Here is a 62,472-nt window from a genome sequence, read left to right on the forward strand (position 1 = left end):
AAGTTTGTGGATTTTCACGCATTATTTTCATTCTCAAATAATCTTGATACAACCCGTTTATGAAAAAGTTAACTAATTGAAGTTGAACAATTGGTTGATTGATATCTTGCCCTCTAAAAGCATCTGTTGCTAAAGTTAAAATTCGTTCTCCAAATATGGGAACATTTTCGCCAACTTTCTGATGAACCTTATTCAGAAGTTCAAATGCATATGATGCACCAGGAATATGCCCATAACGAAAATTCAATTGAGTTTTTAGATTATCCCAACTGTTATTTCCGGCATCTGTTTCTCTTAACCACCTATCAATGAAATCACTTACTGGCCCTACAGAAGTTTGATAACATACCATTTTACAATCGTTCGGATTTAAATTGGTAATCATTGCATATTTTTCTATGGATCGAATCCATTGAGAATATTTTTCTGAATTTGAACCATCAAAGCCTTCAACTATCGAATTGACACCGTTTGCAGTTAATTTTTGAGTAAGACTTTGAACTTGTGTTGCTAAATTTTGAAAAACTAACCCTACATTAAATTCTTGTTCAGCCATTTTTGAGAATATAATAATTAAGATTATCAAATAAAATTTCACTGTACCTTTCTTTAGAATTCGTCCTGGCACGGTACACCACAAAGACTGTGTAACACAACAAGATAGTTAGTTAACAGTTTATTTATTTACGCCAAATGAGCCGATGTCCCATACAGTAAATACATAGGTATATATACAGAATATAACAGTTTGTCAAAGTTTCTATTAATTTGACAATAATAGTTTTAATTCTAAAGGTACATGGATGAATATCTATTAAGTTGACTCTAATTGACATGTTTTGACCAAGCTGGAAATTGATAGTTGTAGAATACACGTATGTCCAGTCTTTTAACTAATTGTTATTACAACATGTCACCATCTGGTTTGCATGTAAACATGTTTTTAAAGTTATATGCAACGTAGTGGTCAATTAAAACAACCTTTCCCAAGGTCATGATTTTCTTAATAGATATTCCCCTGTATTTATTTTATTCAATTTAATAAACATTTTGAGAATATTATGAGTGTAAGAGATTTTACAAGTATGAGAATCTAGATGGCAGGGGTCTTCATTTCTGTATTCTTTAATTTTTGCCAATTTTTTTTATATTTTTACCATTATTCTCTATTATGAGTGCCGAGTGGTCTAAGTAGTCGAACTACTTTATCACTAGCCTCTCAACACTGATGTCATGAATTTGATTCAGCACGTGACAGGTGCGCTCGACTTCAATCTTAATTGACTAGGATTGTCAGTTTTCCTACAGAAGGTCGGTCGTTCTCTCCGGGCACTCCGGCTTCCTCCACCAATAAAACTGACCGCCACGAAATAGCACAATAGTGCTGAAAGTGTCGTAAAACACCAACCAATCAATTAATCAATATATTCTTAATGTTTTAGCAACATGTTATTCTCTATTCTTTATTTTAATGGTCCATTTTATCTATTCTATAAAATTCTGTCCAAACCTCCTTGTAGAAATTGTTTATAAATAATGTGATGACAAGAGTCAATTAGCAAAATTGAGTAAGTTAGATGATAAACTCATTTCTATTTGATTACTATTGAATCTTAATCTATTTCTAATTAGGAGACCTGGGTTTTTTTCTAGCTTCTCCAAATATTTGATTAAGTTAATCGTTATAGCGCTGTGTCCTTAAGCTAGCATGCATTGTGAATGTTTTTATACTAGTTTTTCATTATTCATTAGTGTCCTGATGTCGTATGATTTTTATTTAATTTTTGTTTCACTTTCAAATACAATTTCGGAAAGTGAACCGAACCTAGAATAATTAAAATTGATATTTGGGAAAGTCTCAAAAATAGACGGAAGATACCTGGGGACATTCAAAACTCACAAGTCGAGATAAACTGACAACACCATGCCAAAATTGAAAACCGACAAAAAGACAAACAAGTTCACAAAACACTATTGAAAACTTAATACGTGTACAGAAATAAAGAACCCCGCAAAAATGCTGTTGGAGGAAAGTTTAAAAATGCATTACACATTTTACAAATACTTTTAATGGGGGTCATCCAGAACTAAGATAAAGCAATAGGTATTTGAAAGATAAAACGCATATTTACATTCTTAATTTTGGTTTTACTCGATTTTACTCCTTTTTGAGTCCGTACAATTCTTTAAATTTTTTTAAACCTTGATTTGTATCCTCCTGGTCGATTTGTTTTTATTTGAACATCAGTTAACTACTTTTCGCTTTAATTAACTCCATAATATTTTTTACTTTTAAAATAGAAAAGTTTGACAATTCAAGTCTCACTTACAACAATTTTGTGACAGTTATGACGTTCAGGTTAGCAACGAAGTCAAAAGACGGCTTTGGAGAAATCATTAGTAGGTTTTATGGTTGAAGCACAATGTCCAGCTTTCAATACATTAACACATTGGAAGAAAACCTTTGTCAAAAATGATTGATGAACACAAATGTTCCATTACAATGTTCCTCCCTCATTTGAATTTTTCTCTTTTCAAAATTTCCATGACAAAACTACATATTTTTGCTGTCACATTTGACTTTGCTCCAAAATTTTCACGCAACCCACTACTGGTAATTTTATTTTATGACATATTTGTATTTAATAATAATTGTGTTTCCTTTCTACGTAAATTGATGACGATGGTGTAGTAATGTCATGTAAAATATATTTAGCAACGTTAAAAATACAGTAAAGAAAGGTAAATATAGAACGAGGTACATGTAGATACCGCATGATAAGACACGAATTTTAAACTTATATAATTTAAGAGGAGGAAGCTTACATTAAAATGGAAATACAAACAATACAAAATAAACACGCAATACTATACAATTGTTTCTCAAATTACCGTTACAAATTCGTAATCAGTAACTCAATATCAATTTGGAGCTTAAAAACCAAAATGGCCCAATAAGAAAAGACACCTGACAAAATCAAACGCTCGATTATATCAACAAAAGGAACAATTGTAAAACAACTGTCAAATTCCTAACTTGGTACATGCATTTCCAGAAAAAAATGGGGGTGCTAAACCTAGCTTTATAGCTAGCTAAACCTCCCACTTGTATATTTACAGTCAATGTACCATTAATTCAAAGTCAAGCAAGTCCCGAACCAAATCTGGAGTTAAATTCTAATCTAATATAGAATTTCGGGGCATGAATGTTCATCAGTTTCGTACTTTATTTGGCCTTTTTAAAAAATATATTAGAGCTTCACTGATAAGTCTTTTGTAGATGAAACGCACGTCTGGCGTACAAAATTTCAATCCTGGTATCTATGATGAGTTTATTCATAGACCATCGAAAGATACGTCTGTTTTGTTTGAAGAGGGTACATTTGGTATCATAACTAGCCAGAACGATTTGAACAAACCTCGCAGAGGATGATACATAGGTTTTTCTTAAAATGTAGTCATAGCCATCGTCAGCTTGCAGTTAAATATTCTATCTCACTGGAATTAAGTCTTATATAAAGTCCTTGAAATCTAGCAGTTAACGTGTCGTGCATTTTTTTTTTTTTTAATTCTTAATAAAACCAATCTTGACTTACAACTCTGAGGTAACTTACTTAGACACATATATGTCTTATAGAGAGCTCTAATTAGATCCTTAAAAAACTGAGAAAGAAATTGACACAGTGGATTTTATAGATAACAATCCTGTAGTAAAAATACCTTTTAGCATTTTATAAATTTGTACTCGGAACCAAAAAAAAAAATAAAATTTAGCAACATCAATTGAATTAGGAAGTCTCTCATTAGAACATTTATAAAATAAAACTATATTATATTTAGAAAAGTTTGATATCAATAAGCTTAATCCAATGTTACAAGAAGCTTTTGAGTTAGGTAAATATTTGGATTTTACTCGGAATTAGTGATCACAACTTAGAAATAGAAAATGGAAGCATTTAAAAATTCCCAGGGAGCAAAGGCTGTGCCGCGGTTGTAATTCATTAGAAGATGTAGAACACTTTTTGAATTAAATTGTAAGCTTAGTGCAGAATAAACAGATATTTATTTTAACGAAATACAAAACTATAACCTTATTGATGTATCGGAAAATTAGAAAATAAACTATATTTTAAATCCGTCAACACAATTTCAAGTAAATACAATTGTGTTCTATAATAAAAAAATGGTCGTTAGAAATAAGGACAAAGGGCTCTTGATTTAATTACTTGGTCTGTTATTTGATGATTTTTTTATGTATGCCTTAATTGTTTTTGGTTGTGTAATATTTGTTTAATTGTCACATACTAATTTAGTTAAATAACAATAACGTTTATAATTGTAATAAATATATAAACTAACGGTTAGTTAGGCCGTCAGTTTTCTCGTTTGAATTGTTTTACATTTGTCATTTCGGGGCCTTTTATAGCTGACTATGCGGTATGGGTTTTGTTCATTGTTGAAGGCCGTACGGTGACGTATAGTGGTTTTAAAACTTCTAATTCATTTGGTCTCTGGTGGAGAGTTGTCTAATTGGCAATCATACCACATCTTTTTATTTTCATATTAACATCTGTTTTTGAACTTCTTTTATTTGATGTTATGCAGTGCCATCACCACAGATACTAACATAATTATGAGGCTATATCCTCTCAGCCATGATGTACACGTTTTCTTTTGAATTCTTTTAATTTAGCACAAAATATGTGAAAAATTTATGACATTTTTGTTGCACAAATTTCCTCATGATATTCAAATGTATAAAATAGTAACATTAAAATATGCAAAAAACAATCCATTACCGGTAATATTTTTTAACTTTAATGTCTGTTCAATAAGAGTTTTAAGTGTACATGCTGTTATAGCGGTACAAGTACAAGTATCTATTTCCTTGTTAAATAATTTATCTTTATTCACCATGTTCACAGCTTATGACTATTTATACACATTTTTATTATTGTTATCTTCATGCTTTCTTTTTTGTTGATTAGAACTTGAAGGTATGTTTATTAGTGATACGTTCGACTGGTTTTTTTTTCTATTTTCAGTAGGTCTCACGTTTCTTGACACATCATCAAACGACATCTTGTTGGCGGATATTCAAATTTTATCTAACAGTCAAGCGGATATGTCATTACATGTAATAAGAAGTTTTAAAATAAAAACGTTACTTTTTATTTTAAATTTTGGAGTTCTAATCAGACATGAATTTTTGGTTGAATATGAATCCATTTCGTCGTCTACTTGGCTATTTCAATACTTGTGTCCCTTGCAAATATTTCCTAGTGTCTAAATATTGTTTAGGTGGGTTAAAAGTATTACTTTTACACAAAGGTATCATTTGTATATGTATCGTAACCGAAAACAGAAATAAGTATCCATCTTAAACATCACTGAAATTCCAATTCCTATATGACATGACAGCACTTTTCTTACCTGATTACAAACGACTTAAATGCCTGTATTCCTCTTTGTATATTCGAATTCAAGTCTTCTCATTGTTTTCGTTAACAATTTACAATGCTTTAAAATTCATTCAGACTACCGTTGAAAACATATAGATTGTCCTGTTTCTGATATCAAGAAGGGGTAAATGCAATATGTTAGTATTCCTTTCACGAGGAGTCTGATTCAAATCTATAATCTTATCGTCTTAACTTAAATATCAATTCAATGGGACTAAATAAAAAGAGAGGCGAAAGATACCAAAGGGACATTCAAACTGATAAGTCGAAAATAAACTGACAACGCCATGGTAAAAAAAGGAAAGGACAAAAAGACAAACAATAGGATACAAAACACAACAAATAAACACTAAAGACTGAGAATATTCCAAATAATTTTACAAAAATCGGTTTGAGTTTATCTTTTGAACCAAAAAAGTAAGATATGCCTGTCTAAAGGATAGAAAAAGTCCATGAAACCAAAATTGTGAGTAAATGTCTTATTAATTGTCGACCGCATTTATCTCTTTAAGAAGCATGCGAAGCTATATTTTTTATTACATATTTGAATTGACTATAAGTGAAAAATAGCTAGTATGCAAATTTTCGTCAAAATTTCACCGTTGGATCAAAACTGTATCGTATGTCCTTTAGTCACAAGGAAAGGATCAAGAGGAACGATTCTTTAACTTTTGGGGGGGGGGTTTCACATGAAAATATGAAATTGAGTTTGAAAACTTCTTTTTTCAAGTTAAATTCTTGAATTAAACACATGATACTCATACCCATGAGCTTGATATGCGTTTTTGAAATTACCTTCATCAGGTTTGCCATGCATGTTTGCAGAGCTAGAAACTATGAAATCATGCTAATACCGAAGCACTGGCTTTTTGGTGGATGGTACCCTTGGCGATTTATATTATTCTAGCAGCGGTTGCGACCCAGTAGTAAAAAACAATACTAGTATATTACATTCAGTAGTACCAATAAATCAAATCGTCAATTCCACATACCATTTAAAGAGAGATAACTCGATCACACATCGAATCCTGTAATTGGAGGACATTTTTTTAATATCATGTTAAATCATAGAAATTATATTATTTTTTTTTTAATTTACAACATATCAGTTACCATTACTTAAAGTTTTATTATAGGTATAGAAATGTATCAAAGAAGTCTAGTTTTACTCGATTTTAAAGGACTTTGATCGTTCTAGTTAAACTATATATATATATATTGAAGTAAGTTATATGGCCTTCCAAATACCGTTTCGATTTCTAACATCACTGAAGAGACATTAATTGTCGGAATCCTGATATGGTGTACAAATTTTTGCACCTCATGTTTGCGGTATACCATCTTTTCCTCGAGTTTATTGTTTTTTGTTTGGTACTAAATTAATAATAAAGATCCATTTTGTTACATCTTGTGATCCGTTTATTTGGCAATCGCCAAAGGCAGTCAGCAGGGTTTAAGAACATTCGTTGTTCGACCTGTTAGTCAAATACGTTTTGTTTAAATATACTTTTTCACTGTGTTGGTCTTTTGGAAAACGTTGTTTGTGCTGTATTTAAACCCATCTACCAAGACATTTGTTTTGCATGCACATGTATAAAAATTGCGGTTTTTATCCAACGCAATCATAGGTTTGAACGTTGTTTTCAATTTAGACTTATTTATATATATATATAAACAAGTCTATATATATTGCTTTGAATGCTCTCCAAACATTTTATATTCTCAGCTTGTAATCACGTAATCTCAATCTGGCATGACGAATGCTATTTCAGAAACACGTATTGTGCCATAATCATCTATGATTTAATATGTCTTTGATATAAAAAGATTGTCATCAAAGTTCATGATTCGATGCGTGATATAGTTATCTCGCTTTAAATTGTATGTAGAAAGTAAAATAACAAAAATACCGAACTCCAAGGAAAATTCAAAAAGGAAAGTCCCTTATCAAATGGCAAAATCAAATTGCGGAATTGACGATACGATTTATTGCATGGTACTTCTCTGCCTGTTTTATGGGGCGCAGTCTGGTCCTATTGCGAAAACCAGTCTCCGTAATAGTCCGTATTGCATCAAAGCAATCTTGAACTAATTGATTGGTTGATGATTGCTTCACGAAGCCTTAGTGTGAAAGGTTTGTTCGCGGAAATGGCTTTTATCAATAAAAATCAGACAAAAGGTTCCGTATAGCTCTAAAACAAGCGTTTAAAACAAAATGATGTGTATGCATATAAATTTTAACGCGTGGTAGAAAATAAAACAATTTATACTGCTATCACATTTTCTGATTTTAGGAAATATTCTTATTTCTTTTTGATATGAAACCATTTTATTGTGATCCTCTTTTGTTCCAAGTCCGGATAATATCAGGCTTCTTTGAAATATGGAACATTTCTAAATTTCAATTTATATGGACCAAATCTTTTGTATTTTATTATGGAAAAAAATAGTCCGAGCGCATAGAAGGTTGTATGACATTGTGTTATATGGCGGGTCATATGATAAGCGTTTCTTGTTTGAAACACTTGCATAGTAGTGGTGGTCATTAGTTTTTAACGTGTGACTTCCTGGGAAGGTATCGCACACTCTAGATCTGTACTATAGAGTTTTACTCCCAGTCTTCTAACTTTCGTCTAGCCTTCATCTTTGTTCTATTCTGCTGCTCATTAAGTGGTTCTAAATATGGAGTTGGAGGGCGATCTCCAGTATAGGTATGTGGTATTCATCAGGAGGAAATACACGAGTTAATCTCGGATCATCGATGCCAAATGCTTCAGAATACTTGGTTGTACCATATGTTTAACGTATTTCAATGCATTTCTAGTTTGGTGTATACTGACTGTTCATTAATTTCGTACAGTCTTTTACTTTTTTTCTTCTCATATTTCGTCAGCGTTATATCGTATGTACATCAATTCAATCATGACGTCTCGGATATCTTTTTGGTATTGCGTATTTTGCTCCCTAGTTGGATTAACTTTTTGTTTGTTTGAAAAACTTGTCGTGTGCCATTCTATATATATTGCGATAGAGTAGTCATTACTCAGAGAAAACATTTTCAACTCGACTCAACGGTCTGGTACAAATAGGGTTGGTGATCATGTCACATTTATTTCCTATCATGATTTCCTTGATAGAGGGTTGCTGCTCACTAGGAAGCTATTAAACCAAGAGTTCCAAATGATGAAGTTGAAATCATCCCTTCGTAAATTTTACGGACGCCATCACGAGTTGGTTGACCGTTACGGAATATCCGTTTCACTGATGATAGCGGATATGTTCCTAATGTCCTTCTCTTTTCACGAATGTGATCTACCGAATTAGACTATTTACCGGGTTTGTACTAACATGAGCAACACGGCGGGTGCCATATGTGGAGCAGGATCTGCTTACCCTTCCGGAGCACCTAAGACCACCCCCAGTTTTTGGTGCGATTCGTGTTGCTTAGTCTTTAAATTTCTATGTTGTGTTTTGTGAACTATTGTTTGTCTGTTTGTCTTTTTCTTTTTTAGCAATGGCATTGTCGGTTTATTTTCAATTTATGAGTTTGAATGTCCCTCTGGTATCTTTCGCCCCTCTCTTGCATGTTCTCGCCCAGATTATGTATGCGATTGTTTATTTGTTGGTGGTCTTCAAACATCTTTATCCATTAATGATTTATCCATCATTTTACTTTGTCTAATGAAAAGTGTTATCCTTTATAAAGAATCAACTACGCGATATTTTTTGTAATAGTTCTAGAAGAGGCATAAGTTTATATATATGGTTCTAGGATATATATGGAATTTCATATATCGGAAATTGTATGAGGCTGGCTTTAACATGCACTGTTTTGACTTCTATCGCGTACACGTAAACTCTATCATCATAGTTTATCTAATATAAAAATAAGAAGATGTGGTATGATTGTATATGAGACAACTCTCCACCATGCAGAGACAAAATGACATATAGAAGTTCACAACTATAGGTCATCGTATGGCCTTCAATGAGCAAAACCCATACCGCATACTAAGCTTGTTTCAATTTGTGAAAATAGAAACTTCATATTTACTTTCAAGAATACATCTGCCGTCTTGGGACGTTGTTGTTTTCATCTGACACAAGTATGATGATGAAAGATTCAGTAATTTAGCTGTTTACAAATATATGAATGTGCTGTGTTTTAGATATTAAACAATTATTAAACTTTTAACCATGATAATTTAAACCAGAGACATATAATACAAGAGATTCGCAACTCTGCGAAATCCCGTAATAACACGCGGCCACTAGTTAAACCTCGCGAGATCTCCTTAGGTAATAAAGTCATTAATAAAAGTATTAAAAGTACTCGAAGTAAGGACGAATGTTTAAGCATAACATAAACTGTTTCAGTGTTAAATTTATCATAATTAATTAAATATAATTTGAGTACATATATAATTATTTATTTTAATGTAATTTTGATTTTAGATTTGTATTATTGAAAAAGAGACATAATTTGATATTGTATAAAAAAAAAACTGATATTAAATAATTAACACTTGATAAATTGTGTCAGAGTTCATTTTATTTGATAGTTACAGATTGGGTTTCTATTGAATATACACCTGTCTCGGAGACATAATTTCACAGTGTGACATGTATATTAGGTTTGAATTATTCGATGACCAGGTAAATCACGAACATGTTATAAATAATGAGTTTTAATTGACACCTTGTAAACAAGAAGTTGTCACACCACAGGTGTCCACACTCTTTCCAAAAATACAATCCTCATTTATTGGGCTTTCATTGAGTTTTTTTTCTGTAGGATTGTCGGTAAATGTTTGATTTCTAAGTGTTGTTTGACAGTTTTATCATATAGGCTTGCATTGAGTTGTTTTTTTAAATGATTGTCGGTAAATTTATGGTTTCTTCATGTTCGAAGTGTGTATTGAGAATTAATATTTAAGAAAATTACAATTAATTTCTCATTTGAATAAAGCTTCATTCATGTGCACGCAATATGGAAAATTCCGATTTTATTTCGTGGGATGACAACCTTAATTTCGTGGGATGACAATCTTAATAGTTACGACTTAGATATACTCCTAGTTGAATAAACTGATAACGAACTCTTTGTTGATAGTGAAAAGGACGAAAACATAAGCGAGAGACCCACCAACAAAAACAATTGACAATACTGCATACATAGATGGATATGTGTGTCCTCGAAGCAACAAAAAATCTATAAAAAAACACAGGTCATACATCAAAGCAACACGGAAGACACTATTTAAAAAGTATTTTATAACCTTGTTTCCACGAGACAATCATTTGTAGTGGTTTTTGTCTTTTAATCATTTGTAGCGGTTTTTGTCTTTTTATTCTGGGGTAAAGAGATGGCAATTTAAAAGTAAGATTGTTTATGTGTATACATATACAAATCCTTGGTGTAAATAAAATCTTTTATTATCAAATATATATATATATATATATATATATATATATAAAAGTCTAAATTGAAAACAACGTTCAAACCTATGATTGCGTTGGATAAAAACCGCAATTTTTATACGTGTGCATGTAAAACAAATTTCTTGGTAGAGGGGTCTAAATACAGCACAAACAACAATTTCCAAAAGACCAAAAAAAGTGAAAAAGTCTATTTTAACAAAACGCATTTGACTAACAGGTCGAACAACTGATGTTCTTAAACCCTGCTGACTGCCATTGGCGATTGCCAAATAAATTGATCACCAGATCTAACAAAATGGATCTTAATATTAATTAAATACCAAACAGAAAACAATAAACTTGTGGAAAAGATGATATACCACAAACATATATATATATATATATATATATCTTTTGCAGTCACCATTGAAATGTCCTCAATACGATTTTAATTTAAAAATGAATTAGGTTCATGTTTTGAACGAGAAGCGTAGTCTGAAACGACAACAGATGCATATGAAGCTCATTCATAATATTACGACCAGCAGAAGGTTTCCTTTACTAGGAAAATTTTACTCCTTTTGTAAATTTACTGCATTCGTTCATCTTTGGCACCCTAAAAAGAAGAAAAAAAACAATGACTTCAGAATAGGAGAAAATAAACAACTTTGCTATAAAAAGAATGAAAAATGAATAAAATGTCTAGCAAAATGCAGGCTATAAATTTCATAGTGCACAAAAAAGAAGGACTGATTTAAGGAAATTTGTCAATGAACAATTTCAATATTTAGCCAGTTTAATAAAAAATTTCGGGTATCAATCAGAAAAAATCGCCACATTGTTGGTTCAAATTTTACGAAAATAGTCTTATTTTCAGTCACGAAACAACATTTGGGAGTACTATTGGCCCATAAAATTATATATTTATTAGCATATTTTTCAAGTTTTAAGAAAAAAATTGGGAGATCAAATGGTTTCTACGGCAATAGGTGAAGTAAAATGGGCCGAGTTTTAACTTTGTTTGTATTTGATTAATCTCATCATTAGAACACATTTTATCAATAACAAATTATTAGAATTAGTTTTTTGTAACTTTTAAATATACTTGCATGCTTTAGCTGTGAAAGGTATCGGCATTATCCATTAGAAAAATCGTGAGGCGTAGAACCTTTTACACAACAATACGGGTTATTACCCATAAATCCATCGGATTAATCGGCTTTCCGGTGGCCACGTCATTTCATTGGCTGTTATATAGACTCTACTAGAGTTGCGAATCTCTTGTATTATATGTCTCTGTTTAAACGTAATGTTGATTAAATGCGATTGTCCTATAGAAAAAAAAAACGCCAATGACACTTTGTTTAAAAGCGCCGGCAAATGTCCTAAAATTTAAAGCGCAAATGTCAATAAAAAAAGCGCAAAAGTCCCATCAAAAAGCGCAAACTTCCCGTGCCGGTGAATATATGCATTACTCAATGTTGCCCTGAGCATATAACTATATCAGAACTTCTGATTGTTTATTTTTAAAATTCAGTTTGTACTTTTACATATTTTTACATATTCGTGATGAAAATTGACATATAGCCTAAGGATTTGTTCACCTTTGTCTATAATGCAGTTGAGATCTTGTTTATATACAATTGCTGTACTGAGGAACCGGAAAAACTGTCATTGCCTTCAGATATGGGCAATATATTGTTTTACAATGCAATTAAATCGTCCGAAGTCAGGCTTTGTGGTATGACAAAGCATGATATAATTTATATAAATACCAACCAGTGAAAAAGTCAATTTTCCGATTATCATGATTGAGGGACTGTTCTATACTCCTTATTAGACGTATTAGCTTTAGTGAAACGAAAAGAAAATTGTTTGAGTCTTAAAACACAACTATATCTTAAAAGTGCACCACACTTTAACAACTGGAACTAATCATAACATAACCGAACTTTATATCTGTTGTAAAAGCCGTAAGGTGTGTGTGTGCCCAGCGTCCGTACCTAAAATCGGGAAAAATATCGTTTTTGGAATAAAACTTTCCAAAGTTTTAACTCTCGCGCCCCTAACTTCAAATCCTGCAGACTGCGCTTGTAATTCTTTGATCTTTATTGATAAACAGTATTCGCCAAAACTACCATATATATTTACAACGAAGCAAGAGAAATATTGTTTTCAAAATTAGAAAGGTATGCTATATCCATTGAGCTTCTATTGGCTGGTGACGGTGACCTTTCTTTTCGGCAAAACAAAAAGAAATTTTTGAGTCTGTACAAGCATATATCAGAATAACACAAGATCTAAAACAATCAATTAACATTCTGATTTGATTCCTACTTTCCAACTCTTCACTCCAGTCCAGTTTTATATATTATTCCATATTATATTGTATTTTTTGTATTTTTTTTGTTTTTTTGTTTTTTGTTTTTTTGTTTGCAGTTTGTTTTTATACATGCATTCCACTATGTTTTTCGTCATTATCTAATGTACTTTGTGTTTATATTTATATAGGGCGAGGACGTCACTAATGTTGTTATAACTTGTGTCCAATCCTTTTTGCTACTTTTGCAAATAAAATATGTTTAAACTAAACTACCATTTATATCCATCGTTTTTTGTTTGTTTGTTTTTTACTGTTTTGGAGATTCTTTCTGATATGTCAAGTGTCTAAGTGCTGATTTTTTTATCCATCAATCTTGCAAAAAAATGTACTTCATGTAAGAGGGTCTGGATGGGTTTACATAATAGAGAATAATGGGCAAAATGTGCAGAATAAAGCGGGGCTAAAAAATAAGAAATACAGAAATGAAGGAGCCACCATCCACACTCTCGTGCAATAAAAGAAGATTTCGCAATCGTTTTCTCAGTGGCAGACCCAGAACTGTTTACAAGTATAAGGGGGACCCACTGACAGCCATAAGAGGGGGCCGCTACAGTCATGCTTCATTGATTTCCTAAATAATCAACCAATTATTCCCACAGAAAGGGGGCACTAGCCCCCCCCCTTTCCCCCTTCCCCGCCTATGTTTCTTTCAAGCTGATATGTTAATGTTTTGATTTTTTTGGGGGGGGGGACGAGGGCGGTACTTTGATAGTAAAAACAACAAATAGAAAACAAAACAAAAGCGACTAGTAATCCGAGCATGTTTGTCCCTGCTGAAATCAAAACATTATAAAAATGAAAAAGTCAAAAAACAAATAGATTATTACATTTCAGGAAATATCGGCCCTAACAATGTTTCTATATTTTTTGCCATTTTGTGTTGTTTTGTTGAGGTTTCCAAAGTTTTTGAATTTCCCGCTTTCTATCATGTATGGGATTTCGTGCTTATTTTTAGTTAAGAACAATCTAAGAACAACGTCATTTCCAGAATCTTCTGGAAATACCGGAAACGTCTAGACTCATTTTGCGCAGTCGCAGATTGACTTACAAATCCGTTATAACGACAGATTTACCTGGCACATACACTACAGTTGGCAAAATAGGTTTGTTATGTGACATTTTAGTTTCTGCTTTCGTTAAAAAGTATCAATGATGGGAAAGGACTATTACAAAATTCTTGGTTTAAGCAAGAACGCAACAGAAGATGAAATCAAGAAAGGATATCGTAAAATGGCATTGAAATATCATCCAGACAAAAATAAATCACCAGGTGCCGAGGACAAATTCAAGGAGATTGCAGAGGCATACGATGTATTGAGTGACAGTAACAAGAAAGAAATTTATGATAAGTACGGTGAAGACGGTTTGAAAAACGGGCCATCACCTAGTGGGGGACCCGGAGGCCCCGGAGGAACATATCACTACGAGTTCCAGGGTGACCCAAGAGAAACCTTTAAAATGTTTTTCGGTGACAATGACCCTTTTGCCAGCTTTTTCGGTGGCGGAGGAGGCCAACCTGGTGGACCTGGGGCACGTGTATTTCATTTTGGACCAGGAGGGGGTGGACCTCATGAAAATATGGATATAGACGATGATCCTTTCGGTGGTGGATTCCATGGTTTCGGGGGACAACCTGGATTACCCAGAAGAAAGAGAAAAGATTCTGCAGTTGTTAGAGAACTTCCAATAGCACTGGAAGATATCTGTAAAGGGACAACCAAAAAGCTAAAAATTACAAGAAAAGTGCTCAATGCAGATGGCCGATCGACAAGAAACGAAGACAAAATATTGACAATAGATATAAAACCCGGATGGAAATCTGGCACAAAAGTGACATTTCCTAAGGAAGGAGATCAAACTCCAAACAATATACCAGCAGATGTTGTGTTCATTATTAAAGACAAACCACATCCTTCTTTTACCAGAGATGGTTCCGATATCAAATATAAAGCTAAGATTACACTAAGAGATGTAAGTATATCTGAATTTCATGTAGAAGTGTACATTTGTATTGAAAATAAGGGAAACATTCTACTTGGTATGGGTTTTACTCATTGTTGAAGGTGGTAACGTGACCTATAGTTTTCAATTTCTGTGTCATTTGGTCTCTTTTATAGCTTTAGTTTTATTGTAATGTATTGTAATAGTTCAATAATTTAATTTTGGATGTAAGACGTCTTCTGATTGCCTGAAAGTGTTTTGTCTATCAGCTCATAGACATAATTTTGTCATGTGACCGTGACGTCACCAACGTTTTTTTTCAAAATTGACTCCTTAAAAATGGAATTTAGAATTAAATTATAAGGAATGACTGTAATATTTTTTCTGTCTATTCGAAATAACTTAAAAAATGTGGTGCACACTTTTAAATAACCTGCTAAAGATTTTTGATGTTATTTCTTCATAGACAGAAAAAATATTACAGTCATTCCTTAAATAAAAAAAAAATCACAACTATTTTTACACTTTTTAATAATTTAAACTGTAATCATGGTAATTGTTCTGCTCCTGGGGCATCTTGATTGACAAATAAAAATTGTTGTTGTGGAGAGTTGTCTCATTGGCAATCATACCAAATCTTCTTATTTTTATAAATGTGGATTGCAATTGAATTGTTAGTAAGACAGCAACCCAACAACAATGCTAAATGGACCTTACACATGTATCCCTATTTGGGAATCTCTGACACTTGAACTTTTGCATGTGACTTTTGTCTGTCTATGATATAATGGATGGCTGACAAATAGGGATACTTGTCATCTAAAAGGCATGTACATGTACATATAGCTCATGCAGTTTTCATCAACAATGTCCTATTTAATTTTCATTATATCAAACTGACTGAGTGATCTTTTTATTATACATGTACATTGTGTACATGTTAAAGTGCTACCATAAAGGTAGAGTTCAATACCCTGTCAGGGCCAATAATGCAATTACAGACGTGAAAATTTGTAGTCTGCCAATCCACAAAACCAAATAGCATTTAGATTACGGAATAAGAGTAAAGACAAGTTGGCCTACATTGTACAACATGTACATGTTGTTTGTAGCTCCTTAGATAATAATGTATCTAGGTTACTGGTAAAGTGACATGTCTTCTTACGGACTGTTACCTTGTAAACTAGCACATTCAAAACAGGCTCGGAGAGTAGGTCTAGTATAAAGCAGCAGTGTTCTCCCCAGGGCCTTTTAGTAAGATGGTATTTCAAATTTCCTGTTTCCCAGGATGCTATATGAAATATCTGGGGAGAACACTGAGCAGGGTAGATTAACTTGCTCTTGTCATGCTTGTCTTGATAATAAATGTAGCTGATTTGCATGTGATAATTAGTAATAAAAAAAAATTGCCACTGGACATTTATAAGCACCAATCCATCATCTGAAATCCTGAATTAAATGTGTAATAATGCTTGAAATATATTTTTGATGTATTACATACATGTACATGCATAATGATGACATTGTGATACGTAAGATGCAATGCTTCAACCTTGCCATCATCTACACATTGTAAGCAACACTTGTGCCAAAAATATTCCTGTCCCCCAAAAATTATATTTCTGTTTTCTGTCTTCTTAACCATGTTAACATACTTTAATAAAGCCTAACAAAATAATTAATATTAATTGCTGCCAACATACTAGATAAAGATAGGAGAGGTACATGTACATGTAAGAATGAGGTAGGTACAAATACAATCTAGGCATGTAATTGTATTTTTCAAAAAGTGTTTGACTGAGTTATACAGGGGAAACAGTCCTTCATTAATATTGCTTGTTCAAAAATGACAAAGAATCTTCAGGGTCATGAGGGTGTGTTACATGTAGGTGTAAAAAACATGGTTATTTTTTTTATGAAGCCAAACAATGCTTTGACAGTTTGTTCGAATCTTTGACCTTAACTCCTTTTATTGGTTTGCCAAAAAAATTATCATTAATAAAGAAATCTCTGTTTGTAGCATAGACATATACATTTTGTATAAAGAGTAATCTAAGAATCCTTAGACTTTTCAAGAACAAAAACATATTTTATTACCAATTAAGGGCTCACAAGGGGCATAGAGAAAACATGTACATGTATAAGGAAAAAGAACATTGATTAGCATAGATACACAACCTCACAATACAATTAGACTGTAAAAAAATAATAAAGCCCTTGCTTTATAGACGGAAATTCAAATATGAGTTACATTTTCTTTGTTCATGCTTACATGTATGCCTGACACTAATGTGGTACTTTTCTTTCAGTCCTTGTGTGGAGCTACATTACAGATACCAACCATTGACGGTAGGAGGATACCATTGCGTTTAACAGAAGTGATAAAACCAAACTCTGTCAAAAGAATTCAGGGAGAAGGACTTCCACTACCTAAACAACCCTCGAGGAGAGGGGACTTAATAATAGAATTTGACGTTACCTTTCCTAGTCAGTTGTCGCAAAGTGCTAAAGAAATTCTTTCGGACTGTCTACCAAGATCATAGAATATTTATTATTAATTATAGTTATGAATTAGAAGCTGTGAAATCAACAAGTCATTGTTCGAAGAAAAAAAACTGTGTCGATGAACTTGAACCATTCTCATTTTCTATGTACTAGAATTTTATCATCTTTAAAACTATGATTCTAGAAAAAAGAAGTGTTATCATTGTTTACGATTATTTATCTAGACAAGATGTATAAACCTACAGGGGATAAGATAAGTTTTGTAGGTGTATTTTTCATGTTCTTTGGAGCACAGCCAGTTAAGTGATGTGATGATTCATACACGTATTTACATTAATATTTTGTACCTATACAAAAGAATCAGAAGTTAAACAGCAGTGATTAATTAGAACATCATGAACTGGTTTGTGGGGGAAGTCCAGTGGTGATATAAATAGACAAAATTGTGACTGAAATTAATGAAAAGAAAGATTAGCATGTGCAAGTTTAATTTATTACTCAAATCAGGATGTAAACTGTATCAAAATACAGGAAAAAAACATCAGGATAGGGTCATGTAATCTGTGTCAAATATATACACAAAATATGCAATAAATTCAAATCCTTAATCTTTGAATAGCATGAACATGATGAATAGGATCTGAAAGTGCTTATTGAAATTTAAAACGTACATATAACTGTACATGTACAAAAAATATAGGTCCTTAGAGATATTTTGTCCAATTCAATATTTTTTATTTTATAATAATATTGTATTTTATGGAACACTTTCTGTCAACAATTTTAACAAATGTTTGTATTGTGAAAATATAAAAAAAATGGTCTGTTAATAACATCTTGGGAATTAATTACACAGAAACAAAGGCTCAACCCAGGCTACATTTTACTAAAAATGCATGTAAGAATTTATGCGTGCAATATCCCAAACTGATCCTTTAAAATGGGAAAAACTTTGTTCAGTTTTTTAAACCCTGCTCACCTATTTTTTTCAAAATTTCAAATTCTAATTAGGACTTTTATTTTGGGCTTCTATGAGTAAAATGCTAAGTTCTGAAAATGCACAATAATGCTCCTTGATATACATGTATTTATATATACATGTACATATACATGTATCCCCTTGGCATTATACATGTATCTGTTATTTTCACAAGCAGTAATTCTTTTGGGAATTTTAATTATCTGTTGTGTGTTGACCAGATCTACAAATTTTGTATTACATTGTAATATGCTGTGCTTTCACCTAAGGCAAAAAAAAAAGATAACATTGTATGTGAATTTCTAATAACAGCTTTAAAAAAATTTAATTGTTATACAATTAAGTCAGGTAATATTTATAATATAAATACAAGAACGATTTTAAAGTTCTACAATGCTACTGTTTGGATTTGCAATATGGGTATACTTTATATTAAAAAATGTATGGGCATGCAAATTTGTGTAACAGTATAAATAAAATATTTTCGTAAAAATGAAGTGTGTAGCTATATATAGATACATAATGTATACAGGAAGACCTGAACTCCCCTATCCTGCTTCCTTTTTATCAACATAAATTATGTGGAAGGCATTTGACTTTAAAAAGGTGCCACACCCCCAACCAAATTTTTTGTCAAAATCTGGATCTGCATTTGGCAGAAATGTACATGTACAGTTATACACATAGCTTAATTACTATACAGTAGGAGTCTAGCTCATTGTTGAAGGACGCACAGTGACATTTTAAAGTTGCTTGTTGCTGGTGGATAGTTGTCTTGTTGGCAATTATACCACACACCCTTCAGTGCCCATATTTTTATACATGTAAGGACATGTAAACAATGGTAAAGGTCATAAACTTGTATTGTAAGAAACTGTTATTTGGATTATTGAATTTTTTTTGAAAATCACAAGTAGATGTTTGTCTTCTTTTGAAATTAAAGAAGCGTAGTATGTAAACTTTCATAACAAAATATTATTCGAAAGAAACTATTTAAATACTAGTCAACTGTAGGTCATTGTGTAAGTATTGTGGGCATTGCCTTTTGTTTAGTATGTAAACTGTCAAATTACTTAAAATTTAAGCTCCTTATGTCCATAATTCTGGTAGGTCAGACAATACAATTTAAATGTCCATTCAAGAAATGTCACTACCTGCAGGTAATTTTAACGAAGTACTACAATTAGATTAAAATTTGGTTAATGGCCATCCTATATTGTTTATTGATTCTATGGTTAACCTCCCTTGCAAAAAAGACAAATGAATTATAACTGAAGACGCTAAACTAGATGTTCTTTTTATAAAGCACCAAGTCTATCCATCATAAATACCGGTAGTTTTTTCTTCTTCCCAAAACAGATTTTCAGTACCCATTATCTGCATTCTTGCTAAAAATAGATAAAATGTACTTGTCAAAAAAGATCAGTACATTACACTAGTAGTAACTAATATAACATTGTAAAAATAGTAAAAAATCTTTTCTCAACCCTTCATAGGATTGGTAAAGATATGCTGTTGTTAAACTTAACATTTATTGGGGATGGCCTTACAAAGGGATTGTTCACAAGATTTGTTGTGTTGCTTAATTAAGCAGCTTATATAAGGATAATTGATATCTACATATGTTTTGTTGTTACATGTTTGTATGATTGTGAAGTATTGTTTTGCCAATATTATTGGTGAGGGAGTTGTTGATGTTATTGTTTATGAGTTGGTGTATATGAGTGGTAGAGGTATGCACTTGGTAAATGAAAAAATGCATCTGCGTGAAATTGCTCATACTATTTGCAATCCATTAATAAAAATCTTACATATTTAACATGGTATTTCTTTCATTTCACATGTTTAAAATGCTTGAGAAGTTAGTCATGATAAATGCAGTGATTGATCCAAAAAATTCCAGTTGAAGTGCCAGACAGACTTTTTTTTTAATTCCTCAAAATATCTTTTGAATTAATGATCTACATGTACTACATGTACCTGTGTGATACCTTCATCTGAAGCTTAAAAATTACAAGTTTCTATCTCATTTTGATAAAACAGTGTTGCACATGTACATTTTCTGTTTCTTTGTATGCACTTAAATTTGTGTGTATGAAATTTTAAGCAATTTGTTTCCACGGGTTACAGACAATATTTGGACAATACATGTATACATGATGTACAAAATATACCTACCTTTAATTCTTGTTTACTTTGTGAAATATTAAGACATGTTCAAGTGTAAGTGAAAGGCATTTACATAAGTTAAAGCAAGGGTACATTTATAGTGTTTATTACATACATAGAGTTATTACTGGCTTTAAAAAAAGATAAATTTAATTTGGAAATGCATGTAGCCAATAAATTAGAGAAAAAATGAAAAAAAAAACACTTTCATGAGTCCAAAGCGAATTTCTGGATTCACCATCATCAGGACCACTCGAAGTGGGATATTTGAAAGCCAAGGATGTATAAGATGCGAAACAGTTGAAGAGCTATATTACCAAAAAGGACCGCTGTTCTTATTACATTATGACCAATTTACAAGTAGTCATACCTTTTCGGAAGATATGAACAGAATATAGTGATCTCATGTTTTAGGTGTGCTTGCCTTTAGTGTGGAAGTTTGTGGTTTCAATCCCTAGTTGGGGTCAAACCAAAGACTTGAAAATAGGTATTTGCTGCTCCCGGTGAAGGTTAGCATGTCTCCATGCAGACTTACCTTTTGAATGAGCATGATAAAAGCCTGCTCAGCATGTCAGTTTAATACAAATCAAGGTTCATTAGCATTTTCTCATCCTGATAGGCATGTAATATTTCCCACCTGATGTGAAACAAATCCATCATCGTTATCTATCAAGATATGCCCCTTGTGCCACCCTCAACTGTAATATCAGTCTGAAAGAACACATGGATGTAGTAATCTATAATTAAATATAAAACTGTTGGAAGTCATCTTATAGATTCCTTCATTTGTTCCACAACAATGGAATTTGATCTTTATAATTTCTGCCCACTTAATATGAAGACCAAAAAGTCTCTTCTAGGAACAGTTGGCCAAAATAATGTTAAAATGGTGATTTGTTCAGTTTTTCTTCTACACCACATCCATACGATTTGTCTAATTAAAGGAAAGATTTGGTATACATGTATGCATTACCCTCAAAACCAATATCAAATCATAGAAAAGACTAACATTTTCCATCTAGGGGCTTAATCTGTCACACTATGAAAAAATTAATATGCATGTATAATGGACATTTTAGTAAATTACCCTAAATTGTAGTTGCCTTGGCTGCAAAGTAAATTATTGTCGGGGTAAAAATAACAAGGTGTATTACATTTTAGCTTTACACTTGCACCTAATCAATGTACATTTATACTAAAATGTAGTGCAGTCACACGACAGAACTGAAGAATATAGTTTTCTAACGGAAAGTAGTATGGGATTTGCATGCTTTTTTGTGTGGCTATTTCATATATCTAAACAATAATACAGGGGCTGCTAATTATATAATGAAATAACTAACTATACGAATGTCAGAATATTTGTGTTGGTGATGATTCTACAAGACGTCATGCCTTGAATTCATGTTGTATCAGATCTTTTATCTGACTTTATGTAGATAAGGAATTTATCTCGAGGAATTTATATATAGGAAATCAAACTTGCTGCCTTGAACTGCATGCAATGAGTATAAAAAGAATGTCCCAACTGGATTTCCACTTTGTAACCTCTACATATCATGATCAGCAACGTATATTAGAACTTTAGTTAACTAAATATAAAAATAAGAAGATGTGGTAGGATTGCAAATGAGACAACTATCCACAAGAGACCAATGACACAGAAATTAACAACTATACGTCACTGTACGGCCTTCAACAATGAGTAAAACCCATACCGCATAGTCCGCTATAAAAGGCCCCGAAATGACAAATGTAATAAGGTCGCTTTGTATATCCTCTATTTATAACGTAATCGCGGATGTCCGAGCCCTTCGACTTTTTTTTTTGTTTCCCAATTTCAGAATGCTCATGTTTTTTTTATGCCACCGCCGTAGCGGTGGGGCATTAAGTTTTACCCTTGTCTGTCTGTACTTACGTACGTACGTCCGCCCTTACGTCCCAAAATTGGTTTCCGTTCTCTAACTTGAGTTTGCCTCAACCAAATGTTATGAAACTTATACACAATGCTTATTACCACAAAACACAGATCAAGTTTGAATTTTGGAGGCGTCACATTAACCGTTCTAGAGTTATGCTCCTTTATAAATGGAAATATTGCAAAGTTTTTAGTTTCCGTTCTCTAACTTAAGTTTGCCTCAACTAAATGTTATGAAACTTATACACAATGCTTATTACCACAAAACACAGATCAAGTTTGAATTTTGGTGGCGTCACTTCAACCGTTCTAGAGTTATGCCCTTTATAAATGGAAAAATTGCAAAATTTTTATTTTCTTCTAAATATCAAGTAATTTTTAAAATGGGAGTTATCTTCCTTTGTCCATGATTATAGTTGAATCAACTACAATCAATGCTTTATACAATGCAATGTTTAATTTTGACTTCCACTGATAAAACACAGATCAAGTTGAATTTTGGTAGTGTCACTTTAACCATTATTGAGTTATGCCCCTTTATGAATCCAAAGATTGCAAAATTTTTAGTTTCCATTCAGTAACTTAAGTTTGCCCCAACCAAACATTATGAAACCTATACACAATATTCATTACCACAAAACTAAGATCAAGTACAAATTATTTGTTTCCGTTTTCTAACTTTAGTTTGCCTCAACCAAATGTTATGAAACTTATACACAATGCTTATTGCAGCATAATACAGATTAAGTACGAAATTTGGTGGCGACACTTTTACCATTCTTGAGTTATGTCCCTTTATAAACATAAAAATTGCTGAATTTTTCGTTTCCGTTCTCTAACTTTAGTTTGTCTCAACCAAATGTTATAAAACTTATACACAACCGTTCTACTATTATTTTGCTATTCAAGCCACAGGCAATTGGGGACACACACGCCCCTTTTATTTCTACGTTACTAATACTTATAACAAATGTAATATAGTTTTGCGACTCATTTCACAAAAAATCTTGCGAGAAAAAACACTCGTATTATTATAAAGTCATGAACATTTATTTCAGCGTTACTAACGATCAATTTTTGTCGTATGATTTTTGTGAAAAGAGCCCCTGGTGTATACATGTATATCAATTAAGACAATCGTGCATCGTGGTAATACTTTATATACATGTATGTGCCTTACTCTACGGTGATGGGGTTTGTTGTTACAGAATAGAGAATAAAACACAAGCGATTCAGAAGATCAGAAAATTAATTTCGAGAAGCCTGAAAATAAATCGGTATTAGTGTAAAACGAATGGATCATAAATTTAAAGAAAAGTAATTTAGCCTGTGACAATTTTTAATGTTTATTGTATAGATGATAGTGTCTACGATATAGCCTATCATGTTAAACTCCAAGTCATTACATCATACAATGTAGGTCAAAATTACCTAATTTTGTCTGCATGCTAGCCTAATCTCTAAATAACAAAAGACCTTCACGAAAGTTTAAATTGTCCTGTAGCTTATATTCTATTTGACAAAAAAACTTTGATGCATGATTACCATATCATTCCAATTATGAAAGGAAGGTCAAATATGTTTGCCGTATAAATATAAAGGTATTTGTTATTATTGCCAATGAGACAACTATCCACCAGAGTTCAAATGAAGAGGATATAAGCAATTATTGGTCACTGTACGGCCTTCAACGTGCTGACTTTAATTTTAGATATTAGTGTATCTGCATACACATTTTGATGATCTAGATCCCTTTCGAAGACTAATCTTTAGATTACTTCGCCTTTACTTCGCCTTTACTAAGTTTACCATGGGTGAACCCTCTGCATTAATGTTCGCAACCCTTAAACCTCAGAAACTTTATCTTGGAGAGACTGACAAGATGCCATAAGATGAAGAGCATATGTCACAATTTCATCATTTAATGACTTTAGTAAAGTTTTAAAACTTCAGTACTTACAATTATTTTTCCATCGAGTTAAGTTCTCATATTATATACTAAGTTACCAAATATAGCATTGTAATGTGAATTGTTGTATTGATGCATATCGGGGATTTCTGTATTCTTTAATTTTTTAGGCCATTTTTCTCTATTCTTTATACTTTTTGCCCATTATTCTCTATTCTTTATATATTAGCACCTCATTATTCTCTATTCTTTATTTTTTTTGTCTTTTGTCTTTTTTCTCTATTCTTTATATTTTTTGCCCATTTTTCTATATGCTGTAAGCCCCCATCCACACTCAGGACTATTTTAGCGCATCGTTGACTTCTATCACATCGTTCGTCCGCGGGTTTCAGATAGGTTTGCGTAGGGATGTTTCTTGGGGAGTGTAGCAGCCTTCATAAGAATACAACAACCTACATTTTACTTTACTTAACAACCAGAATCATAGCTCTGGTACTTAGTGACCTTCTATCATATAATTTTGTGTAAGGGTGCATGTTAACAAGAATAGCAGAAAAAAAACAGAGACATATATTATAATTGTAATATATGTCTCTGGAAAACCTATACTTTATGCTTCATCAACTCCGATAACGTATTACGTCCCCAGTGGCGGATCCAGAGGGGGCGTAGAGGGCGTACGCCCCCCCCCCCCCCCCTTTGCTTGACCTTTTTTTTGGTTTTTTTTTGTAAAATGATTAATCAGACTAGACTTCGTGAACTTTGCCATTTCCCGTGTATTTAATTTTTATGCGACAATTATTTACTTATAAAGATATTTTTCGCTCGTATTTAGTGTAATATATTATTGATTATGTCAAAGTCATGTGATTCTCTACGGTGGAGCTGACAAGTTCGTCGAAAAAAACGTCACTCAGTCATTTTGAAATTCAAATCACAGTAACACATTGCTTAGGCTGAGGATGACAAGCACGACGCCTTCAAAGCGACAAAGTATTGAGCAAGAACGTATTGAATTCTATTTCACAATTCCACCCAACAGAAAGTAATACTCTATTACGCTCTCATGAAAAAAAAAGTTCCACAGCAATATTATTTACCTACGAAAACATGTTTAACCCCACACGCCCCAGCCCATTAATAACATTGCTGAATAGTGATCCCCAGTCAGTAAGCTATAGATATAGATTTAAAGTCTAAGGTACGGACCATTTGATCTGACGGGGCAGTCTGAGATTTTTAAGAGAAAAAATTCTGACCCTGATTTTTGCCTTAAACAAAAATTCTGGCCGTATCTGGATTGAAAACAATAATCTTGTCCACTTTTTTGCTATTAGAAAAAAATATTTTCAAGAGAATTATTTAGCATTAAATGAACATGATGAATAAAAAACGGGCGTAATTTTTTTTTGGGGGGGAGGGGTTGCATGTGAATCCCATAACTGACCGGAATGTCTGTTTCGCCGAACTGATATACTGAATACTTTTTCAAGGCCCGACTGCAACCTGCCTGCTGGGTGTGGCCTATATGTCTCCATGTGTCGACCGTCATTCACAACTTCATTGTCATTTCCGACTAATTCGTAGCCTTTGGTTGATTTGGAACCCCTCACTTCTCTTGTTGGGTAAAACATTTCAACCAAACATTTGGATGAAAATTGCTTGTTTGTCTTTCTTCGTGTCGGTCGTATTGTAAATTTCATTGAATAGCCGTATATCTTGTTTACAACAAGAAATCTGTGAGGTTATGCTAACTAACCATACAACAAACGATAATTGTCCATGTCCATTTTTTACTGACAAATCCCACATCAAATATATTAATTAGTACATAGCTTTGGATCCATCCAATCATTTCATAATAGACAATTGGTGGAGAGAATACGGCACCAAAAATGTCCAACCCCTACACTTTAACTATAAAATGCATTTTACACTTATTTTATGTTTTTTAGCCAAAAAAAGGTCCAAAAAATATTTTCGCGAACTTTATTACTACGCCCCCCTTTCCAAAATCCTGGATCCGCCCCTGGTTCCAGTTCAGATCAAATATAGATGTTAAAATTATTATTTTTACACTCGAGTTAAGATCTCATATACTAAGTGACATACAATTATCTAACACGGACTGGATTATGACAACTTTTTTGAAAAAAGTAAATCACTCTGACGTCTATTTCAACCTTCAGTGATTTTAATTAAAATGTTTAAAGTCAAAGGTTGATTCCCAGATAATTGGCTATCAGATTCGGCCAATTTTGATAATTATATATTAAATTTATCAAGCCAATTTTGGGAAAGATGCTTACTTTTAATTGTAATTAAACTTTGATTTCCTATTTTCAGAAAATTAGGATATTCCTAAACACTACTGTTGCATGATCATATAGTTTTCGACATAGACTACCCAATAAATTAAAACCAATGGGCTGTATGAACATAGATTGAGGTTTAATTAACTTGAATACATGCTTTTTATCTTTTCATTTTTACACTGAAGAGTACTTTACACTTCTTTTCGGTTGCCTAACTTTTCATTGATTGCATTCAATCTACTTGCATGCATGAGAACACTAAAGATTTTTTGCAATAAAATGTAATATAAATTTGTCTATCATGCATAATACAGTAAAAGGTACATTCGTCATCACTAACATTTAATAGTCAAAGGAAAATATTAATAGAAAACAACCCCGACTATCGTGATTTTGAAGCCTATTTATTCGTGATGTTAAAATTAATTTGTTTCTTATATTAAGAAAGGTCTCAGAGGCAGAATAACGTTGAAGAATCCGGATTACGACGAAGAATCACCAGACAAATTGCGACCATTCAGCATTTTGAAAATAATTGTTTGTTTGTAAATATACAATTAAATTAAGCTACGCTAATTAAAGCAATTACTATATGAAGTTATAAAGTACATTACATACACTAACTATTTATCAATACATAATACTTCAAATGATCGTCGGCTCGCACACAAACTGGCTAAAAAAATTCGGTATACAAATTTAATAGTATAGATGTTTTATTAAATTATTATTTAATTTATACATTCGTTATGTGCCTGTCCCAAGCTGGAGCCTGTAACCCATACTGTGCTGTTTGTCATAATAAATTTTTGGCTATAGTTGTAGTTTAAATTATGCAGTTGGTTTTGTCTTTTGAATTGTTTTACATTTTGTCCTCCCGGGGTTTATTATAGCGATTTATACTGTATGGGCTTTGTTCAAGGCTGTACAATTACCTGTATTTTCTCATCTTTGTCTTTCGACTTTATCTTTTCGATAAATGGAATTAATTTTACATTGCTTACTTTTATATCATGTGATGTTGATTTCAATTAAATATATCAAATTTTGGAAATGCATCAAATTCCATCTACATAGTTTAACATGACTAGGGAAGAAATATCTCCGAAATATTGTTTATATTTAAATACAGGTGTACATTTGAAATTTGTTTCAGATGAGAATAAATTGATAAAATACACCATTATCCACAGGTATGAAAAGGTCCTTTATCATATTATGCAATTGATCATATGTTGAGTATATCTTGCCAAATGAAAGAAGCTTAAGCGAGAATTCTTATGCAAAAGTTTTAGAAAATTGATGTTTTAGCCACCGGTGAATATCACTCGGACAGAGATAAAACAGCATTGCTGTCTAAAACGGATACCAGTCTTATCCTTCGTAGATTGGTAGTATATCTAGAAACCCCACTCAGTTTGTAGCTACAATGACCTTGGCCTATTGACCTGAAACTCAATGGTCATGATCCATTATTTTTTGTTTAATTGGGCGTGTGTCTAAATAAAAAAACAATTTTAAATCACTGGTGTCCCAAAATTTTCTTCTTTCCCTGAACTTTGGTGTTGTAACCTAAACCAATTTACCTCAAATCACATTATCTTTCCCTGAATGACGTGCTAAAATATTCAGAAGTGAGAATAATGGGCAAAATTAATAAAGAATAGAGAAAAATAATCCAAAAATTTAAGAATAAAGAAATGAAGAACCCCCCCCCCCCCCCTTCCAGACCCTTATGCATCATAATGAATTGTACCAAATTCAAACTTTTTATAAATAATTTGATAGTGTGTGTGCATGTGTGCTTTACATTTTTTCAATAAATAGTATTATTGTTAGTTCAATTAACTCATTCCAAGTAGGACATTTATCAACTTAAAAATCCCAGAAGCTTTTTCCTCTGCTCATGGACTGTATGCATGTACAATCTCTAATTAACAAGACTTATATTTCAGACACTCTAATCTTTCTATCTTTCCAGCCTTTCTTCCTAAAATGTCATTTTTTCTACACTTCCTTTTCCTTATCAACTAGTGGCTAATGTTTTTCTACGTATACACTAATGAAATTATCCAACACAGGTTTCCTTGAACTGTTTATATATAACTGGGGCTAATAGATATCCATGTACTGTGGACTCATTATTATTCCTGGAATTATAGATTATCGTTGGTCATCTCATCTCGATTGCTTTTCTCACTTTCGCCGTACCGGCTCAAGCGAGAAAAGCAATCGAGATGAGATGACCAATGATAATCTGTTTATCGCTATTTTACCTATGACGACGAACGTTGTTAATTTCATTCGGCACGTGCGCCCTTGGTTTCTAGCGATAATTTTTCATATCACTCTACTGTGCTGAGAAAGGAAATTATCGCTATTTTACGAATTTTTCCTTTGATCTTGTTGACTGATAATTTCCGTTCTCAGCGGAGTCGAGTGATATGAAAATGGAGTCGAGTGATATGAAAATTATTGCTAGAAACTAAGGGAACACGTGCCGTTGTCAAGGAAATTAACAACGTCTTCATAGGTAAAATAGCGATAAACAGATTATCATTGGTCATCTCAACTCGATTGCTTTTCTCGCTTTCGCCGTACCGGCTCAAGCGAGAAAATCAATCTCGTTGAGATAACCAACGATAATCTATAATTATCGTGGATCTCGTGGGTAAAGGTAAACCATGAATCAAAATCTTAAGTAAAAAATTTCTCTAGACTTGTATGAGGGTCGTAATGGAGGGTACCTTCAAGACGAATAACGGTAAAAATCTTGCCAAATGACGTTAACAGTAATTTTTGGTGCATGACGATAAAAAGCAAATTTTCTTTATGATGATAACACAATTGACTGATTTTGACGAATCACGATAAATTCGTTCCAAAAATAACGGTAGCAGATAATTATTTGAGACCTATGACGAATCACGATAAGGATATTTTTACGAATCATAATAAAATTTTAACCAATTTGACGTTAACGGTAGCCGAAAATGACTGTTTGAAGCCTGACGCTAAAAGGTGTTCCTACCCTCTTGTATGCAGAATTTGGTAAACCAGGAAATCATATATCCAAGAAAATGCAATTTTTCTTCCATCCACTAAAATGAATGAAACCACAGTATTTGTCTTAGCATATAGAAATCGTCTTTTATATTTACAGTCAACTTTGTAAGGCATGTAAACTGCTGACCCCTCATAAGGTTTCAATGATTCATTGTTGTTTTCTTAACGTCCAGTGGCAAATATTTCATGTATTTTCTGGAAAAACAAGTTTACATTAATGCGGCTTGCCAATATGTAGGTTTAGGGGAAGTTGGTCGACTGGAATGAAGGGTTAGAATTTTAACTGCTGCTGGTAAATGAAGCTTGAATTGCACAGAAGATATAAAATTTTACCCCAAATGTTCTATAAATCTACCAGCATATTCATTCAAGACCATCCAAGAGGAAAAACAATAAAAGTACAGTTCTTTGATTTATTTTTGGAGTATAAAATAATGTCTCAAGGAACCCAACCCATATACTATTTTGTGGTTGTGTTGTTTGTCTGCAATGTGTGTTTACACAGTTTTGGCTGCTTGCAAATGCCTGTAGCAAGTTGGGTATATAACAGTTGTTTTCCATTCGTACAGTTGGTTGATATAGTCAACCTTTTGAGTTTGTTAGATTTTATGAATTTACATTGAAGTTTGGTATTTCTGTGAATTAATTTTTCCTTATTGGTTTCTTTTAAACTGAGTTTTACTGTGCGTATTGCTGTGTGTTTGTTTATTCTACATTGGCTAGAGGTATAGGGGGAGGGTTGAGTTCTCACAAAACATGTTTAACCCCACCACATTTTTGTGCCTTTCCTAAGTCAGGAACCTCTGGCCTTAATTAGTCTTGTATATTTTTTTAATATTTTTTTTTTTATATGTTTCGGAGTTTAGTGTGACGACCATTTTCTATGAACTAGTATACATTTTTGTTTAGGGGCCAGCTAAAACCCGCCTTCGGGTGCGGGATTGTCTCCCTGTGTTGAAGAACCATTTGTGTGCTGTTTTCTGCTCTGTAGTCGGGTTGTTGTCTCTTCCACAAATTCTTCCTTTCCATTCTCAATTTTAGTCTAAGGAGTTATCAGAGACTAACTGATTCTAGCAAAGGTTGGCCATGTGAAATGTATACAAATAACATGTGTGACCCCAACAACATCCCAGTATAAAATATTCCTCTTACGTCTATAACATATGTATATATTCCATGACCAACACTTACATACTTGACAAGGTGAAAGAGTTTTACTACACTCCCACCAAATTTCATGTGACAAAAGATTATTATATTTAATGTTATATCCTTGACAAAGCTTAGTGTAAGTTATTGATCCTGCCATGAATTGATACAAACAAATTCATAAAAAAGAAATAAAAATTTATTTCAACATAAATAAAATAACAAGACATAATAATAAACATGCTTATTAAAATGAAACTAAATGACGTACCACTTTAAGTGAAATATAATAAGGACCAAGTTCAGAAAATGACAATAAATAAGGAGAAGCAGATATTTTTGTTCAATAAAATAAAAAAATAAAAACGGTAGCATTCATTGATCTGAAACTAATGGTGTGTGCAGAATATCTAAAGTATTTGTATAAGGTATGACCTGGATTTCAAATTGGTTTGTTGTAAGAAACTGGAGAATTTTTATCTAGTAAATACGTTTGATCCATATCATTTCCATAACCATAAATACTCTTTTACTATACTCTGATTTCTCACGTCATTTAAACGTTTTAAGGGCTAACTGAATCCCTGCATCTTTGAACTGATAAAGTAATTGTGACTGCTTGACATTTTTCAAACACTCGTCTATTCTTATGTACATAATCCAACCCTGCCTAAAGTTATATATAATTTCATCATTTAAAATCAGTTATCGAGGCAGTCATAAGGAAGTTATTCCCATTGGAATATTCATCTCTTAGCTCAACGTACTGACGTAGATTTTATGCCCAACAAACGCACAAATGACGTCACCTAAAACCAAACTCTTTGACGGAAAGATAACGATTGGAATCAAGAGTATTAAATAAGCTTTTAAATTTTGTGAAATTCTTATAATTTTATGATTAATTTACTCAAAAATAAATGTATTTTGAATATCAAGTAATTCCATAGCATTGTTATTTGACACATAATTTCTGAGGAGAGCATTAGTTTAAAATATACAAGAAAATCCAACTCTCTAATTTGACCTAAAAATATATGTTGATAATTTGGAATCTTATGTTGAATTAACATTAATCATAAATATCATTTATAATAAAATATTGAATCTGAATCTGAATCTTTTTACAAGTTATCATGTGTATACAAGTAAACATGTGTAAACTTTCAAAAAAAATGCTACAGCCGTCTGAACACAATACAGTAACTGCACAATAAAAGTCATTGTTAAAGATGCAAAAACAAAAATTTGTATGACATTATAATAATAATTTATATTCTATACAATTAATTCACAATCCTATCTACTCTCCATTTCAACAACATAAATGGGCGTTTATTTTTTGTTTCCATTTTCCTATTAGAACATGCCTCTTAGCTATATAGGCCATTAAAGAAAAAGAAATGTCTGTGTTAACAAAAGATTTGTATTAAGGGGTAAAAAAATGTAGATTTTCCCTTTTTCTTTCTTTTTTAAAATATTACATAACAGGTATAACTAATCTATTGTTATGTTTTGATTCTCTGCTATACAGAACTATGAGTGGTAAGTCATATTTCCATAATAAATTCAGTATTTATTATATTTAGAAGAATGTTGAAAAAGTTATTTGTAATTTTCCCTTTAAATTGCTGTTACTGCGAAAGCATTGTTAAATTACTTTTGATATATTACAAAACAACAAGAATATTTCAGTGAATTAACAAAAATGCACACATTTTTGTGCTATGGCATACCCTCACTTGTAATTCAAAGTGTATAAAAAACAGTAAGTATGTGTCTGACATTTCTCAAAATACCTAACATGTTACAACTCATTCAAGGTTGAGCTGCCGACAGAATATGAAGGCATTCTGGTCAGTAGTATTGGAGAAATGTACAACTTAAATTTAAGTTCATTAAACATTTTGGAAAAGTATCGGCAAAAAGGAAGCATATATCTGACAGATCCAAAAAGTGCTACGATTTACAACTCATCTCTTTAAAGCTGCTGACCCAATGTAAATTTATTCTATTTTAATAGTAGTTTCTTGGGGAAAAGTGTGACGAAAATACATGTCTGACAAGGATGGACAAGATGATTGCAATTTAGCCCCATCTGACAGTTGTTTATTTCATATGTGATATTTAAAAAGTAATTAAGGAATATGTGAGAGAATTATTAGAATTATACTTGATAATTTGAGTTTCTTTTATCAAACTGTGCTCAGGCAAATTTCCAAACACATCAAAATTCTAAAATGATATGAATGCTATCTCACATTGAGAACTGCATAAACTATATGTTACTATAATGTAACTTTTGGGGGTTGATACATTTTTCTATAAGTGTATTTAACTTATTGAATTTAACTTAAAATTGGAACCTGAAGTTTTAAGGATATCTATGTAAAATTTTCTCATGTGAATTTTATTCTTTATGTTATTCCCAATGAAATCTTTTATGTGAAATTTACATGATATTCTTTCAAATTCATATCTGAAAAATATAAGGATTACAAACTGATACAAACCAGCCTGCTTTGAACACAATTTCAATAACAATTATGTATTCTTTGCCATAAAGCTCAGGATTCCCACAATAACTGTTTCCAGCAGGCAATTTAAGAAAATTTCTAAGCTAGACTTATGTTTATATATACATATATGGCTCAGACTTTCTTCCTGGAATCAATGGTCCTATTTATGAACTGAACAATGCAAAATAAATAAAGCTTTGGCTTGAAACATGGTTTGAATGTTAATGTAGAAAATGTAAACCAATTATGGCAGTTAAACAATGTACCATGATTTGATGATTAAAATATTTGTCACTAAAGCTATGACACATCTTGTGCTCCATCTGTTTGGTCATCAGATTGCTGTATATAAATCTGCTGTCCACTCTGTCCAGGAAGCTGTTGAATTTGGAACATTTGCTGTAAAATTAAAAAAAAAAAGTTTGAATTATTTCCCTTAGATCATAGTGAAAACAAAATCACAAGTACGAAATTTTTTAAAAATTAACTATCCAGAAATATCAAATGAAAAATCATAATTCTAACAACTAAGGTAAGTCATTACACAATATAGTACCTCTTATTGCCTTACAAATAGTTTTCATCTTGTTTTAAATGGTTTTCAATATATAATAGACATAGTTAATCAGGCCGTTAGTTTTTCTCGTTTGAATTGTTTTACATATGTCATTTCGGGGCCTTATATAGCTGATTTTACGGTATGGGTTTCGATCATTTTTGAAGGCCGTACGGTGACCAATAGTTGTTAATTTCTATGTCATTAAGTGTCTTGTGGAGAGTTGTCTTCTTATTTTTATAGTTGCTGTTTTAATTTGTAGTGGCTTTATGTTATTGTATCAACAAAATTAATTAAAGGTCCAAATTGGGTGATGCTCTATATTAAAACATGTGATTGGTGATCAGAATCTAATGATTAAATTGGTAAGCAATGGAAAAATAACAATAATTTTCATGGTAGAATCTTTATTTTGATTTTATTTATCATAAATAATTGCCAATCCCAATGCTGCTATAGCAGCTTCCCTAACCTCTATATTGAATCTCACCATCTTGTTCTGTTCCCTTAGATTTGTTTGTTAAATTTGAACAGATGGAACTGATTTAAAACTCCCCAAAACTTTCCTACATATATCATTGACCTATAAACTATTATAACTTTATGAACATTTTCTCCTACAAACAAAGTCAATTGTGATCATTTTGTTGGTATTTACCAAAATAATAGTAATACAGAAATCTGAGTGATTTAAGAGAGACTTTAAAAATAATCAATTACCTGATTAAACTGAGAATCTGCTGACACTGTTTGAACAGCTGGTTGTGCCCCTTGCTGAATAATAACGGAAATCTCAGTGAATTAAGAGAGACTTTTAAAAATAATCAATTACCTGATTAAACTGAGAATCTGCTGACACTGTTTGAACAGCTGGTTGTGCCCCTTGCTGAATAATAACATTTTGATTGGTTTGTTTCCCTTGTAACTGCATCTGTATTGCTTGTAGCTGTGCTGGTGTTAATTGTATCTGAAAGTTAAAGTGTATAACATGTGAAAATCTACACAACAATGTCTGCTTACTGTAGGTACATCATTTATGATGTGTCAATTTTTGTGAATTTCTCGATACCATGATAAGATAAAAACAGAATTATAATAATACTTGAAAATATTTAGTTCGTATATTATAACATAAGGCTAACACCAGGATAAATTTTTCAGAGATGAACTGTAAATTCACAAATTTTTGCAATGTATCTATTATTGCCAAAATTGCAACAGGGTAGATTGGTAAAAATTAAAAGTTGCATTTTAAATTTTGATAGTTGTAATATTTTTTGTGCAAATAGCCCCTGGGTACGTTGCACAGTGCGTTTCTTCAACAATAGAAAATGGTCTACAATAATCATTTGAGTATATAGAAATATAAAATGTGAATATTTGGGGAAAAAATCCTTTATCAACTCCATAATGAGAGTTGCATACTTTCGTACTTGTGTACTTAGGTGTACAAACTTTCTGTGAAGTTAAAAAGTTCAGTAGTAGCTGATTACACAAAATAGGAACTGTCTTTTAATTTAAATTTTTTTTACTGAAGAATGACAATGCATCCTACACAAAAATGGAAAACTGGGTTGGGGAAAAAAGAAACATATTTCTAAAGATAGCCCTATGGTGACCTATAGTTAATTTCTGTGTCATTTGTTCTCTTGTGGAGAGTTGTCTCGTTGGCAATTATACCACATCTTCTTATTTTTATATTATATAAAAGCATCAAACTTTTCTAGTTTATCTGGTTATCATGGTACAAACCCCCTTCCAATGGGAAAGTTGAAAAAAATATTTCCCTATTATCAGAACTATAAAAAACTTATTTTCTTATGGAAATTGGAGAAAAATAATAATTATTCCCGGACTTTAATTCAGAACATAACATATGGCTTAAAAAAAACATATGACGACTAGTAAAACACTTACTGGAACATTTTGTACTTCTCCGTTAGCTGTTATTACTTGCTGATAGACCTGTGTTTGTTGTTGGGGTTGCTGCTGTTGTTGTTGTTGAACCTGGACTTGTTGAATGGTGGGCTGGTTGCTTGTCACAGTTTGTACCTGTGCTTGCTGTGGTACAGAGGGAGCTTGGATCTGTATCACCTGTGGTTGTTGCTGCTGTATTAGAAAATAAATGTAATCTGCAAAAGCAATTCTGAACAAGACCAATACCAGGTCTGGACCTGCATTGCTGCATGCAATTGAGTGAGGTAATATGTCAAATGTTGACATTATATGCAATAATGAAATTTTATTCAATTTTATAATTAGAGTTAGTTTCCCCACTAAATCTGATATAATCCTGTAGAATAATAAAGCTTACTCATAGTAAATTCTCCATCAAACTACTTTTTAAACCTTATAAATTATCTTTTAAATAGATCAAAAATTGACACATTATTTTGTTAGAAGACTTACAAGAGTATTAGAAGCTGTTTGTATTTGGTAGGCTGGTTGCTGTATAACATTCTGTATTTGTCCACCTGCAAGTAAATTCAAATCTGTTTTTTTTTCTATTTTGCAAATTAAGCTACTGAAATATACCTTCACTCCTTCACTGATTTGTTTCTTTCAAAACTATTCTTAAATCTATCTTTGCTCCCTTTACAGAAAAAAAATTGCATCAACAGTTTTAAGTAAGTGTAACAAATAGTATATTTAAAGATGTAGCTAAATTTATGCATCCTCTACGATATTAACATTTTATTTTGCAATGATGTTTCGTCTCTTTATTGTTAACTAAAAAGTTTTGAATGTGTTTATGCACATATGCATTCAGCTTTGTTAAGATTTGTTTAAATTGTTATGTCCTACATTTACCTGTGCTTGATATGACCCATGTGTGATGACGTTAGAAACAAAATATATATCTAAAAATCATGTAGTGCAACCTCGTGATGACCATTTGATGACATTGATTATCTCCCATGTGGGAAGGTTGGACGATTTTGAGCTCATCATGAAAACTTAAATAAATCAGATATTTCATTGCACATAATGATGAAGATGTTGACAAAGAAGTAAGCCCCGTTGTTGACATTTTGAGTTAAATTGAGTACCTGGCAGTTGTATCTGTGTTGGCTGTGTCACTTGTGTTGTGACTTGCTGTGTGGCTTGTGTTGTTTGTTGTTGCTGTTGTTGAGCTTGTTGTGCTTGCTGTGCCTGTTGCTGAGCTAGCTGTAGATAATACTGTATTTGTTCTGGCAACATGTTGTTAGCTCTTGATGTGTCTTCCTGGAAATAAAATCATGCTTGGTTACTGTCTATCAATTGTTTTTTTTTTTAAATTTAAAATTGTTTACCTGATTTTAACTAAAATAACAGTAAATCATGCATATTTGTCATAGTATTAATATTACTTTTGTTTCTGGAATAGCCATAACTAAAAATCTTTTATATATTATTTTTGTTTTTTTATCGATTGAAACTAGCTTTTTTTTTAATGTGGAAATATTTATTTTTCATGGGTACCAATTTGGGTGGGGTAAAGGAAAAAATTATGTTCGTGGATGTTTAATTTCGTGGTTTTACAAAATTATGCATAGAAGCCTATAGAAAATTTTTACATTGTTGAACATTTAAATATGGGAATCCACGAAAATTGGTATCCCAGGAATAATAATGAATCCACAGTATAACTTAAAGCTCTTCAAGTCACTTACCGTTCGTTTTGTAGGTTTAAGTTCATCTCTAGGTACAATATCTATCAGGAAATCAAACTGGTCAAACTTTGAAATAGCCATTGCTATATCATTTCTCTAAAAAAAAAAAAAAAACAGACAAATAGTTTATGTGCACTGCCATAGTTTGAAATATAAAACAACCTTGAACTCTACTAAATAAGATGTTAGAAAATCTTGAGAATGAGGTCGTAGACCCTTTAGACACTTAGTTTTCTAAGGACTTTTCATAATGTCCCTCTGAAGAACTGGTGGACCATTCACCTTACTGGTACTACAGTGGACAGGTTCTTATATGTTCCTTTGACTTATGATGAGAGAAGAATAATTTGCTTAAATCAAGAGTAAAACTTGGACAGGATGGAGTCCAAAGAAATAAAAGAAATCCTTTTACATGTGTCTCATTTTTATACATTTTAAAAAAATTTTTTTAATTTACTGTGAATAGTTTTTCTCTTCAATTACAAATGAACAGGTTAAAGTTAATTAAACCAAAAAACTTCAAGATTAATAATATGATGTAGCAATTATTTACTCTTATTGCTTTTTTCTATGTTGTTAGACTACAGTCTCCTCAGTGTAAACCCCACATCTCTTTTTATTCATACTTTTTACTTTTGAATTGATGCCACATCCACTTATACCCCAGATCGGTAATCCTTTTTTAGATCATACCTGTAATGTTCTTCTTTTATTGTCCTCAGTGTGTATCCAGGCTCTTAATGAGAGCTCACTAATAAATATCTCTGCAGCTTTGGCAAATAATACTGGAGCTTCTGCACTTATCATCTAAAAAGATTTAAAAGAAAAAAAAATTATATTAGATATCAGACTCAATGAGCAAATTAATTTTCACAAGACTATTCATATGTATTACTGGCCTTTGTTAGTCTTTTTTTAATTTAAATTCATTTATATGTTTCGGGATTTACGTCCATTTTTCTCTGAACTAGTATACATTTTTGTTTAGGGGCCAGCTAAAGCCCGCCTCTCGGTGCGAGATTTTCTCACGTGTTGAAGACCCATTGGTGGCCTTGAGCTGTTTTCTGCTCTCGGGTTTTTGTCTCTTTGACAAATTTCCCTGTTTCCATTCTCAATTTTATAAGTACATGTATATAAATGTTTCTTAATTAATATCTGTTGAGGTAAGCAATGAAATTTTGACTTACACCAATAATTGTATAACGCCCAGAGATAACATGTTCAATATTAAGTAGTATTAAGTATAAGCTACAAATAAGTGAACCTGGGTTAGATTTCACAGACCTATAATATATTTCTGCATTTCATATCTATTTTTATAAACCACTAACATTGACTAATGTCAGATATAAATAACACATGAATGTACACAATGATTGATTGTTGTTAGCTTTATTAGCCAGTTGCCACATGAGCACTCAAGACTACCTGTATATTACTGTCAATTTACATATTTTTTCATTGACATAATTTCTTGGAAAATAAATTGATATTTTTAAAGTATTGTATTTTGTTGTTTCATCATTTTCTCCTATCACAGTACCTTAAAATTTGTATTTTGTCAAGTATTTAAATTTCTAGTGTCCCTCTATCTAGGAAACGGTCTGCACCAAAATCTTTTCCTACTTCTAGTCTGAAGACCAATATTCCAACATTTTTCTTAAGTGTCTAAAACAAAGCTTCGCAAAAACATACAAGTCCAAAAAATATTTTCTAGTCTGGGGCATCTGACTAGTGGCTAAAAGGCTCAGACTGGCCCTGAATATCTACGAAAATTTGGTATCCCACTAATATTATCGGAAACACTGTAGATACATTTCTTGTATATGTTTATATGTACAAAATAAAGCATACCTTTACATCTTCATCTAATTTCATGATCTTTTTAATTCTTGCCAATGGCAGTATCTGTTGTTTGAAATCATCCTACAAAACAAATCAATCATTATAACTGTACTATGGGAGACAACTCTACAAATTATTCCACTTATTTATTTTGACAAGGAAAAAAAATAGGTCATATGTAACTTTAACTGCACAGATTTAAATCCCTTAGGATTAGCTTCTCAAAATTGTGGAAATTTTGCCAAAGCACAGGATTTCCCTCAAATTTGTATATCTACATGTAACAGTTTGTGTAATAACCAAAATGTATCATGAAAATATTAAGGATTTCATCCTCTTTCACAGGTTTTTACAACTGCCTCGTATTATAATAATTTCTTATCAGCTATTTAAAAATGATATCTCACTATTACTCAAATAATTACAAGTATTTCATAATTTATAAATTCTGATTTGCATAGTATTAAATTATATATATATGCAAGTGTATTTTTGTTGTTGATTTTTTGTAGATTGGCTTCACTTTTTTCTGGATAATTCCTCATTATTTAGACAATTTAATTTTTTGTAAGTACATGTATAAAGGTATATAAGAGTATTCCAAAATATGACCATGATGACCATGAATAGTCCTGTACCAATGGGGTTACAATTCTATGTGATCGATTACACAGTCAATACTGTCAAGAATTTGATGTATTTTAAGAATAAGTTCTTCTTTTTTAAAGATTTTTTATTTAGCCTGAGTAAAAAATTACCAATAATAAGTTTAAACAAATGTACGTACATTCTTCAAATCTCTGATCTCTTTCATTGCATCAGGCCAGAAAGTGTTCAACATCGCTGCAGCTTCACCACTTATTGTTGCAGCATTAGGAGACTGTCCTGATGCTGGATACTCCATCTTGGAAACTCTCTGAAAATGATTTTTAAATGTTAAATTGACTTTCTCTTTTCAATTTTTTCTGTCTAACTACTATTAAATAACATTATCATAACACCATAGATTTTATTTGACATTTCCTTGTTGGTGTTCTGAAAACATAACATGTTAAAATTAACAAATCTAAAAGTACAATGATAAATGGTTTCTAAGTAAATGGAAAAGTGGCAATTAATATTAATGGTCAATTAGCAATAGAGGAAACCCGAAAAGGTAGACCAGTTGCCTTGTTGAAAAAAATTAAGCATGAAGGAATATTATCAAAATCATTGATTTTAGCATGATGCATATATGCATTAAGCAGTTGTTTGTTTGACCATATTTCAATATTACTTCCATGGTTTGACAAATAAACTATTTATTGATTTAAACTTTCCATACATTGTATATATAGCATGTACATGTACAAGTAAAATAAAAATGTTCCAGACATATATACAACTGTATACTATACCTACAAATCTTTTCCTTATTACATAATCCCTGGGTCAAATGTACCTTTCAGTATTTCTATATATGTGTACTAATATAATGTTTTAACATGTTCTATGTTAATAGGAAATAATATGTGTAATTGTTTTACATTACAAGCACATATATCCTGTTGAAAGTCCAGGAAAATAATTGATAATGAAAATTTCGGAGCAACATAACTTTTCCTGAAGTTAAGCTTATCCAGGTGTAGTACCTTAAATCATATAGTGATTGTTTAAAATTGGTAAAAAAAGGATATATGAGGGTATGGATAGGGGTTAGAGAACAATGGGCATATGGGCAAAAAAAAGAGAAGAAAAGAGAAAAAAGATAAAGAATAGAGAAAAAAAAGGCCAAAAACAAAATTGAGAATAATGGGAAGATAGAATGAAAACAATTTAGTAAAGAAAATGGGCAAAAAAACCCAAAGAATAAGAGAAAAATGACATAAAAAGTTAAAAAATACACAAAATGAAGAACCCTCCATCTAGACCCTAATATACAATTGTAAACAATATTTGAACTATAAAAGATAACACCAACATGTTCAGTGTGTAACTCCCATTTTTTGTTTTTATTAACAGTAACATATTCTATATGATCTGAATGACAAAAGAAAAGTAAGGTAGAAAGCATCATAGATTTTTGTATATATCATACATATATGTTGATTTGTACATATAAAAAATTCCACTGACTGAGGTGTTACTACTAAACTGTTAAGTAATTTTAATGGGGTACAGGACACCTATAAAAGGAGTTACAAGTCAGTTGAATATTTTAACCTATTAGTAAAGAGAAACCAAGCTTCTCAATGATTATAATTAGAGTTTGTCTATACATCCAATGAAATTATTCCTATAAAATGTGTGGTTCAAATTTCTTGAAATTCCTCTATTTTTGTCAACAGGTCAATTTAGTAAATATTTTGTCAAAATTTTATGAAAATTAAACAAGCCAAATCTATTTTTTGTCAAAGTGTTTTTTGGGTACCCCTTTAAAAAGACCACTGATGCTTAAGCAGATTTGTTATCATAAATCCAAAGGCATGACAGGTGTACCATTAATGTTTAAGTGTAGGACATTGTGACCTTATATTGCTGTACTGTGGACCAACATACATGTAACATTATAAAGCAATTCAAAATCTCTGACTAACTCATGACTGTAAGCTGATATATCTTTGTGACTATTACTTGCATACACTGTAGAAACTGCTGTGTGATTCTCAAAATTAAAAGCCCTAGCTATAATATAGGTACAGAAAAATTTCACGAATGTTATATTTCTCATACATTGTAATACCAATTTACATTGCAGTCTATATACAGGACCAGCTAAGATGAAATAGATGAAGGAGAACACTTTTTGTTCTAATGTACACATGTGCCGATCCTTGATTTTGAAAAAGGGGAGCCCCTGGCAAGCCAACGTTTAGAGTGATACTTATAAAAAGTCTTCACATTTATCATATATGAAGCTCCCTGCCCCTTCAGAGTTCTAAAATCTGCATCTGGTACATGCATTTAGATAAGAAACTGCATTGTTCGATTCAACTCTCTCTTCAGCTTCAGGTATCAACTTTCCTTATCTTACTGACACATGACTAATACATGTATTGTTGAAACACAGCTGTTTTATTTTGCTTAAGTGCAGTATAATCTGTAGCTGGCTGATGTGGACTAAACAACAGCTAGACATAAAGTTGACAATAATATTCCTACTAAACACATCAAGACCTAAGCCTAATTTAACAGTGCATCTTGTCTAGTCAGGCATCAACCTTTGTTGTATTACATTCACTTGTAGTCTTTCTCTACCACAAAACTGGATGTATGCTCTGCTCATAATTTATAGTGTAAATGCTTATTGCTCTAATTAAATATTGTCTGGAACAAAGTGTAATTTACATTTGTACATAATGCCATATGGCAAAATTTCACTTGCCCAAGTTGCTGTGCAAAGGGAGTTAACTAAAGCTGAGATTTTGACAGTTTTTTTTATCAATTATAATAACTTTTGATGATGAAAATTAAAATTGTTTCTGTCTCTGTATTCTGTTCACTCATATATGTTTTGAAATCCTGCTCTCAATGAGCCCTTATCAAATTAGTTCTCATACATTGGTTTGATTCAAATATATACACATATATTTGTCTGTAATTTGAATTTCAAAATGACTGAGTGACGATTTTTTCAACGATCTGGTCAACTCCACGGTAGGGAATCACGTAACTTTGACATAATCAATAATATATTACACGTAAATACATGTACAAGCGAATAATATCTTTATAATACCGCTACATTGACAACAACACTTAAGTAAACATCAGCTCTTTATAAAATATCTTTATAAGTAACGAATTGTCGCATAAAATATACGAGAAATGGCAAAGTTAACGAAATCTAGTCTGATTAATCATTTTACATTCTTAATTAAAAAAAAAAGTGCAAGTAAAGTACGCCCTCTATGCCCCCCTCTGGATCCGCCACTGTGTATGACACATGTACATGTATATATATAGTATATTTTAGGTCCCTTGAATTCCAATATTAAAAAGTATTGTAAAAAAAATATTTTTCAAATAATATCCCTCATTAAATGTTCACCTAGGTAGAGTGGAATATTTATAAAGATAACCATCCTCTTGTCCAAGAAAATCACATATCAAATGTGCGTACTTCAACTTTCAAAGCCGTACACTATCCAACTTTGAACACTTAAATTTCTTATCATAACATGGCAGTTTGTCTTATCAGGCAATAATCAAAAATTGTTTTCATTGAATCAGATGTAAATTTTGTGAAAAGAAATGTGAAAGTTATGCCACTGTAAAAATAAAACAAGTCACTCCTTGGCATGCTTGGAGTCTAAATTTACCAAGCCTGACCACAGGGAATACTATAATTAAGACCAAATTTTTGTTTTTTCTATACTCTAGTTTCACATATATATCTGTTATGGTTTTCAAAATCATAGATAAAAATGATCAACTAGGTAACAGGCATTGAAATTGCATTTTTTTGCTTATGTTTGCCAATTTAACATGTTTTAAAAAAAATTATTGAATAAATTGGACTCATTACCATGATTACCCACTGAAAAATTACAGTGTATGAGGAATACACCAAAAATATTTAGTATAATCGTTTGTGTCTGGGTTTTAAGCCTTAAATGGCACACATTTAAAAAAGAAGTTAAATAAAGTTTGTATTCCTTGATTGTTTTATTTTCGGTTCATAACAATTTTGCCACACTGTCTGAGAAAATGTAAAAATCTCAACATTGTGGCAAAACTATAAAAAAATATTATTCAAACTATTCCAATATCCTTAGGACATTTATTCATTTCAGAGACAGTTTCCTATAATTTTCAAATGCAAGAAAAAGAAGAAAAAAAGGGGGATGTTTTTGTTGTACAAAACTGCAAAAATGAATATGCCTAATCTGAATGTTTCAATGTCTTACTTTGATCAGTCTCATCCTGCATTTCTTCACTTGTTTTTCTCAGATACCGCCAGAGGTTTATATTTTGTAAAAAATGGGAAGTTCATTTAAGATTTTGTTTTTGTAGAGGCATTCTAAAAATAGAAAGCAAAAGGAAGCCATTTTTGGCCTGTCCGTGAGGGGATATTTGTAAACACATGACCGCTGATATCTCAGCAAGTTTATTTGGAGAAACATTTTAATTCACTTATAGATTGCTACTTCTTTGATACAGGGAAAAGTTTGTAAATTATCATTGGAGATTGGGTCGAAGAGTGGACCAATAAATTGGTCGGGAATCGACACCCAATCAACACTGACCTACCCACCAATGAGAACAAAGAATTATTCAATGAAACAAGGTGCGCGGATTGGTTCAAAGTGACTTGATGTAGAACCTGGAAGTGTATGTGTTTCAAAACAGTTACCTTTCAGTCTTGAATATTCTTGATATAAAATTTATATAATAAAATTTTGTCTTTTCAGAACGTTGAAAATATGGCTGATATGCGATTTGGTTTATTCTATTTAATGCGCATGCGTTGATCGGTATTGAATTTCCGGTTTAATAAATCAAGAATTACAAGGAAAAAATGCAGGTTAAAAATTCATTTTATAGGATAACATTAATAATTGAGAGTTGGTTTTGAAGGAACAGTTAAAAGAAGACACGAACCTTTAGGATGAGATGCCTTCTAATCCCTGCAGGGATTTTGAGTTAAAAAGATGTTACTTTTTTTCTTTCTCATAAAAAAAAACCCTCGATGTTGTTTTTTTAAGAGAAAAAAGTGCATGCGTTTGGTTTCTTCCCTGTTCGTAAGACTCATATAAAAAAAACTGATATTTTGACATTGATGAAATGGTGTGGTTGTGGTTCAATGGCTTCACATGTCACCTACAATGCAAAGGATTTTTTTTTACCCAAGTTGAGGTTGGTGGGATACCCTTAGTTAAATAGGTATCCGGTCGTTCCGTCCCCAAACCGATCCGGCCCCAAGTCGATCCAGCCCAGGTCGATCCGGCCCACGTCGATCCGTCCCTACGTCGATCCGGCCCCATAATAAAATATGAATAAACTATATTGACTTTGGAGGATTTTGTAACAAATTTTAACAGTATTTTTTTAAATGGAATTTGTAAAAATGATGGATGACAACAGGTAAGTGAAGTATTGGAGTACCAGTCAAAGAATTATTTTAAATCGATACTAAAATGAGTGTGATTGTGTCTGTTTATATAGCAGCGTCAACATATTAATATGAAGTTATTTTCCATGATAACTTTGAACGTCATGGCGATTTTTTATTTTATTTAATTCACACACAGAAAAGCTTAATAAATATTTACAGTCCAATGGAACCTGTAAAATTTAACTCATCATATTGACTTGTTTTATCAAATCATTAGTCTATAATTGGTTTGTTAATGCAACAATTGTCTAATGATTGTGAACTAAGGTAATGCCACTCGTGATCACTTAATTCAATCAAATCCTGATTGATTAAAGTTACGTAATCACTGGTCTTTATAGTTTGATCTTTTGTTTGGTGTTACAATGTATGTGTTATAATAATTAATTGTATTTTTTTTCAGGTAACATAAGAGGCTTCTATAACACGTTTTTTTTTTTGTAATATCGAATATAGTCAGTATATTTTTTTTAAGTTGACAATATTTTGAATAGTTGTGTGTAGATAAAAAAACAAGTTATATGAGTATCCATTATTCTTTATTGTAAGATAATAACAAAATAATTACACTCGATGCACGTGAAGATCACATCTATTTCTTCATTTACCATGCGTCTGTATTCCAGTAGAGATACCCCTATAAAGGAATTTAAAAAAGTAAATATCTATCTTTATAATGTAAAATACAAATGTATAATACAAAAAAATTGAATTTATAAGCTTTTTGCCATTTAACACCTGAAAAACACAGAAGTTAATATTCCCAGATTTAAAACAAAACTATATACTTTTTTCATATTTATGGTTTAATGATTTAATGATGAAAGCAAAGACAAAAATATTTAAGACTTATATACAAAATTACAGTTTGATTATATTAAAGCAAAAAGTGAAAATAGAAACTTACCGGTATGACAGAGACGGTGTTGCCACTTTGAACATTGCTCACATTGAAGTGCATGCTGCCGAGGTCTAACATGTTGGTCACATACCACACAAGGAAAAGCCATTGTGATATCAAAAGCAAACGCATTCTGTCTCCTCTTTTATAGAAAGGATTCGGCAAATCAAACAACATTTCTTTTAAGAACTTAAAACAAAAAACAAAGTTTGAATGTATCAGCTTGGGGATCGGCTTGTACCGTTGTGTATGTAACTATTTGTTATTACAAAGGATCGCAGTCAATTGAAAGAAAATGCTAATTACTGCTGATTAATGTTGATTATAATTATACCCAATAATCTTGAAAACTTGAAATGAAAACATAATCAACATAGTTGTTTTAAACTCTTTTGAAGAAAATATTTGTCAAAGGCCAATTTTTTTTTCCGTACACCTTTTACATTATAATAAAATTCATAAACATTTATGAATTACAATTAATATATATCTTTATTTTTAATCCTCATAAATATATTTTTTTATTGGGCCGGATCGACGTTGGGCCGGATCGACGTGGGACGGATCGACTTGGGCCGGATCGACATGAAAGCGTTAAATACACCAATACACCTTATTGCTATTTGACCGCCTTTACTGGACATCACAAAGGTTCGTGTAAAATTTTGACATTATTAAAGAAAATATCTGATGCCACAATGGGAAGCGATTGTTGTATGACGTCAATTACCAACAACAACAACAATGCTTTATTTAAGTAGAGTTGCACAGTTAGCTATATAAATAATCTTCCCTGAGGCCCTCATCATAGAAAAGCATAAACAAAAATGCAAACATATACCTGGCATACATTAGTATAAAAGTCAAGTATGATGATAATGTTCAATACAACTTGATAAAAATGTTATGAAAAAATAAACATGATGAAATAATCAGTATTCAATATTTTTTTCAGCAGGAAAATTTCAGTAAATGATCTGTTATTTTGTATTCGAAAGAATTGACATTTGTAATATTTCTTAACGATATTGGCATATTATTCCACAAGAATGGTCAAGAATACATAAAAGATTTCTGGAACAATTCTATTTTTGGTTAAGGGATTTTGAGGTTTCCTTGAACAGCATTTCTCAATGGGTATGGATTTCTGTTTGAAACAATGAAACTTGCTTGTAAGATATGATGGGGCATCATTTATGATGCACTTAAATGTCATCACAAACTTGTGATATTTTATTCTCTGTTCAACTGTCATCCAGTTTAAGAGTTTGAATAAGGGTTCGGAAGGAGCGAAAGGGTCTGTTTCTTGTATTATTCTAGCAGCTCTCTTGTAATTTTATTATCCTGTTTAAACAGAGTTCCTGAAATCTTTTTTTGCCTGGTGGACCGTCCTTGAAGAAAATATGAAGGTCCTCACTATCATTCTATTGCAATGTACCAAAATTGTGTTGGTCCTTCCCAAAAATGTTGTGGTCAAATCCCTAGGACCACCACTTATCGAGAACTCTGTTTAAACCCTCACTGCTACAACTACTCCACACTATACAACAATAGTCAGTTAGTGGTAAGATATGACCATTATAGAATAATTTTCTGCAGTCTTGATTTAGAAATTTCTTAATCTTTTATAGTGGGTATAGCCTAGATGAAATTTTTGAGCAGATCAAATCAATTTGATTTGTCCATGTAACGGAAGGGTCAATTTTAATGCCTAAGAGACTTTCGCATGTGGATAGTATAAGCGGCACAGATTCTCTGGTCAAGCAGCGCAGATTTCCAAATGGCGATAATGTGTATCCAGGGTTTCCCCTGTGTCAATTTTCTATTTCACCACCTGTTTTGCCAAAACAGCATATTTTTCGCCACTTTAATTTTTTTTTCGCCAACTAACATAAACATATTTTCCTTTCAAAATTTTCCTTATTTTTAACTTAAACAACTTCAGTTTGCTGCATTGTTGTCTATAATTGAACCACACCATTTCATTAAACAATACAACCAACATAAATAAGATGTGGTATGAGTGCCTATGAGACCGCTCTCCATCCAAATCACAATGTATAAAAAGTAAACAATTATAGGTCAAAGTACAGCCTTCAACACAGAGCCTTGGCTCACATGGAACAGCAAGCTATAAAGGCCGCAAAATGACTAGTGTAAAACAATTCAAACAGGAAAACCTTTATTAATTAGTCCATTGTTGCCGATAGCTATAAAATGCAATCAGCAAGGAATTCAATGGGAATTCCATGTACATGTATTGTCTGATCAGCATGATCAGGGAAAAAGTTTGAGAAACCTGAAAAAAGTAAACAAGATGGACCTAGTCGAACTGTTATATTTCTTTCACCAATAATGAATTTAATCACCACAATTTTTATTTTTTTCGCATAATAGGGAAAATGGCCACCGCCAGCGGAAACCCTGCACCATTGAATCTCAAATTGTTTTTTTATGATTATGAATGAGTCACACAGGTTGACCTGAGGTCAATCGGCATAAGCTATGTCATCGAACAATCAGTTTTTACTGTTACGTTTGTGACATAGGAATTTTACTTGAAAGTGCATGAATTCGAGAGTGGTCTATGGGTATTATACTCAAAATCTGGTATCAATTTTCAGCGATAAAAAACAGCAAATATCTTGAAATCAAAAGTTTATAATTTTATCACTGGAAACTAATACCTGATTTGGGTAACCATGGTAACTATACTCATAAATGAGGATAATATCAATTAAGGTTCATGTGGACCCCTTGGGTAAAATGGCTGCATTTTCACCTCTGAGTACAGACAAACCTATGTTGTCTGGAAAAATTTAAGGCATAGATAAATAAAATTCAAATACATTTTATTTTTTGTAGAAAATTAAAAACTCAACTACATGTAGATTTGCAGTGCACTTTTTTTCATTCCAATTATGTGAAAAATAAACAAAATTGGGAAAGCGGTTTGAGAACCTCCCATAGGTAATTATTGAAGTGATCTGTATTGATTGATATGGACAATAGAGGGACAATAGACAGATAAATACCTGACAATAATTGGTGATTTAAACTGTGGACCATATCAGGTGAAACTCAACTGTTTGTTAATTTCATCTTGTGCAGGAACGAAAAAAAAAGTGCACAGAAAAATTCAGTCAAGTTTGAAATTTTCTAAAACACAAAACGCATTTGAATTTTATAAATCTAGGGCATGCTATGCCTTAAAACTTTTCTGCATGCACAGGTAAGTCTGTACTCAAGAGTAAATTTTGTGGTGAAAACACAACCATTTTAGCCAAAGGGTCCACATGAACCTTAATGAGGATCTTCCCTAACCTGTTGTATGCAGATGTTTAATTATTGATATGAACCCCTTTTGGTAACATTGAAATTTCCTCCAGGTAAAAATGGCACACAGGTAACACAGCTTGTTAACTTGTGTTACAGGCACAAAAAGCAAAGGTTGGACCGACATGTTTATGAATTATACTTTCTGACGAAAAATAGGTATGATGATCACTTTGTTTGTTCAAATCTGTTATATATTTGTTAACCTTAAGTATATGGGGAACCTGGAGAAAGTGCCAATATAACCTTAAAAGTAGGAATTTTGAGGCAAATAAAAGAGGGTTGTTTTGGAAATCCTCAACACAAAGATATTTTATTTTGGCCTTAACAATGAACATGATGAAATCATTGTTTTGTATTGTTGTTTTAACAAGATTTTTTAGGTTAGAAATAAACACTTATTTGGTTTCGTTGAAAATGTCTGATACATTTCAGGATTATCCTACACTACATGTAACCAAAAATGAATTTTCTTTATTTTATCATGACATGGAAAAGTTTGTAAACCCAAACATTTTAGGTCTGAAATTTTGTGAGGGTAAGATGAGGTGTTTGGCTTAGACCAGTAAAATTACTGAGGAATATTTATTCTGTTTAGACAGGTTTTACTAGCAGTACATGTATCATTTGTTATTATTTTCAGAAAGAAGAAAAGCAATTAGAAGCCACTGTAGATGCTTTGATCCACAGAGTTCAGGATATCAAAAATTCCATTGCATCATTTCTTTTTAAGCTTGAAAATGAATATCAAACTTTGAATTGGTAGGATATATTGTTTTAATTTTTTGTTTATTACTTTGAAATGTGACTAATAACCCCTTTAAATAACAGGCCAACTTTCATACACATGATATAAAAAGTTATACAATTAAAAAAATGTAACTCCACCCAGAATTTGCAAACGCACTGGTAGGTTCACTGGATGATTGATTGATTGTTAGTGTTTACTGCCACTTTTGATTGTTGGTGTTTACTGCCACTTTCAGCAGTACTGACTATACTAGGGCAGTCAGTCTTTATTGCTGGATGAACCCAGAGTGCACAGAGAGAAAATATAACAGGAAAACTGACAATCCTAGTCAATTAAGATTAGAGTCGAGACTCGAATGCAACTGCCACCTGCAGGGTTTGAACTGACAACTTCATTGTTGACAGGCTAGTGATACAGTAGATGAACTTTGTACATCGGCCACCAAGGCTCATTTTTTCACTGGAAATATGGTCAAGTACTAGACAATTATTTACAAGTTACTTGCTTTATATTTTTAATTCATTAACATTGTACATCTGCAATGTTCAAAAAATTATGTTTAACAGAACACAATTATTTTTATATTGTACATGTTTTTTGTAGCTTCCATCTTACTTACATTTGCTAAATGGTTAAGTACCATATGTCCAAAACATTTGAAATTTGAACAATATCTTGTCAAAGATAAGAAATCTTACTTTTAGTTTCCTTGGTCTTTGCGATCTCTTTTTTGTGTTAAGTTTTTACTGTCATGACTTTCTGTTCTTTTATTTCATTTCGATTGAAGTATAAATTCTGAAAAGCAATTGTCTGTTATTATCATGCATGTCATGGTTACATTAAAATTGAATATTGAATATGCTTTTTTTATACATGATAATTCAGTCTTCACAATAAACTTTTGAATCCACAAGCCCAAAGCTCAATTTTTAGGAAAATTTTAGTTGGATTCTGTTGGCTTGTAGAGAAAAATTTTACAAGCCCGAAAGCAATTTTACAAGCCTGGACTTGTGGACTAGTGGTTAAGTGCGAAGACTCTGATATAAAAGAGCATGAAGTTATTTTGTCAATGTATATCATTGTTTTCAGGCCATCTGTGCTGGATAATTTCGCTCTGATATCTGGTCAGCTAAATAGTCTTGGTAAAGTGCTGAAGAATGACAGATCACCACATCTTAGGAATCATCTCTTATTACCACTGGCACTGAGACCTGATAGAGATGCTGAACTTGAGGTACTGAAAAAGTTGTAAAAATCACTAAGATCAAATTTCAAACATTTTGATTTACAATTTTTTAAGATAGATGCATGACTCTTTGTAAATTGTATATTATACAAACATGCATGATAAAACCCCAGGAAGTATTTTTCATTAAATTCAACATATTCATTTATGGTTACATCTATGTTTAAAAGGGTGTGTAAACATCAAAAGATGCACAAACCTTCAAAATTAGAGAAGAAGAAAAAAAAAACAGCTTGCACTTGTGTGTGGATGTCATCTGTAACAGTTTTTTGCTTATCTCATTTGTTTCCTAAGAAAAGAAGGCAATAGAAGTATTAAGATGATGAGGAGAGAAAACATAAAAGCATTGAAAATGATTGCAGACATTAATCTGTTTATATATATATGTATCTATTAATGAGGATAAATATTTTATGATTTAGTGAAAATGAAATTGTAGTGTTTTGCCCCTGTTTGGTGTTGTGCAAGAATGTTTATAGTAAACAAACTAGGGAACGTTTGGATTGGAACAGGTTAAAAGTCTGCATTAACCATAAATGTAGTTCCATAAGGGGTTGGGGACCTGGCACCCTACAGCCCCCTTTAAATCCGCCTCTGACTAGTCATGCAAAAATGTTTATTCATTTTATTTACTTTGTAGAAATTAACAGAAGGAAGAGTACTATGTTTTAACCATGAAGTTGTACCAGACTACCTCCGTACCAAGCCAGAACCAGAGGTTGAAGACAAAGTTCAGATTGTTGTTCAGAAATCAGCTGCAATGCAAGCAGACATGGCCCAAGTAAGTACAGTAAATCTCTTCCTCCAGAAATGTACACAAGCTACATTACAACATATAATATGCATTAAGGATGTTTGCTTCTCTGTTTTAAAATAACAATCTTTTTAAAAGACTGTTATTATTTGATAGTATATTAATAAAGGAACTAAAAAGGCAGAAAAAAAATGAAAGGTCAGTGTCCTTGTTTTTGAGATATACACCATTGAAAATTTGGCGGGAAATGATTCTCTCTAGATTTTTCATACATTTTTGTCGAGCCTGCGACTTTGTCGCAGAAAGCTCGACAAAGGGGTAGTCATCCGGCCGCAGCGTTAGCTAACTTCATTAAAAGCTTTATATTTTAGAAGCTAGAAGACCTGGATGCTTCATACTTTGTATATAGATGCCTTATGTAAGAAGTTTCCGTCTGTCATATGTCCATTGTCCTTGACCTCATTTTCATGGTTCAGTGACTACTTGAAAAAAAAGTCAACATTTTTTGTAATGTTAATTTCTTTCTTATTATGAGTAATAGGATAACTATATTTAGTATGTGCGTACCTTGCAAGGTCCTCATGCCCATCAGACAATTTTCATTTGACCTCGACCTCATTTCATGGATCAGTGAACAAGGTTTAGTTTTCGTGGTCAAGTCCATATATCAGATACTATAAGCAGTAGGTCTTCTTTATTTGGTATATGGAATAAATGTAAGGTGTACATGTCCAACTGGTAGGTGTCATCTGACCTTGACCTCATTTTCATGGTTCAGTGGTCAAAGTTAAGTTTTTGAGTTTTGGTCTTTTTTTCTAATACTATATGAAATAGGTTAACTATATTTGGTGTATGGAAATATTTTATGATGTACATGTCAGTCTCGCAGGTTTTATTTGACCTTGACCTCATTTTCATGGTTCATTTCTCAGTGTTAACTTTTTGTGTTTTGGTCTGTTTTTCTTCAACTATAAGCTATAGATCAACTATATTTGTTGTATTGAAGGATTGTAAGGTGTATATGTCTGTCAGGCAGGTATCATCTGACCTTGACCTCATTTTCATGGTTCATTGGTCAATGTTAAGTTTTCATGGTTAAGTTTGTTTCTTAGATACTATAAGCAATAGGTCAACTATATTTAATGCATAAATTGATTGTAAGGTGTACATGTCCGTCTGGCATGGTTCATCTGACCTTAACCTCATTTTCATGGTTCATTGGTCAATGTTAAGTTTTCTTGGTTAAGACTGTTTGTTAGAAACTATAAGCAATAGGTCAACTATGTTTGGTTTATTGAATGATTGTAAGGTGTACATGTATTTCTCGTTTGGTTTATCTGACCTGGACCTCATTTTCTTGGATCATGTTAAGTTTATGTGTTACTTGTAGTAAAGCTTTATATTTAGGACTATCAACATAAAATCAATGGTTAGTAAAGAAGGCGAGACATTTCAGTGTGTGCACTCTTGTTAAAACATTGGCACCTTTTTTCTTTCAAAAACTATGAAAAAATAACAAGGATGTTATAAGATTTTCAAATATGGCTTTTTATACGATTGCGGTCGTATATTGGTATGACGTTGGCGTCGTCGTCATCCGACGTCGTCGTCCTCGTTGTCCGAAGACACATTGGTTTTCGCACTCTAACTTTAGTTTAAGTGAATGGATCTCTTTGAAATTTTACCATAAGGTTAAATACCACAAAAGGAAGGTTGGGATTGATTTTGGGGGTTATGGTACCAACAGTTAAGGAATTAGGGGCCAAAAAAAGGGGCCAAAAATAAGCATTTTCTAGTTAGTAGGGGGGGGGGGGGGGGTTATGGCTCAAACCGTTTAGGAATTAGGGGGAAAAATAAGGTTGTCCTGGTTAATGGACAAACACTTTAGTACAAAACATAATTTAAAGCAGTGTAAGGGAGATAAATCAAATACATCATTGAAATTACCTCCCTTACATTGCTTTTAAATTATGTATAAAGTAATGGTTAATGAACAATTAAGATAATTTAAAACAGTGTAAGGGAGGTAATCCAAATACAACGTTTTGGTTACTTCCCTTACACTGCTTTTAAATTATGTTTAAAGAAATGCATTTTTATAAAGAAAGATCAGTAAAAATATCTGCAAATGTTGCATCTTTTTTTTTACAAAAAAATCCATATGAAAGATTTGACACTATATTTTAAATTCTATTATAAAGTAGATTTTGTTAGCACTATGGTAAATTTAAATGGGTAATTATAGTTGCAAACTCCGTTGAAAATTTGAATTGAAATTATGACCATATCTTGGGGGGGGGGGGGGGGGGGTAAAAAGAAATTGTGGGGGGTCAATTTTTTCTCATTTCAGATTTCAGAAATTAAAAAGAATTATTCTTCAAATATTATTTTTTCTCAAATTTCAAATATTGAAAATTTCAAGAAGTAATCTTTTATTGCACAGTATGGCGCATTAGATTTGTAAAATCTTTGACCACATTTATTTATTTGTTGTGCAGAATCTAACCGTGTATTTAGATTTTTAATTTTGGGTCCAGTTTTCAAATTGGTCTACATTAAGGTCCAAAGGGTCCAAAATTAAACATTGTTTGATTTTAACAAAAAATGAATATATGGGGTTCTTTGATATGCTGAATCTAAACATGTATTTAGATTTTTGATTTTTGGCCCAGTTTTCAAGTTGGACCAAATTGGGGTCCAAAATTAAACTTTGTTTGATTTCAACAAAAATTGAATATATGGGGTTCTCTGATATGCTGAATCTAACCATGTATTTAGATTTTTTATTTGTGGGCCCCACTATCAAATTGGTTCATATTGAGGTCAAAAGGGTCCAAAATTAAACTTTGTTTGATTTCATCAAAAATTTAATTATTGGGTTTCTTTGATATTCCAAATCTAACCGTGTATTTAGATTTTTAATTTTGGGTCCCGTTTTTTAAATTGGTCTACATTAAGGTCCAAAGGGTCCAAAATTAAACTTAGTTTGATTTTAACAAAAATTGAATTCTTGGGGTTCTTTGATATGCTGAATCTAAACATGTGTTTAGATTTTTGATTATGGGCCCAGTTTTCAAGTTTGTCCAAGTTGGGGTCCAAAATTCAACTTTTTTTGATTTCAACAAAAATTGAATATATGGGGTTCTTTGATATGCTGAATCTAACCATGTATTTTGATTTTTTATTTGTGGGCCCCGCTATCAAATTGGTTCATATTGAGGTCAAAAGGGTCCAAAATTAAACTTTGTTTGATTTCATCAAAAATTGAATTATTGGGGTTCTTTGATATTCCAAATCTAACCGTGTATTTAGATTTTTAATTTTGGGTCCCGTTTGTTAAATTGGTCTACATTAAGGTCCAAAGGGTCCAAAATTAAACTTAGTTTGATTTTAACAAAAATTGAATATATGGGGTTCTTTGATATGCTGAATCTAACCATGTATTTTGATTTTGGACATTGGACCATAATAGGTAAATTAAAAAAAATCAAGTTCTTAGACCACATTCTTTCTGTGTCAGAAACCTATGCTGTGTCAAATATTTAATCACAATCCAAATTCAGAGCTGTATCAAGCTTGAATGTTGTGTCCATACTTGCCCCAACTGTTCAGGGTTCAACCTCTGCGGTCGTATCAAGCTGCGCCCAGCGAAGCATTTTATTAAACTATATGTAATAAAACGATGAAAAGAGAAGTAGGTGTAAGTGGGCAAAATTTAAATGGCACTACATGGATAAAACCAGAGGATTCTGAATATCTGACTAACAAGAGGAGCAAACATCATTAATAGTCAGAGGTGATACGATTATACATTGTACTTTATTCCTTTAGGGATATTCCATTAATATGAATATGTCAGGGTCAGAAGGGACTTACAAATCACCCACAACTAGCATACTTTCAATGAATAATTTACTTGGCCACATCAAATCGACATACAAATGTCCTACCCTTAAACAGTTATGCCCATAATCATGACACAAAGTGAAGATAACTGAAAAAAATCAGGTGTGTCTTCAATACAAAAATCAGTGATAAACAGCTTTTAAATAAACATTGTAATAAAGCAAATGTTTAACAAAGAATAATACTAAGAATGAGGCATCAAGAATTCTCTAATATCATATGAATAGTTTGAAGGGATATTATTCTTCATACAGTAGAGAAGCAGTTAAGGGAAACCAAATATATTTATTATATAAATCCTCACCACAATTATATGCTATATATAAAGACCCTGATATTTTCATGTCTTTTCAATAGTTTACAGCAATAAAGTATAATTTTTATTTAAACAAATTCTATGTACAGTTCTTTTTGAAAAATCATAAATTTAAAGTGAAAAAATGCATATTTTGGCTGCTTTTTACATACATTCTATACATTTAAAGACCTGTTTCGCCTACATATATAATTCATAAATAGTCAATTTGTGAATACATTTTTTGGGGTCAAGTTTTGCATGTTTGTATCAGCACATTGCAAGGGTTAAGGTCAGACCTTGTAGTTATACAGATTGACAATACAATGTTGTATATTTATTCTATTTTTAGAAACAGCTGAATTCAATGAACAAGATCACAAGTAATTTATTGGATATAATAAACTCCAACAAGGAAGAACTAGAAAGTGAAGCAAGTAAGTTATTTCTCATGGTCATTAAAATTCAGTCTGAAGATGTTATAAATGGTTTCAATTTGCATTCTATTATGTTTATTGTGGTGTTGTATGAACTTTTTTCATTTCTCATGTTTATTTAGACCAGCCATCAAATTTTAATTTAAAGTGCCTCCTGTCTCCTACCTGCAGGTTCAAATATTTAACAACCCTAAGCAGATAATAAGAATGTGGAAATGAACATGATGAACTAGTAAAAGCTCAAAATTTGTATGCCCGAGAAACAAAATGTCTGTCCCACATGGGTATATGTTGTGTTCAGCTAACTCCTCTATCGGGTTTAAGCTAGAATTAATTTGATATACAGAATGTTAGTATATGTGTGGATGATTTTAGTACATATGAGGAAGGTGTGCATATTGTCAGGATTAGATTTTCTTTAAATTACAATTGACATGATGTTGTACTAATTCATTTTTTGTGAAATTATGCATGCTAGGTACTCATGGTACATGGTTTGTCTAGCCAACTCCTATAGATTTGTATTATTACATTCACAAATTTTGTCTTCTATTAGCTTTGCCAAACATGAGTTATTAAGTGTGAAAGGACCAGCAACAGTACAATATAGAATAAATAATAACTATGGCAAGCACATCAAATATTTCTTTCAGACACAACCTTTTCAAGTTGTACGTCAACATAATTTTTTATATGCCTGTTTACGTGACGTATTATGGTATACCGTTGTCCGTCCGACCGTCCGTCGTCAACATCTCGGACAATAACTCAAAAACGCTTTAACCAATTGCATGAAACTTTGGTGAATTGATAATATCTATTGACGTGAGCTCCCTTTTGATTTTTATAAATTTTGGAGTTTTCCAGTTACAGGGTTTTATTCATTAATAAAGGGTGATTTTCCAGTTTTCGAACTATAATTCAAAAATGCTTTCAACAGTTTTAATGAAACTTTGGTGCATTGTTTATGTCTATTGATGTGAGCTCCTTTTCGATTTTTATAAATTTTAGATTTTACGTTTCCGAGTTATGGGGTTTTATTCATTAAAAAAGGGGGATTTTCTAGTTTTCGGACAATTACTCAAAAATGCTTTGAGCAGTTTTCAGGAAACTTGGTGACTGGTTTATATCTATTGAAAAAGCGATGGGTGTATCATGGGTTCATGGCGCAGCTGTTTATTACTATATCTAATGTTAGAAGAACTACATGTATATTCACGCATACAGAGGAGGCATCTTCTGTGTCTAGTTTATTAGTAATCCTAGGCAATAAAATAAAATCTTATATCTTAAACAATTTGACTGAGCTCAGATAGAACTAAAGTACTGTTTTTGTTATTCTTGCATTGACTATCAAATTATGCAAATGAAAGATCGAATTAAATTTCTGACAAAAAATAGTGATGTATTAAACTTTTTTCTTACAACTGGTAAGTTCAGTTCAAATTGTATCAAGAACTATTTTTAATTTTAAAATAGCTTAGGTAACTTAACACTAGATTTACTTGAGAACAATTATTTTAAAACTGGTAAGTAATCATTGCTTAGAGTTTAATACTGGGAATTAAATTTGTTAACACTAATAAGGTTTACATCGTAAGATTTTTTGCTTTTAGATCAAAAAGCCCAGATGGCTCAGACTTATTCATCAACAGATACCAGTACAATGGTGGCAGCAATGATGTTTGGTAAGGGACTAAAATCAATAAGACGACAAGATTCTCAACCTGGTATGACACCACAACAACAGCAGCAGCAGCAACAACAGAAACAACAAGGTAATATATATGTATATCACTCCATGGTTTGATACATCAACCTAAAAAAAGGCTTCTTTTTTTGTATAAGACCCACTAGATGCAGATCCTGAATTTTCTTTTAGAAAGAGCAGTTATTCAAAAAAGTTTCCATTTAAGCAATAATTTTAACCCAATATTTTTTTTTTCATTTTGAAAAACAAGATCATTGCAATTGTTTGAATTCAATCATACACTGTAAATTCAGAAATCATTGTGAGGTTTTTATTATTGCGAATAATGGTTGAGAATCACAATAATAAGAACTCTCATTCTGATATCTGATACATAATATTTGAAGGCAGATTTCCTGAAACCGCAATGATATAACTCAATTTTTGTCCTTCCTTACAAAAATCGCAACAATAAATTCATGGAATAATTTCTAAATTTACAGTAGATAAAAAATAGTGATTAGTGCAATACCACTCTCTAAGTACCATGTTCTCCAAGTTTTGTCTGTTTAAATTTCGGGGACCTAAAAAAATAAGGGATGGTGAACAATAGATGAGCAGGAATCAATGTGTTTCCAAACTACATGCAGGCAATCAAAACTTGAATCAAGTCAGGTGTAAATTGTAGTCAAATATAGTCATAAGAGCACTCACTGGGTTATGGAGACTACATTCCAATAGTATCATAAAAAACAAATTTCAGCTGCTAAGTCATAATTTTGGGTTTTCATTTTTGAAAGCTGCCATGAACTGTTTATGTATAACTTCCTTTTATTGTAAAAAGTATGAAAAATCAGAATATTTTTCTTCTTCTATTTTCAGCACAAAACATTGGAAAAGCACCAAGTACCATAAAAACAAACATAAAGTCTGCAACCAGTACACACCCATACCAAAGACCGTGATTTTTTGAACCAAAAACAATGTTGTGGACAAGACTGGTGTGAAGACCATGTTTAAATATGCATGATGAATGTTTCCCTACATCAGTTGTTGAAGTACAATATTTCAAGAGGCTTGGATGCTTAAAAAGATGTAAACACAGGTCTTAGTTTGAGAAAAGAAGGGATAACAAGACTGTGCTCATTATTCTCTAAAAGTATAAAAGTGCAATAATGATAAATGCTAAGAAAAGAATTATTGATTATGATTTCATATTTGTCTGCTTAATTCCGCTTAATACTATGATTATTAAACATTAACTTGTGTTGTAACTTCATTTTTTCATAGTTACTTCCCTTATATTATTACAAAATAGAAAATCATGTGGGTCAAAATTAAATCTCAATCAAAATACAAATGTATATTTCATTCATCAGTAGCTGGGATTGTAGTTCTACATTTTTTTTTCTACTTCAAATAATCCTTGCCAGTTGATTTATGTCTGGTTTCATAAAGCTGTCTCGACCAAAAATGTCGATATCATAGTGACTTACAGATGTCTTGTTTTAACAAATTAATTGTTACAAAGTATTGTGACAGTGGAAACTTTATAAAAAATAGACAATTACATTAGGAAACTAAAATTCATATTCCATAAATAAAAAATTCTTATTTTCTAAGACCAAAAATATGTATGTCGGTTTCTGGACTCCCAATGCAGTGTATGCTTGATCGCAAAGCCAACAATATTTTATTGCCTTGCCTAGATAATTACTAAAGAAATAGAGTTTTGTGCCATTAGAATTGCTTAGAAATCCTATTTCTGTTGGCTTCTATAGTCAAAGCAGGAGGTGAACTGGGGAGGGGGGGGGGGGGGTATTTTGGCCTTAAAACTGAAGTAAAACAGAATCCAGCATTTGCAGATGTCAGTTTTAGTGAACTTTCTGCTGGAATCAGAAAGATTTTGTTTTACTAAGTATGATCTGTCTTTTTCAAAAACAAGATATTTGTATCTGTGTTGGCCATTCTGTTTAATAAAACAGTTTTGGACCAATTCTTCAAATCTTTAAGTTTAGAATACTATTGCATGAAGAGAGACTTTAATTTAAAGACCAAACAGCCTATTTAGTTCTGTCAGTGATTTTTCCTTAAAATTTTGTGTGAAGGTATTTCATGACTTGAGGAACAAAATATGATAAAAAAAAATTGGGGGTCACTGACTTAGTTTTGTCACTATAACAACCTCAGTTTCATGTTTTCCCGAATATTAACATGATATTTGCTTGTTATTTAAACTCTCAAAAAATCCCATTATATCAAACCTACAAGCATAATTCTTGTTTCATGTTAAACAGTAGATTTGTGTCTATCAAATACAGGTTCAAGAGTTTATGACTCTTATTGTTTTGATCTTAAAAAATATGATTTATTTCATTCCCGCCAAAAATAAAACGCAAGAATGAAAAACGTTTCAAGTATTAAAAAATATCTACCAGTGATGTTTTCATAAAAATTTAAAGAAGGAAAGTGCCATGTGTACTCATCAAAATAAAGCAAAAAAATGTATATGTCACCGACCTTTCAAAAAAGTTATGATTAATTTTCATGTTTTTTTTTTTCTCGTTCGTTTTGAAGAAAAGAGTTGTCTTTCTTCAGAACATTGAATCTGACGTCATAGTACAAGTTTTCCTTGCTGGCGCACTATTTGAAAAAAATTGCAAATTGGACGTTTGAAACCCACATTTAAATTTTCAAGAATCAAAAATAACAACTATATTCACCTACTTTATTATCCGGTTATACAAGAGATCACATGTATATATCAGTATCAGATCTCATGATGTTGTTGCCGCGCAAAATTAACCTTCAGAAACACCATCCGTTGGAATGAAAAATTGTTCGAATTAACCTTTCTTTTACGACGCTTTAGAAAGGAAAGTCTGTTTTTGTCCTCTCCCTCTCATTAGCAAAATCATTGAAAATAAAAAGATAAATGAAAGATGACACTGGCTAACTTACAGACTATTTGACTATATTAGACTAGATGTGTGTGGTTTTTTTGTCGCGTCAATTTCAGAACTTTGCACTAGCGCACTATTTCGCTACTGTTGACAGACGGACACACATTATAGCACGGACGGACTTCTTTATACCAGTATGTGTGTTCCGACTAAGACGAGCGTATACAAATTATTCCATCTAGTTTGTGGATTCATTATTTCTGAATATTTAAAATATAAGAAAATTAAAATTATAGGTATAATATATGAATTAAAGTTTTTGATTCTAAAACGTTTTACATCCATTTAACCTATCATAAAATACGA

General features: G+C 32.0%; 3 protein-coding genes across 6 annotated transcripts; 2 read left to right on the forward strand and 1 right to left on the reverse strand.

Annotated features, from left to right (window-relative positions):
* Positions 1–14,294: 14,294 nt before the first annotated feature.
* LOC127718124 (dnaJ homolog subfamily B member 4-like) lies at positions 14,295–20,510 on the forward strand. Its single transcript, XM_052224083.1, has 2 exons — positions 14,295–15,237; positions 17,517–20,510. The coding sequence occupies exons 1-2, from the start codon at positions 14,416–14,418 to the stop codon at positions 17,748–17,750; spliced, it is 1,056 nt and encodes a 351-aa protein (XP_052080043.1). The 5' UTR covers positions 14,295–14,415; the 3' UTR covers positions 17,751–20,510.
* A 10,888-nt stretch (positions 20,511–31,398) lies between these two features.
* On the reverse strand, positions 31,399–45,217 carry LOC127718133 (nuclear transcription factor Y subunit gamma-like). 4 transcript variants are annotated; one of them, XM_052224108.1, is made up of 10 exons: positions 45,126–45,217; positions 40,578–40,706; positions 39,800–39,871; positions 38,639–38,752; positions 37,946–38,041; positions 37,343–37,517; positions 36,702–36,766; positions 36,210–36,401; positions 35,125–35,259; positions 31,399–34,135 (listed from the first exon to the last, which is right to left on the reverse strand). In XM_052224108.1, exons 2-10 carry the CDS (start codon positions 40,692–40,694, stop codon positions 34,037–34,039), a joined length of 1,065 nt encoding a protein of 354 aa, XP_052080068.1. In that variant the 5' UTR covers positions 40,695–40,706; positions 45,126–45,217; the 3' UTR covers positions 31,399–34,036. The 4 variants fall into 4 exon arrangements, with proteins under 4 accessions (XP_052080068.1, XP_052080055.1, XP_052080079.1 ...); XM_052224095.1 differs by lacking the exon at positions 45,126–45,217 and adding an exon at positions 44,680–44,741; XM_052224119.1 differs by lacking the exon at positions 45,126–45,217 and adding an exon at positions 41,192–41,282.
* A 45-nt stretch (positions 45,218–45,262) lies between these two features.
* On the forward strand, positions 45,263–60,470 carry LOC127718206 (mediator of RNA polymerase II transcription subunit 8-B-like). The gene is made up of 7 exons (XM_052224181.1): positions 45,263–45,296; positions 50,768–50,886; positions 51,965–52,109; positions 52,762–52,902; positions 57,429–57,513; positions 59,130–59,291; positions 60,086–60,470. The coding sequence occupies exons 1-7, from the start codon at positions 45,291–45,293 to the stop codon at positions 60,166–60,168; spliced, it is 741 nt and encodes a 246-aa protein (XP_052080141.1). The 5' UTR covers positions 45,263–45,290; the 3' UTR covers positions 60,169–60,470.
* Positions 60,471–62,472: the final 2,002 nt, after the last annotated feature.

This window comes from Mytilus californianus, unplaced genomic scaffold (genome assembly GCF_021869535.1).
Source record: "Mytilus californianus isolate M0D057914Y unplaced genomic scaffold, xbMytCali1.0.p SCAF_1, whole genome shotgun sequence".
NCBI classification, from domain to species: Eukaryota; Metazoa; Mollusca; class Bivalvia; order Mytilida; family Mytilidae; genus Mytilus; species Mytilus californianus.

Bases quoted from the DNA above. Each gene is read 5' to 3' on its own strand.
- LOC127718124 (XM_052224083.1), top strand. From the start codon at position 14,416: ATGATGGGAAAGGACTATTACAAAATTCTTGGTTTAAGCAAGAACGCA. The intron at 15,238-17,516 runs GTAAGTATATCT...CTTTTCTTTCAG, and splicing joins CTAAGATTACACTAAGAGAT to TCCTTGTGTGGAGCTACATT.
- LOC127718133 (XM_052224095.1), bottom strand. The intron at 35,260-36,209 runs GTAAGTGTTTTA...TTTAACTTTCAG, and splicing joins GAGAAGTACAAAATGTTCCA to ATACAATTAACACCAGCACA. The intron at 34,136-35,124 runs GTAATTGATTAT...TTAATTTTACAG, and splicing joins CAGATTCTCAGTTTAATCAG to CAAATGTTCCAAATTCAACA.
- LOC127718206 (XM_052224181.1), top strand. The intron at 50,887-51,964 runs GTAGGATATATT...CATTGTTTTCAG, and splicing joins GAATATCAAACTTTGAATTG to GCCATCTGTGCTGGATAATT. The intron at 52,903-57,428 runs GTAAGTACAGTA...TTCTATTTTTAG, and splicing joins TGCAAGCAGACATGGCCCAA to AAACAGCTGAATTCAATGAA.